This window comes from Oncorhynchus mykiss, chromosome 30 (assembly GCF_057628025.1).
Source record: "Oncorhynchus mykiss isolate SJ-2025 chromosome 30, ASM5762802v1, whole genome shotgun sequence".
Lineage (NCBI taxonomy): Eukaryota > Metazoa > Chordata > Actinopteri > Salmoniformes > Salmonidae > Oncorhynchus > Oncorhynchus mykiss.
The window spans coordinates 23,031,768-23,103,265 of record NC_143051.1 but is presented as its reverse complement, the minus strand read 5'-3'; the positions used below and the strand labels follow the sequence as shown (position 1 = coordinate 23,103,265).

At 42.6% G+C, this 71,498-nt stretch overlaps 4 protein-coding genes and 1 long non-coding RNA gene across 7 annotated transcripts; 4 read left to right on the top strand and 1 right to left on the bottom strand.

Moving 5' to 3' along the window:
• The first annotated feature begins 3,771 nt into the window (after window positions 1-3,771).
• On the top strand, window positions 3,772-15,606 carry LOC110488129 (transmembrane protein 106B). 3 transcript variants are annotated; one of them, XM_021560159.3, is made up of 8 exons: window positions 3,772-4,433; window positions 8,403-8,594; window positions 11,175-11,238; window positions 11,382-11,541; window positions 11,837-11,977; window positions 12,252-12,301; window positions 12,905-12,958; window positions 13,270-15,606. In XM_021560159.3, exons 2-8 carry the CDS (start codon window positions 8,411-8,413, stop codon window positions 13,409-13,411), a joined length of 795 nt encoding a protein of 264 aa, XP_021415834.1. In that variant the 5' UTR covers window positions 3,772-4,433; window positions 8,403-8,410; the 3' UTR covers window positions 13,412-15,606. The 3 variants fall into 3 exon arrangements, with proteins under 3 accessions (XP_021415834.1, XP_021415835.1, XP_090083970.1); XM_021560160.3 differs by lacking the exon at window positions 3,772-4,433 and adding an exon at window positions 4,498-5,534; XM_090227844.1 differs by lacking the exon at window positions 3,772-4,433 and adding an exon at window positions 7,692-7,975 and having other exon boundaries at window positions 8,404-8,594; window positions 13,270-14,653.
• Window positions 15,607-15,864: 258 nt separating this feature from the next.
• LOC149970236 (uncharacterized) lies at window positions 15,865-17,922 on the top strand. The gene is made up of 2 exons (XM_090228334.1): window positions 15,865-16,032; window positions 16,466-17,922. The coding sequence occupies exons 1-2, from the start codon at window positions 15,975-15,977 to the stop codon at window positions 17,866-17,868; spliced, it is 1,461 nt and encodes a 486-aa protein (XP_090084460.1). The 5' UTR covers window positions 15,865-15,974; the 3' UTR covers window positions 17,869-17,922.
• A 4,172-nt stretch (window positions 17,923-22,094) lies between these two features.
• On the top strand, window positions 22,095-39,065 carry LOC110488128 (scinderin). The gene is made up of 16 exons (XM_021560157.3): window positions 22,095-22,924; window positions 25,961-26,115; window positions 27,000-27,161; window positions 27,791-27,940; window positions 28,136-28,228; window positions 28,303-28,435; window positions 28,563-28,651; window positions 28,790-29,005; window positions 29,282-29,403; window positions 29,512-29,602; window positions 32,487-32,657; window positions 32,901-33,078; window positions 33,418-33,536; window positions 33,672-33,749; window positions 33,845-33,905; window positions 35,422-39,065. The coding sequence occupies exons 1-16, from the start codon at window positions 22,732-22,734 to the stop codon at window positions 35,589-35,591; spliced, it is 2,181 nt and encodes a 726-aa protein (XP_021415832.2). The 5' UTR covers window positions 22,095-22,731; the 3' UTR covers window positions 35,592-39,065.
• A 358-nt stretch (window positions 39,066-39,423) lies between these two features.
• On the top strand, window positions 39,424-42,732 carry LOC110488126 (ADP-ribosylation factor-like protein 4A). Its single transcript, XM_021560156.3, has 2 exons — window positions 39,424-39,605; window positions 40,404-42,732. The coding sequence occupies exon 2, from the start codon at window positions 40,513-40,515 to the stop codon at window positions 41,119-41,121; it is 609 nt and encodes a 202-aa protein (XP_021415831.1). The 5' UTR covers window positions 39,424-39,605; window positions 40,404-40,512; the 3' UTR covers window positions 41,122-42,732.
• Window positions 42,733-50,626: 7,894 nt separating this feature from the next.
• Window positions 50,627-66,258, bottom strand: LOC118946519 (uncharacterized). Its single transcript, XR_005041390.2, has 2 exons — window positions 66,077-66,258; window positions 50,627-51,443 (listed from the first exon to the last, which is right to left on the bottom strand). It is a non-coding gene; the product is annotated as an uncharacterized LOC118946519 (long non-coding RNA).
• Between the last annotated feature and the right edge of the window lie 5,240 nt (window positions 66,259-71,498).

The following is a 71,498-nucleotide window of genomic DNA, read 5'->3' as shown; positions in this document are numbered from 1 at the left end:
GCATGTCAACTGATTACATTTGGTGTGTATAGTGCACTGCACCATAGCAGTCTGCTGCCCCCACCCCACTTCTCCTCTGTGTGTTTTAGTTAAGCCTAACTGCTTTGTACATTTCACTCCTATGAGGAATACAGACACTGTTACTAGTTTGAATATAGATTATCCTATTATGTATATTATTTAAGTCAAAAATAAACATTGACTATAACACTGCAGCAACATTCAACTTGATTTGATGTATGGGGGAAAGATATGCTCTTTATTATGGTGTGGCAGGCTTTATGGTAATCAATGCTGTACTAACTGGGTGATGTCAAGTGATAACAAAGGAATGAGGTCTGGTAAACATTGACATAACAGGAATTAAAAGCCACATGTTTTCAGAAGATATAGGCCTATAATATTATTGTTGCACAATCAAAACACGGATCACAGTAAATTAGCACATTAGGCAGTGGTGGGTGGATTTCAAACACTAAATACTACTGCCACCATGTGGATAAAACCAGAACTGCAGCTCAATAATTAATAAAGACATAGTTTGCAAGAATCAAATCAAATGTTATTTGTCACATACAAGTGTTTAGCAGATGTTATTGCGGGTGTAGCGAAATGCTTGTGTTTGTAGCTCTAACAGTGCAGTAATATCTAAATCCATAATTAGAATCCCCCCACAGCCTCATTGAGGATCTAGATGTTTTTTCTAACCTCTGAATTAAAACCAAATTATGATAAACTATATTACATATTGGATCACAAAAAAATACAACTTTTACATTACCGGGTAGTTTACCAATAAAATCTGACAGGGATGTGGACATCTCCGGAAATAAATGATCTCGTTCCAATGCATTGTTATAGAAAGTTAGGAAAAATTAGATAAGTTCTTGCTACCATGGAAAGGAAAATACATGTCTATTTGTGGAAAAATCACCCTGATTAACTCTTTAGTCACATCCCAGGTTACCTATTTTCTTATGGTTTTGCTTACCCCTTAGCGACCTGTTTTTTAAAATTATATGGGCAAAAAATATTCAATTTTATTTGGAACGGCAAGCCAGACAAAATTAGAAGGGCCTATTTAAATAATGAATATGAATTCGGATTGACAGAAATGATTAAATATTAAAGCATTAGCCCTCTCACTAAAGGCATCAGTTATACTTAAATCCAAAATGGTTTTGTAGTAAATCAGTAAGAATGTCTCACCACATGTTCAAGAATGGCCTTTTCCCCTTTAAATCATCTCCAAAATATCGTTATTTTTTAACAAGCCATAGAAAGTTGGTTGGATTTTCAGTTTAATCCACCTGAAAAGACAAACATACTAATTTATTTAAAAAACTTTATTTTTTGATAACATTTTTAAAAGAGGTATAATTCTTGTCAATTAAATAATAAATAGGACTGGTGGCGTCATATTACACATGCAGCTAACACAGACATATGTAAATATCTGCTCTACCCAAAATTACAACCAACTAATTGCAGCATTACGACAAAAGTGGAAGGGGGGAAAAGTACCAACTTGTCTGTTGGCCCTGCATTAAAACCCCAAATTGGTTAAAGAAAATTGTGATAAATAAAAATATATACCAGTTACATTTAAAACCAAAAAATTGACAGCTGTGGTATATAAATAGCCAAATAGTTGGTAAGAGATTTTCTATGTACCGAATCCATGGCACATGGTTTATCAATTGACACGCAAAATGGGGCCGGATTCAAAGCTTAGAATTTTTCAATTTAAATTACTAAACAAAATTCTTGCAACCAGTAGAATTATATATATATATATATATATATATATATATGGTGGATACAATCTTCCCAACTCTGCAGATTTTTCAGCGAGGGGGCAGAGTCATTAGATCATTTATTTTGGTAAATATATTCCACAGATTCTCAATTGGATTGGGGTCTTAGGCCATTCCAAGACATTTAAATGTTTCCTGGTGGAAGGTGAACCTCCGTCTCAGTCTCAAATCTCTGGAAGACTTAAACAAGATTCCCTAAAGAATATCCTTGTATTTAGCGCCATCCATCATTCCTTCAATTCTGACCAGTCCCTGCCGATGAAAAACATCCCCACAGCATGATGCTGCCACCAGCATGCTTCACTGTGGGGATGGTGTTCTCTGGGTGATGGGAGGTGTTGGGTTTGCGCCAGAGATAGCGTTTTCCTTGGCCAAAAAGCTCAATTTTAGTCTCATCTGACCAGAGTACCTACTTCCATATGTTTGGGGAGTCTCCCACATGGTTTTTGGCAAACAGCAAACTCGTTTGTTAATTTTTTTCTTTAAGCAATGCCTTTTTTCTGGCCACTCTTCCATAAAGACCAGCTCCGTGGAGTGTACTGCTTAAAGTGGACAGATACTCCAATCTCCGCTGTGGAGCTTTGCAGCTCCTTCAGGGTTATCTTTGGTCTCTTTGTTGCCTCTCTGATTAATGCCCTCCTTGCCTGGTCCGTGAGTTTTGGTGGGTTCTTTTTTATAACCCATCTCCGATCTATACTTCTCCACAACGTTGTCCTTGAACTGTTTGGAGAGCTCCTTGGGCTTCATGGTGCCGCTTGCTTGATGGTACCCCTTGCTTAGTAGTGTTGCAGACTCTGGGCCTTTCAGAACAGGTGTATATATACGGAGATCATGTGAGAGATCATGTGACACTTAGATTGCACGCAGGTGGACTTTATTTAACTAATTATGTGACTTCTGAAGGTAATTGGTTGCACCAGATCATATTTAGGGGCTTCATAGCAAAGGGGGTGAATACATATGCACGCAGCTGTTTTCCCTTTTTAATTTTATTTAAACAGGTTATTTTTTTCATTTCATTTCACCAATTTGGACTATTTTGTGTATGTCCATTACATGAAATCCAAATAAAAATATATTTATATTACAGGTTGTAATGCAACAAAATAGGAGAAACGGCAAGGGGGATGAATACTTTTGCAAGGCAGTGCAGCAGCCGCTAATGTGCTAGTGATGGCTATTTAACAGTCTTCTGGCCTTGAAAGAGAAGCTGTTTTTCAGTCTCTCAGCCCAGCTTTGATGCAACTGTACTGACCTCACCATCTGGATGATAGCAGGGTGAACAGGCAGTGGCTCGGGCGGTTGTTGTCCTTGATGATCTTTTTAGCCTTCCTGTGACATCGGCTGCTGTAGGTGTCCTGGAGGGCAGGTAGTTTGCCCCCGGTGATGCATTGAGCAAACCGCACCACCCTCTGGAGAGTCCTGCGGGTGTGCAGTTGCAGTACTAGGCGGTGATACAGCCTGACAGGATGCTCTCAATTGTGCATCGGTAAAAGCCTCAAGCTTAATGATGAGCTTGGAGGGCACTATGGTGTTGAATGCTGTGCTATAGTCAATGAACAGCATTCTTACATAGGTATTCATCTTGTCCAGATGAGCTAGGGCAGTGTGCAGTTCGATGGCGATTGCATAGTCTGTGGATCTATTGGGGCCGTAAGCATATTGAAGTGGGTCTAGGGTGGCAGGTAAGGTGGAGGTGATATGATCCTTGACTAGTCTTTCAAAGCAATTCATGATGACAGAAGTGAGTGGTACAGGGTTGATGGTCATGTAGTTCAGTTACCTTTGCTTTCTTGGGTACAGGAACAATGGGGGACAATGGAATGGGATAGGGGGAGTGAATATGCCCGTAAACACTCCATCCAGACGTCAGGGCCAGCAGCCTTGCAAGGGTTAACTAGCAAGACGTCAGTGTCAGAGAGGTGGCTGGTATTCCCTTTGTAGTCCGTGGTCTGTAGACCCTGCCATTTATGTCTGGTGTCTGAGCCTATGAATTGCGACTCCACTTTGCCTCTATACTGACGTTTTGCCTGGTTATGAACATTTCAAATCAGTAGGTCTACAATTGTAGCGACAATTGAAAATAATTAGCTGATTTTGGAGGACATGTATTAGTCATAGGAATGCCTGAAATAGCATAGTACTGCTTTTTAATATTATTACCTCAAAACGTAACAAGGACATATAGAAGTACTTTCTTCTACTTTATATATTTTTAAATTTAGTGCGAGGACCAATCGACATGTCAATTTAGTCGCGGTTAAAAAAAAAAACTTTGCAACGCGAAGTTATGGATTTGTATTGTTTGTTGTAGGCGTTGATCGGTTCATGGCTAGAAGGGATCCAGCTTTTGTCAAATAACGTCAGATTTGACTTTTCGTGGCAGGTTAGGATAATTAACGTTGCTGGTTAGCTACAACGCATTAACTTGACAAAAACGGGATCCCTTCTAGCTATATCCCGTTGTCCGAGGTGACTAAAACTTTTATTTATTTTCTGACTACTCGTCAGCTGACAAAGACGTCATCATCTGAAACGTACTGCGCATGTCAGGTTGGTTGACAACAAGAACTGCATGACCTGAAAGGATTGGTAGGAAAAACAACTTGTTTTCTGGTAAGACGGACAATAATAATTTCACTTCACCGTAGAATAAATAGTATGCTGTTAAATATATTTTATTCCAGCGCGTATAGCAAACAAGACTGACCTGCTTTGTTGATGCTAGCTAGCAGCGGGTTGGACGTTCCAACAGGAATCTGTTCCAAAAATTAAATAACAAGGTTGTATAGCGGCAGAATAAGATACCGGGTAGGAAGTGGGCTATTTCATTACGTTTTTCACTCACCACGTTTATTCCGAAAAAAATGTATGTCATTACTTTGGTAGCCTATGGACACACATTAAGAATAGGCTACGGTGATGCCTATTCGGCAGCTAGTTAGCTAGGCGAATTGAGCATGCTACTTTATATAACGTTATGCGTTGTTTGCTGGCAACCCTGTACTTTACCAAGTTTTTGGAACAGATTCCTGTTGGAACGTTCCACACATTATACCCACCCGCTAACAGCTGCTATCGTTGGCTAGCCTCCTAACGTTATCCTTTTGCTTCCTTTTTTCTAGCTAGTTAACCAGTTTGTTATGATAGTTCATTTACTAGCTAACTTAGTTTACAAACCAGTCGACAGTCAACTGACATTCTTGCTAACTGATGAGTAATTTTAATGAATGGCAATGCCATACAACTAGCTAGTTAGCATAATTTGCACGATGAGTGGACCAGTGACTTAAACAAAGATTAACTTGTCCGTTTGTTAACCAAATCATGTTAGCTAGCTTATCTAGCTATAGAACCTGTAGCTAGCTATAGACCTTGTTATTTGGCGATTTCTTGTTGATTTGAAGAAGTCAGCCTGCCAATGTTACCCAATCAATGTCTAGATAGCTAACTAACTTCTATTTCTGTCTCAGTTTGTCAAATGCCGATTGATGTGTAGCAGTTAGCTACGAGCACAGCATTGGTTGGCTAACCCTCCTCCTGGAGAGCTACTGCTGGCTGTACAGTAAAGGCTTTCTTTTATCTAGCCCTGTTCTAATACGCATCCAGTAAGACAACATATAGGGATGAAGGCCGTCACTTAGTTAACGAACACTTTTGAAAACATTTATTGTGGGACTTACCTTTCCCAACAAGGTACTCTTGAAGAAAACAAAGGTAAAGTATATGATTTAAAATGCTTTTATTATCGTGGCATTTCGGTATGTGTATGTACAGTTGAAGTTGGAAGTTTACATACACTTATGTTGGAGTCATTAAAACTCGTTTTTCAACCACTCCACAAATTTCTTGTTAAACTATAGTTTTGGCAAGTCGGTTAGGACATCTACATTGTGCATGGCACAATCATTTTTCCAACAATTGTTTACAGACAGATTATTTCACTTGTAATTCACTGTATCACAATTCCTGTGGGTCAGAAGTTTACATACACTAAGTTGTGCCTTTAAACAGCTTGGTAAATTCCAGAAAATGATGTCATGACTTTAGAAGCTTCTGAGAGGCTAATTTAGATAATTTGAGTCAATTGGAGGTGTACCTGTGGATGTATTTCAAGGCCTACCTTCAAATGCAGTGCCTTTTGCTTGACATCATGGGAAAATCAAAAGAAATCAGCCAAGACCTCAGAAAAAAATTGCACACCTTCACAAGTCTGGTTCATCCTTGGGAGCAATTTCCAAATGCCTGAAGGTACAATGTTCATCGGTACAAACAATAGTCCTCTGGTCTGATGGAACAAAAATAGAACTGTTTGGCCATAATGACCATCGTTATGGTTGGAGGAAAAAGGGGGAGTCTTGCAAGCTGAAGAATACCATCCCAACCGTGAAGCACAGGGGTGGCAGCATCATGTTGTGGGGGTGCTTTGCTGCAGGAGGGACTGCAGGCGGCACGTCACAAAATGGATGGCATCAGGAAGGAGAATTGTGGATATATTGAAGCAACACCTCAAGACATCAGCCAGAAAGTTAAAGCTTGGTTGCAAATGGGTCTTCCAAATGGACAATGACCCCCAAGCAAAGTTGTGGCAAAATGGCTTAAGGACAATAAAGTCAAGGTATTGGAGTTGCTATAACCTTAATCCTTTAGAACATTTGTGGGCAGAACTGAAAAAGCGTGTGCCTGACTGAGTTACACCAGCTCTGTCAGGTGGAATGGGCCAAAATTCACCCAACTTATTGTGGGAAGCTTGTGGAAGGCTACCCAAAACATTTGACCCAAGTTAAACCATTTTTAAAGGCAATGCTACCAAATACACTCAATTAGTATGTAAACTTCTGACCCAGTGGAATTTGATGAAAGAAATATATAAAATAAATACATCGCTCTCCTATTATTCTTGCATTTCACATTCTTAAAATAAAGTGGTGACCTAAAACAGGGAATTTGTGGTGACCTAACTGACCTAAAACAGGGAATTTTTACTAGGATTAAATGTCAGGAATTGTGAAACTGAGTTTAAATGTATTTGGCTAAGGTGTATGTAAACTTCCGACTTCAACTGTATGTGTGTATATAAACGCAGCAAAAAAAGAAACGTCCCCTTTTCAGGACCCTCTTTCAAAGATAATTCGTAAAAATCCAATAACTTCACAGATCTTAATTGTAAAGGGTTTAAACACGGTTTCCCATGCTTGTTCAAAGAACCATAAACAATTAATGAACATGCACCTGTGGAACGGTCGTTAAGACACTAATAGCTTACAGAAGGTAGGCAATTCAAGTCACAGTTATGAAAAATTAGGACACTAAAGAGGCCTTTCTACTGACTCTGGAAAAACACCAAAAGACACCCAGGGTCCCTGCTCATCTGTCTGAATGTGCCTTAGGCATGCTGCAAGGAGGCATGAGGACTGCAGATGTGGCCAGGGCAATAAATTGCAACGGCTGTACTGTGAAATGCCTGAGACAGGACGGACAGCTGAGCTTACTCGCAGTGGCAGACCATGTGTAACAACACCTGCACAGGATCGGTACATCCAAACATCACACCTGTGGGACAGGTACAGGATGGCAACAACTGCCTGAGTTACACCAGGAACGCACAATCCCTCCATCAGTACTCAGACTGTCCGGAATAGGCTGAGAGAGGCTGGACTGAGGGCTTGTAGGTCTGTTAAGGCATGTCCTCACCAGACATCACCGGCAAAATCCAACCGTCGCTGGATCAGACAGGACTGGCAAAAAGTGCTCTTCACTAACGAGTTGCGGTTTTGTCTCACCAGGTGTGATGGTCAGATTAACGTTTATCATCGAAGGATGAGCGTTACACCGAGGCCTGTACTCTGGAGCGGGATCGAGGTGGAGTGTCCGTCATCGTCTGTGGCGGTGTGCCACAGCATCATCGGACTGAGCTTGTTGTCATTGCAGGCCATCTCAACGCTGTGCGTTACAGGGAAGACGATATCCTCCCTTGTGTGGTATCCTTCCTGCAGGCTCATCCTGACTTGACCCTCCAGCATGACAATGCCACCAGCCATACTGCTCGTTCTGTGCGTGATTTCCTGCAAATCAGGAATGTCAGTGTTCTGCCATGTCCAGCGACGGGCCCGGATCTCAATCTCATTGACCACATCTGGGACCTGTTGGAACGGAGGGTGAGGGTTAGGGCAACACCCCCCCCCCCCCCCCCAGAAATGTCTGGGAACTTGCAGGTGCCTTGGTAGAAGAGTGGGGGTAACCTCTCACAGCAAGAACTGGCAAATATGGTGCAGTCCATGAGGAGGAGATGCACTGCAGTACTTAATGCAGCTGGTGGCCACACCAGATACTGACTGTTACTTTAGATTTTTACTCCCCCTTTGTTCAGGGACACATTATTCAATTTCTGTTGGTCACATGTCTGGGGAACTTGTTCAGTTTGTCTCAGTTGTTGAATTTTGTTATGTTCATACAAATATTTACATGTTAAGTTTTCTGAAAATACCACTGTTGACAGTGAGAGGACTTTTCTTTTTTGTGTTGTGTGTGTGTTTGCCTCAAACATGACAAACAAACGCCAACCGGTAACCTCTGACCCTCCAGCTGTCACCATGGGGAAAGCCCTCTCCCTCCTGCCCAAGCAGGCATGCCATGAAGACTCCCATGACAGCCTGACCACCACCCAGGAGGATGATGGGAAGAGAGAGGATGTGTCCCAGTTCCCCTACGTAGAGTTCACAGGCCGCGACAGCGTCACATGTCCCAGCTGCCAGGGCACTGGGAGGATACCTAGAGGTGAGCAACACACACCTATGTGGAGTTCACTGGCAGGGACAGCGTCAGATGTCCCAGCTGTCAGGGTACAGACTGGATACCTGGAGGTAAACAGGATTTAAGATGCTATACCATTTGAATGAATATGACTGGGTAAGAGTTTTGTTCTGTTCAGTGTCACAGTCAGACTGCAGTTGATGATGTGTGTGATAGAATCACTCTGTGAGCTTGAGGGAAACATTGACTGAATTTGGCATATGAATGACTCATGCTTTGCCTGTAAACTCACTGTAATCAAGCTGCGGTGTTTGTGGTTCATGATTTTTATCCCCAGAGCCTGGTGAATTTCCCCTCTGAGGGATAATGTTGTACAGTATTGCCTAGGGATGTGAATCTCTTATTTCAAGCATGACTCAATAAGTATCTAGATAAATACGTTAGCTCTGACACAATACAGGAACAATACTTTTAGTCTGAAACGATTCGGTTTGATAAGTGGAACGAATCGATTCAGTAAAATTCAAATCTGATCCTGATCAAGTTGGACCTCTTTGAGCTGGATCTGTCTGAGATTACTTCTCTGAGGTGTGTGCGTGTGTGTGTGTGTGTCAGAGAATGAGTTATATGTTGAGCTGAGCCATAGGGCAGACTGAGCATTTAGGCCTTTTGTCCCCCACTTTGTATCTGAAATCCCCATCGACTGATTAACTTGTCATTTTATCACATCAAAAATGTGTTGAAAGTAATATGTTTATATTTATGTGTAGAACTTAGCTATGACTAGCTATGATTTTTTGGTAGGACAAAACGTCCCAATATCAATATATATCTGCTGATTATAGCCTACTGTTTTTACAGTGAGGAAAAAGTGACATTTTCCCACACTAAGTTCTCATAAATTGCCATTGTGCTCCAAATGTTAATTTGTGACAATAATGAGATCATTAGATGGGCTGCAAGTATTCTGATAAGCATGATATTCCCTTTGTCATCCTATATATCGGTGCAATTTTCGGGCCGATATAGCTATCTTTCAGTAAAAGGCCAATATCAACCGATGATATCGGTGAAACTACATATCGGTCGAGCCCTAAGTTTATAGTCTATCAGTTGGTGGTTAAAACCAACTGCTAGAACAGGTAGTCTCCACTGGTGGGTGTGATGTGACATGCCGTAATATCCTCAAACAAGTGTATGAATATCTTGTTCCAAAGTTCAAATACTTTTCTGTTTTGTGTGACAAAACTATGGGTACCGCGTGGGGTTTTGTAGCCTAGGGAGAAACTGTCAGGGCAGTAAGACTGTTGGAACTTGTACTCCCTCTCCCTTTGACTGTCATAATGCCAAGAATCAGTATATACCTATATTCACAACAGTCATAAATTATTTCACAATTTTAATGAAACCAATCTAATGGATAATAAGCTATTTGAGATTTTATTTTCCCTCCCAAGGCGACACAGGTGCCAATAGCATAGGAGAAAAATCAACCAAACCCTAGGAACACCACATGATGAAACACAGACCAAAACCCACACACAGATTCTGGCACAACATGAACACAAACATGCACAATTATTAATAACCCCTGGGTTTTATAGGAAAAACACTGCAGCTGTGAAGTCACGCCTTCATGTCTGCATGACAAATAACTTGTCTGTGCTACTTCACAGCTCTGTTCTCCTCTCTGAAGCACATGCATATTTGGAACCAGGCTATCTCTGAGGTTTTGCTGTGTGTTTTCCTGCTGTCCTGTAATGACCTCTTCTTTAAGCCTCCCAACCTTAATTATCAAGTAAACAGTTTAATTTATTTATCGAATATCGGTGGAATTATCGGCCGGTTTCGAACAATTGGTAAAATAGCCTTATTTGCCAATAATATCGGTGAAATTATTTATCAGTCAGGTTCTTGCTATGAATTAATATAGCACAGCTTCAGATTTCATTAGAACTTTACAGATGAGAGCTGCTCTTCTCCCGCTCTGACTATAGGCCTACAGTACAGCTCACAAAAATGGTTGGTGTCCTTGTTATGAAATTACAACTTCATGTAAAAATGACCAAATGCACTGACTGTTAAAAGCAAAACAATTTTATGGTGAACCTGGCAATCGAAAAAGTCACCCAACTTATAAAGCCTATGATTTTACATTGCCAAAGCCATTTTACAATAATTTGAATGCTGAAGGTGCTGCGCAGATATTAGAGGCTCTCGTTGGTGCGAGCAGCTGAGCTCTGTACAGTTATCTGACTTGGAGGTCAATGACTGACATGCTTATTTAAATAGCTACTGAAGGAGAGGCCGCATCAATTCGGTCACAAAAGATTTAGGTATTTTCGTATTAGGGAAATAATAGGTTATGAATTGCCGGTTCACTGTTTTTTACTCATAACATTTTAAACGATTTTCTGACTGATTCACGCCACATTTGGATCAGTTTAGGGTCCTGCGAACCGATGCACTCGTATCGTAGGCATCGGTCCCTGGATCAATGGTTTATCAGTGAATTGTTACATCCCTAGTGTTGCTGTTATGTTGTGCTGTAGTTGTGTCCGATGATTAGCCTAAGTGTTGTAAATGTTTCCTTGCATTATGCAGGCCAAGAGAACCAGCTTGTAGCATTGATCCCATACAGTGACCAGAGACTCAGGCCCAGGAGAACGTAAGTGTAATGTCGTGGTTGGGTTGATATCTCTAGGCTAAACGTAGCTGTTCCTTTCTTGTTATAATGTTCTTTGTACCCTGCCATTGTCAAACTGCTATTTAACTGCTGACCCTGCCATTTGTTCTCCTGCCTCTCCACAGAAAGCTGTATGTGATGTCCTCGGTGGTTGTGTGTCTGCTGCTGTCCAGCCTGGCTGTCTTCTTCCTGTTCCCTCGTACCATAGACGTCTCCTACGTGGGCGTCAAGTCGATCTTCGTCACCTATGACGAGGACAAGAGGATTGTCTATCTCAACGTGACTGTGAGCCTCTCCTCTGGTCTAACTACATGATGATTTGGGTCACATTGTGGACAGTCACAGGAGGAGACTGCTTTTCCTTATCAACCTGTACTATCCTAAAGTTGGCCATGTTTGGGCAAATGAGTTTGGTCACAAATGTTGCAGGACTCTAGGTATTCTGCCATCCCCTGTAATTTTGTATTAACTCCTAAACTGTTCCTGGTTTGCCGCACTGGCCAACTCTGGCTTCAAACTGCTCAGTGTGTGTGTTTCTCTGAGGGTAAAATTATAAGGTATTCATTCTTCTTCCTTCCAGAACACTCTGAACATTACCAATAACAACTACTACAGTGTAGAGGTGTCCAACGTCACAGCCCAAGTCCAGTTCTCCAAGACAGTGATTGGGAAGTCCCGCATCAATAACATCACTGCTATTAGTCCTCTGGGCATGGAGCAGGTACACAACTCTGTAATAGCATGGCAACAGGGCGTTAACAGCGCACTAGCAACAATGTAAAAGTTGTGGTAACAACTCTATCATCATTATTGGACATGCAGCAGAAAGTCCTGTTTCACTAAATTCAAGAGCCAACAAGCCATAGCTGTTTTTAGTGGACTCAGACCCCTATTCCTGGTCCTAAGTTGCTCAACTTGTCACATTATGTATTTTGGCACTTCAAATACTTTCTCCTGGTCATCTTTTTGATCATAACCCTGTGTGTTGTTCCCAGGTTGATTACATGGTTCCCACCATCCTAGCAGATGAGATGAGCTACATGTAGTAAGTACAGCACACCCCAACACAGCACATAGCTTTTTGAGAACACGGAACCTGATAAAGACCTCATGGTCGAGACTTTGTTTCAATAAATCCTATGTGAGTACAGATTGCAGCCTGCTTTTAGTTTTTGCTTAACCTTGTCCCCAGGCTCATATAGAGCCTGAAAACCGTGTGGAACAAAGTCAGACTTGAAAGGGGCATGTTGTAGTTGAGGTGGGAGAGGGACAGCCTGCCATAGCTGGATTAGATGAATTTGGGCATATAAACTTTATATGTGAAAACAAATTCTTAGATTCATACTTTCTGATTTCCCCAACTCCCTTTCGTTCATTGTTTAGCTTATCACTTGTGCTGCTCCTGCTTTAAAATCCACAACATGGAGGGGAGGTTCAAGGGTTACGCTAGATGGTGATGGACTGAGACATCAGCCAATGAAAATCCAGCGGGACCTTTTCCCACTCTTGCCATAGGCTCCATTCAAGTCCATTTCTGAAACCCAATGAAACCAGACGGTTCGACAGAGTAAAAGCCGGCTGGTGGACAAATGTAACTTTTTGTTCATCACATGAAACTGACTGAAGTGTCTGTTCCTCTGTGTCCTAGTGATTACTGCAGCCTGCAGACCATAAAGGTTCACAACATCGTTGTCATGATGCAGTAAGTACCTCCCTTTTATCATTCTCACAGGACCACGAGGCCTTTCTCCCATGTCATACGTATTAATGTACTCAGAACAGTTAGTCAACCTTGTTCTGTGTGGTTAATGACCTCCCTTTATTAATAAGGAACTTTTCTGATACCGTCCTCTATTCATACAGAATGGAAATAGACCTAATCCCATATCCAACCAATATCCTCTTTTGTATTTTTCTATATTGACTGGATGTGATCACATCCCTGCTTGTTATTCTCCTAAAGGGTACAAAAAAAGCCATTTGAATGAAATTAAATCCTCTTGTTGTTTTCAGGGTGACGGTGACGACGATGTACTTTGGCCACATGGAGCAGGTCACGCAGGAGATGTACCAGTATGTAGACTGTGGAGGTAACACCACCACTCTGAGGGGGGCGCAGCCCAAGGTGTCTAATGCCCCAATACCCCCAGAGTAACCCCCTTGCCCTACCTGACCTGGAGAAGTTCCTTGGAAGCTAACATCAGAGATCTTGCAGAACTACTGGTTGTTTAGGCTTGTGCTCCAGCCCTTCTCTAACACAGCTGGTCAATTGAAGGTGGTATGTTCGAGCAGGGATACGTGTTGCACCCAGTAGTTCTCCAGGAGGAGAGTTGGCCACCCCAGCCATAGATGGATCACTGTGTTTCTCCCTCCACCACCCCTCTACCGATGAAGACCCCACTGTAGATGTCATGTAATTCTGTGTTCGCTCACCATTGTGTTGGGAGTATATGCCAGGTGTGCGGTGGGGGGGATGTGTCTACAGACAAAAATATTTGTTTTTAATGTCTAAACACTAAGTACCATACTGTTTCAGTACCAAACCATTATGCACTTTATTAATGCATTTAACTTCTCATTGTGTTAATGGAACATGTTACGAAGCCACTCCACACTCCTCCAAACCACTTGAACTGTAGATGTCTGAACTAATAATCCTCAATCTATGGATGAGGATGACCTCAGACTTCTCTCAGTAAGCTGGTCTCAAATCTGTATCTCTATGATAGTCGAAGGAGTTGAACCAACAGATCTGGGACCAGTCAACTATTCTCAAAGTCGTACTTCACGTAACACATTAATAATGTGTATTATTTTGACAGGTGGATCTAGTGTATTATTTAATTCTGCTGAAAAGTCAGAGGCACAGTGAGCCAAGTCTGAAATGACACCTATATGACTATAGCACACACTACTAGGCCTCTAGCCAAAGGTAGTGCGCTATATAGGTTTCTCAAACTAAACTCTGGACCTTGAAGCCAGTTCCAATGTGCTTTGTTCATGGTTCCCTTCTAATCTGGGACTGATTTTAGACCTGGAACACCAGGTGTGTGTAATTGAATTATCAGGTAGAACAAAAAACTATCAGGCGCCGGACCTCGTAGAGAGAGTTGAATACCCCTGGTATAGGGGATAAGTCAGAATGTGGCATTTCTCATATGTATAAGCTTGTAATGACCGGGCTCTCCTCTAGAGGGCTCTCTGTACAATCTGGATTTGGACCAGTTGTTTACTAATATTACAGTTGGGTGATCCAACTGTGTTAATGTGTGATCCATTGATTGAATTAAAAGGCTTATGTCCCTAAAATTGAGTTATTTAAAGAAATTAAGATGTTAAAAGTTCCTTCCACCACTCTGTTCCCAATTGGTACAATAAAAAGATTGATTGATAGTGATTCATTATCAGTAATTGACCTCTTCCTTCTGAGTTCGTGCCTACGAGGGACTCGCATAATGTTTTGTGATACCGACCTACTGCTGACTTGAATTCGACCAACTTAGTTTTTACATGCATGAAGAGAATAACCTGCAAGGGACTTTGTACATTTTTGATAAATGACTTCCCTGCATATCAAACTCAGTTGGAGAGTTTAGAACTACCTAGATTTAATACCACGTTTGTAATATGATTCCTACCCACATTGAGGAAAACCTTTTTGAAATGTACAACTCAAATAGAAACTACCCTCTGTCATAGAAATATACCTTTCATTTCTTTATGAATTATCATACTTAGTAGTTTGCCGTTAACTAATTAGCAGTTTCCTGGGTTATCGTAGAGCACAACTTGTAACATGTGTACAGTCGTTTGTTCCTAATCAATTAATCTTGTATGGAAGAGTGGATATCTAATTTGCAGTTTCCTGGGTTATCGTAGAGCACAACATTTAACATGTGTACAGTCGTTTGTTCCTAATCAATTAATCTTGTATGGAAGAGTGGATATCTAATTAGCAGTTTCCTGGGTTATCGTAGAGCACAACATTTAACATGTGTACAGTCGTTTGTTCCTAATCAATTAATCTTGTATGGAAGAGTGGATCAGCTTTTGAATGAATGTTAGGATTGAGTGAAGACTTGCAGTACTACTGACACATCAACTAGAAAAGTGGTTTATCTGATTTAGGTTGTTCTTTCCTAATGTCTACATCTGCTGTGGGGTACTGACATTTATTTTGATTAACGGTATTTGACAATGTAAATACAAGCAATTTTTTAATGTAGTTGATGTTTTTATTATTTGCTTTTCATCATGATACATTCAAAATGGGTGATCACGATTTGTCCTACCTAGTTTAATTGCATGGTTACCCTTTCTGAAAGCGTGAATAAAGTTGTCGACATCTCATTTGTCTGTCTTGTATTTTCTTCTGTCTTTGTTCATGCCTTTTTATTTAACCAACCTCAGAGGAACTGGTAAGAAATGGAACACTCACAAGCAAATTAGCACATGAATCAGTGTGACATCACAATGCACTCATGAACCCATCGATTTGTAATAATACTGGAATTCTGACTGCATGTTTGCAAAACTTGTCTCCTGAGCAGAAGTGAACTCACACAATGTTACCATGGGGACAGTTGACAGCCAGTGGGGACAGTTTTTACATCATAAACACCATATGTGACGTCAAACACCTGTCTGCATAAATAGCCTGTTTCGGTGGCATTTGGTACATTTAATTTCCCTAGGTGGCTGAAGGTACGTTGGTAACTATGCACTTTCAGCCCAATTTGGAAGAGGATCTTTCTTTTGCCTTACAGCTAGATCATGGTAAGTTGATATTACTGATGACATGTTGATGCAAACTTGTATTGTAAATGACTTGTACACTGTCAGATGAGCTGTAACATGGCTGTAGCCTCAAGGTTGTTTGGCTTGACAGCAATGGAGCAAGAGTACCACTAGATCCTGGACCAGGCTAGTAACCAGAGTTTGAATCCCAGGGCAAACAGGGAAATCTGGAGGAATTTGCATCCAGAGAGTAGCTGGCTTCAATTTAATATGTTCTATACCCAGGACTATTGTGCCCTGGGGCAAAGCACTTACCGCCAGCTGACCCTATGCTGCTCCCAGCCTGTCGTGTGTGTGGTGCGTGTGTCAGGTTGGGTCCTTTGCTTTGACAGCGAATATGAAAGGAATGTTTCTGCGAATAGTATTGTATATTACACATATTGTCATTTATTTTTGCATTTTGTGTATGCAGGATCAGCAGTGACATTACTTGTGAACAATGCTGCCCCTTACAGTGCAGGTGGGGTATACCAGATGTACCACGCAGCACCATCGGCCTCCTGGCACGGTCTTCCTGTGTACCAAGGTTCCCCACCTCACCAGCTGGCCTTGATCACTTCAGAGACACACAGGGAGACTATTCCTATGGGTCCTGTTGAAACACCTGAGACAAGCCAGCATCAGGACGTTTTAGACTTGAGCCAGAGTTCAGAGTCTCCTGAGCCACTCAAGAGGAAGAGAAAGAAGAAGAAGAAGCATGCTGCACCTAAACAGAGGAACCCACATGGCAGCTTTGATTGGACCAGCCAAGAACACAGCACTACAGAGAAGTACAAGAGGATAATGTCACTGCTGAGGAAAGACGGGGTAGAGGTGGTGGATGAGACAGGGACTAGGGGACTAACAGACACTGACAGTGAGTCTGACCAACTTGTGAATCAAATGAGGAGAAAGAGAGCAGTGAGTAAAGGAAAAAAACAGAGCATCAAAGTGAAAAAAGCAACAGTGAAAAGTAGGAGCCGAAACCAGGCTAACCGACTAAACCGAGATTTTCAGCAATCTGACATATCCTCATCTCTGCTGGAGACACATGCCGTTGGGCCTGCACTGAAGCGGTTATTCTACCTACCAGCAGAGGGCAATGATGAGGAAGACCTGCTCGCCGAAGTGTTGGAAGAGCTCTCAGGGGTTCCAAGATACCCAGACCTCTCAGAGGAAGCTTTGAGCAACATGACCCTTTCACAATATGCCACTCTCATGAACATGTTCCCCCATCCGCAGCTTCCGCCCTTACCCGTACCCTCCTTCCTCCTTCTGCGACCTGACGTCGGCCCAGTCTATAGAGAGACTCCAGAGTTACTCACACCATCTACCCACTGCGACTGGGTCACCCATGGCAACCCCAGTGATGCCAGCTACACCAATACAGTTGGCCATTTTGAGGACCACTATCCTGCCTCTCCAGAACCTCAGCAGCCAGGTGATTCCGACTACACCAATATCTACAGCCGTTTTGGCAACCCTTTAGCTATAACTCCAGAACCCCTGCAGCCAGGTGACTACACCAATACAGGCAACCATTTGGAAGACCAATACATTGCCTTGCCTGACAATGTGGTTAGCCAATTTTTGGAGTCTGACTATATTTCCCCTGAGCCTGCCTCCTCCCCAGAGCCAGAGCTTCAGCCTTTAGTGCTGAGTGTAGAGAGGGAGCCAATGAAGAGAGAGGCCCAGAGACTGAGGCAGCAGACAGCCAGGATGACGTTATATTGCCTGGAGCACAACCCACTGGCCGACAGAGAGGACTTCACACTGGAGCGCTACCTGGACATGTTCACTGACGGAAACACAGTGACTGTGACTACGGAACATTAACCTCAGGAAATTGTATTGTGATTTTTCACCAATAAACATTTGGAATAAAGGCAACGCTCTGCTGTTGTTAATTCTAATCTAATGTACATTTGTTTGCACTTTATATAATCTGTTGTAGAGAATATAATACCATCATAATAGATTAGCTAGTGTACATACCGTCACACTGTTAGTCATTTTGATATCTCCATGTCTCAGGGAGATGAAATGTAGTTGGTGGATTTACGATTGATATCAGGCAGCAATGATGATAACATATCAGTGCTTGACATGGACTGAAATAGGCGCCGGTACTCATTTTGCTTGCTGGTACTGTTTATACTGTATTTAGGTACAGGAGCTCCACAATACTTTTTAACTAATATTCTAGAAGAGGAATAGGGGCTCAAGTATTAGAAAATGTGAGGTGTAGGAACTCCGGTAAGCTCCTACCCAAGTCGAGCACCGAGTGTTATGCCTATTCAATGGGTAAGATTCAGTATGGTGATGTTTGGAATTTAGCTGGTATTTATGATGTCGTAGCTGTTCTTTACAAAAGGAATTAAACCTCTCAAAGATCCAATTCCCAGCAGATGTTGATGTTCCTCTCTACGTTGAAACAGTGCCAGTAAGAAGTTATTGAATTCCAGTAAATGAATGATTAATAATGAGCCATCTAAAATACTTGTAATAGATGACACGACTGAGAACTTGTTTGTTTAACTGCACGTAATCACTAACTGGTGGAGTGGTCACAGCCTGTCTGTCTCTAACACAGACTTTTACTGCGTGTAATATCTGTCGTTAAATGAAGACCAAGGTGCAGTGTGGTAGGCGTACATTTTCCTTTTAATTATAAATGTTCCACCAAAAACAATAAACAACTCAACGAACGTAAAGCTAGGAGTGCAAACACATGCAACAACCAAAGACAAGATCCCACAACTTCTGGCCGCAAACCTGAACCTATAGGGGAGGGTCCGGGTGGGCATCTACCCTCGGTGGCGGCTCCGGTTCGGGCCGTAGCCCCCGCTCCCTACGCTGATCCCTCCGCTTCTGTGGAACCGGACCGTGGATTGTCGCTGGAGGAACCGGACCGTGAATCGCCGCCGGAGGTTCAGAACCGGGAACCGCCGCCGGAGGCGCCGAACCGGGAACCGCCGCCGGAGGCTCTGGACTGGGGACTGTCGCCGGAGGCTCCATGACCTTGATTTTCACTGCAAGCTCCGGGCCATGGATTATCACTGGAGGCTCCGGGCCATGGATTATCACTGGAGGCTCCGGGCCATTGATTATCACTGGAGGCTCCGGGCCATGGATTATCACTGGAGGCTCCGGGCCATGGATTATCACTGGAGGCTCCGGGCCATGGATTATCACTGGAGGCTCCGGGCCATGGATTATCACTGGAGGCTTTGGGCCATGGATTATCACTGGAGGCTTCGTACGTGGAGCCGGAATAGGTCTCACCGGACTGAGGAGACGTACTGGAAACCTGGTATGTGCTGCCACAGGTCTTACCAGGCTGGGGAGACATACTGGAGGCCTGGTACGTGGAACCGGCCATCAGATTTGCCACCAATGCTCCTTATAGGACACATCACTGCACTCTATACTCTGTAAACTGGTCATCTCTGTATACATGTCGCAAGACCCGTTCTGCCAGTCGCATTCTGTTAATGGTCCCCAAAGCACACACATCCCTGGTTTGCTCCTCTTTTCAGTTCGCTGCAGCTAGCGACTGGAACGAGCTGCAACAAACACTCAAACTGGACAGTTTTATCTCAATCTTTTCGATCAATGACTCAATCATGGACACTCTTACTGACAGTTGTATCTGCTTTGCGTGGTGTATTGTTGTCGCTAGCTTCTTGCCCTTTGTGTTGTTGTCTGTGCCCAATAATGTTTGTACCATGTTTTGTGCTGCTACCATGTTGTGTTACTACCATGTTGTTGTCATGTTGTGTTGCTACCATGCTGTGTTGTCATGTGTTGCTGACTTGCTATGTTGTTGTCTTAGGTCTCTCTTTATGTAGTGTTGTGTTGTCTCTCTTGTCGTGATGTGTTTTGTCCTATATTTATATATATATTTTATTTTTAATCCCAGCCCCCATCCCCGCAGGAGGCTTTTTTGCCTTTTGGTAGTTTATTTTGGTAATTTATTTAAAAAAAGGTTAAATAAAATAAAAAATAAAAATAAATCCATGATAAAGGATCCATCTCTTGACTGTCTCCTCCTCTTCTATCGCTCACATTAATAGACACTAAGTGGAAACTGGTCACAAGCTTCACCGACATGAAAATACAATTATTTTTAGGGGAAGAAAAAAACAATACTCAAAACAGATTTGTTACACAACATTAACAGATCGGTCTTGTAATCGAACACTTACGTAGTAGTTAGTAGTGAGTAGTTGTACTACACACTATCATAGTCTTTCAAGACTTGTGAGGAAAATGCTTGCGAAATGTGTTGGAATGGAACAGGTATGGCTGGTAAATCTATACATTTCAAATACCATTGCAGACACCTTGAACTCCCCTAAGCCATAACCTTCAGAGACCAGTCTAATATTAAACTGATCCAATTGTGGGGATTTTTTTTCTGGTTCTCTATATTCATAAGTGCAGCGACAAATAACCACACACTGCTGAGCTGTGTTGAAACTACAAGATACACATCTTGTCACACCCTGACCATAGTTTGCTTTGTATGTTTCTATGTTTTGTTTGGTCAGGGTGTGATCTGAGTGGGCATTCTATGTTGGATGTCTAGTTTGTCTGTTTCTGTGTTTGGCCTGATATGGTTCTCAATCAGAGGCAGGTGTTAGTCATTGTCTCTGATTGGGAGCCATATTTAGGTAGCCTGTTTTGTCATTGTGGGTTGTGGGTGATTGTCTATGTTAGTTGCTTGTGTTAGCATAGGTCTCGTTATATTGTCACAGTCGTTTATTGTGTTGTATAGTTTGTATTCAGTGCTTTATTTACAAAAAAAAATAATCATTAACACATACCACGCTGCATTTTGGTCCACTCCTTATGACGATCGTGACAGAATCACCCACCACAACAGGACCAAGCGGTGTGGTGACAGGCAGGAGCAGCGCAAGGAGGAATGGACATGGGAGGACGAGTTGGATGGTAAAGGACCCTGGGCACAGCCAGGAGAATATCGCCGCTCCTAAGAAGAGCTGGAGGCAGCGAAGGCGGAGAGGCGCTGGTATGAGGAGGCAGCACGGCGGCGTGGATGGTAGCCAGAGAGTCAGCCCTAAAAATTTATTGGGGGGGCACACAGGAAGTGTGGCGAAGCCAGGTAGGAGACCTGCGCCAACTTCCTGTGCTTACCGGAGGGCAAGAGAGACCGGGCAGGCACCGTGTTATGCTGTGGAGCGCACAGTGTCCCCAGTGCGGGCATCGAGCCAGGTGCCATGAAGCCGGCTCTACGCATCTGGTCTCCAGTGCGTCTCCTTGGGCCGGTGTACATGGCACCAGCCTTACGCATGGTGTCCCCGGTTTGCCAGCACAGCCCAGTGCGGGCTTTTCCACCTCGCCGCACTGGCAGGGCGACCGGGAGCATTCAACCAGGTAAGGTTGGGCAGGCTCAGCTCCGGTGCGCCTGCACGGTCCGGTCTATCCAGTACCACCTCCACGCACCAGCCCTCCGGTGGCAGCCCCCCGCACCAGGCTGTCTCTCCGTCTCATCCCTACAGGTGCTCCCGCCTGTCCAGCGCTGCCATTGCCTTCCTCTCCAGCGCCGCCTGAGCTGGCCGTCTGCCTGGCGCCGCCTGAGCTGGCCGTCTGCCCTGAGCTGGCCGTCTCCCGCGGCGCCGCCGGAGTCTCCCAGTCCAGAGGCGCCAGAGCCTCCGCCCCTCAGTCCGGAGCTGCCTCTCAGTCTAGTGGGGTCCTTTAGTAGGGTTGCCAGTCCTAGGTCGGCAGCGAGGGTTGCCGCTCAAAGGATGCTACTAAAGTGGACTAAGACTATGGTGGAGTGGGGGCCACGTCCAGCGCCAGAGCCGCCACTATGGTGGAGTGGGGGCCACGTCCAGCGCCAGAGCTGCCACTATGGTGGAGTGGGGGCCACGTCCAGCGCCAGAGCCGCCACCGCGGACAGATGCTCACCCAGACCCTCCCCTCTAGGTTCAGGTTTTGCGGGGGGAAGTACTGTTACGCCCTGACCATAGTTTGCTTTGTATGTTTCTATGTTTTGTTTTGTCAGGGTGTGATCTGAGTGGGCATTCTATGTTGGATGTCTGTTTCTGTGTTTGGCCTGATATGGTTCTCAATCAGAGGCAGGTGTTAGTCATTGTCTCTGATTGGGAGCCATATTTAGGTAGCCTGTTTTGTCATTGTGGGTTGTGGGTCATTGTCTATGTTAGTTGCTTGTGTCAGCACAGTTCTCATTATAGCTTCACGGTTGTGATTCGTTTATTGTTTTGTATAGTTTGTTTTCAGTGCTTTCTTTAATTAAAAAATCATCATGAACACACCACGCTGCATTTTGGTCCGCTCCTTACGACGATGATCGTGACACATCTCTATCGATCTGAATGCAAGTTATTTAAAGCCTAATATTATGATACATTTATTAGAGCAGCACCTTAACTGGAAACACTGAGTATGAATAGACAGTAATATGCATGTATAGTAAAAACAAGTGTAAAAACCAGACTGTGTGTGTACTTTGGCAGCATCTAAGACACACCCACCCCTTCTCAGCCTCCAACTTATAGCCCTGCACACTGCTGCTATTGACTCACTCCTCCCCATGACCAAACAGAGAACAGAGCAGCAGTCCGAGCTCCTCTCTCACCCTACGCTCATCTCACCACACCTGGGATCCACATCCAGCCATCCCTCTTCTGCTATCAGACAACCAAAGGAACCATGGTGCTCTACCACAGGGAGTTTGACAAGGCAGGCAAGGCAGCCGGTCTCCAGATATGGAGGATAGAGAAGATGGAGCTGGTCCCTGTGCCTGAGAACCTGCACGGGAACTTCTATGTTGGGGACGCGTATGTGGTCCTCCACACTGTCAAACAGCGGGAGAGCTGCTTCTACGATCTGCACTACTGGCTGGGTGAGAGAGTGTGTGTGTGCTTTAGTGCGTGTTTCCTCAGGCTGTTCAGGATGTCACATGCTGGATGATTTGTTTACTGACGGAGGCTTATCAAACATTGGAGATGAATGTGAACATATTTTAGGGAGTGCCTCATAGATGTTCACGTTTTATATCTACAGGCTGAAATCAACGGCATCATTTTATCATAATATTGTCATTAACATTAATAAATACATTGGCAAAAGAAAACGACTTAGCATCAAAGGCCATACGGTACTAACGGTGTTATAACACATTCAGTTCGTCATAGGATCATATCTGTGTAGATGTATTCATATAGGAGAAGAACAGGTTGTACATACAAGACAGAACAAGAGAGATGGTTTGGCTTGTATTGGAGAAGGAATGGTGACACCACAAATTCAGATATAGGATGCTAACGATGTTGAGAAAGATGGTTGAGAAATGGATACAATAATCACTATTATGTGGTTTTCAGTTAAATGTTTCAGTTAATACTCTGTGCCCATTCACACTCTGAATGGCACACATACGTAATCCATATCTCAATTGTCTCGAGGCTAAAAGATCCTTCTTTAACCTGTCTCCTCCCCTTCATCTACACTGATTGAAGAGGATTTAACAAGTGACAGCAATAAGGGATCATAGCTTTCACTTGGATTCACCTGGCCTGTCTATGTCAAGGAAGAAGAGGTGTTCCTAATGTTTCGTACACTCAGTGTATGTGTTATTGTCCCCCATAGTAGTGTCACTGTCATTTCACAACTGTGTGAGCCCTCGAGGTGCTGTTGTCTGTTACTGTAGACAGAAGAAAGTCAAACAATTTTGTCATCAGCTGAGCTAAAAAAAAAAAAAAGGTTTTGCCTGAAGTAGGAAACAAAAGTGATTATCTGGTTAAAGGCCAGGCGATTTGCCATATCCTGACGCTTCCTGGACAATTCTCAGATTTTAAGATTCTGAGATAAGGACATTCCAGGCAGAGGTCATAAACTATATCAGTCATCTTTGCACACATCATGGGACGGTGATGTTTTCCCTTCCTATCAGGACTATAACCACTCTGGAAAACAATCAAGGCGTTTCATGAACCTTTGAGTAACTACTCTGTTCAGCTGTCTCAGAGTACACACTACCTGAAAGTACTGTCAGATTAAGGTACATTATTGTAGACACATGGTGTTGTACAGCTGTTGTGGTGGAGCTATGGAACCATGCAAGTCAAGTCTACTGATCTGTAACACTAGCTTCCTTCCTTGACACATCTCGCTCTCTCTCTCATCCTCTCTCTCTCTCCCCACTCACCAACTCCCATCTGAATATAAACATCAATAGCACCACTAAAATGTTAGGTTGTCCTTCCTCTCCTCCCGCATCCCCCCCATCATCATCATCATGAATCATTAACCAGTAACGACACTAATGGGCCTCCGATAGGTTTCCTTGCCATTTTGTTTGCTGCTATGGGCTTTAATTTCTTCCTCATTATGACTTGGTATGACATGGACTGTTAACCACGAGGCCTTCAAGGTATCCCGAACAGGATGCCAGATCCTGGGATTAAACCTCTGTAATGGTGTTTATTTTGTATTTAACCTTTATTTAACTAGTCAGTTAAGAACAAATTCTTATTTACCAAAAGGCAAAAGGCCTCCTACAAGGACAGAGCTGGGATTTAAAATAACAAATATAGGACTAAACACACATCACGACAAGAGAGACACCACAACACTACATAAAGAGAGACCTGACAGCACATGCAACACATGACAACACAACATGGTACAGTAGCAACACCACATGACAACAACTTGGTAGCAACACAACATGGCAGCAGCACAACATGGTACAGTAGCAGCACAAAATATGGTACAAACATTATTGGGAAATAAAACAATTATTGGGCACAGACAACAGCACAAAGGTCAAGAAGGTAGAGACAATAATACATAACGCAAAGCAGATACAACTGTCAGTAAGAGTGTCCATGATTGAGTCTTTGAATGAAGAAAGTGTTTGTTGCAGCTCGTTCCAGTCGCTAGCTGCAGTGAACTGAAAAGAGGAGCGACCCAAGGATGTGTGTGCTTTGGGGATTTTTAACAGAATGTGAGTGGCAGAACGGGTGTTGAATGTCGAGGATGAGGGTTGCAGTAGATATCTCAGATAGGGGGGAGTGAGTTCTAAGGGGGTTTCATAAATGCGCATCAACCAGTGGGTTTTGCGACGGGTATACAGAGATGACCAGTTTACAGAGGAGTATAGAGTGCAGTAATGTGTCCTATAAGGAGCATTGGTGGCAATTCTGATGGACGAATGGTAAATAACATCTAGCCGCTATAGAGCACCTTTACCTGCAATCTATAAATTATATCTTGGTAATCGAGCATGGGTAGGATGGTATGAATCAGGGTTAGTTTGGCAGCTGGGGTGAAAGAGGAGCAATTACGATAGAGGAAACCAAGTCTAGATTTAACTTTAGCCTGCAGATTTGATATGTGTTAAGAGAAGGACAGTGTACCATCTAGCCATACTCCCAAGTACTTGTATGAGGTGACTACCTCAAACTTTAAACCCTCAGATGTAATAATCACACCTGTGGGGCATTCTTCCTACCAAACCACATGACCTTTTTTTGGGAGGTGTTCAGAACAAGGTTAAGGGCAGAGAAAGCTTTTTGGACACTGAGAAAGCTTTGTTGTAGAGTGTTTCACACAAAATCCTGGGAGGGGCCAGCTGAGTATAATACTGTATAATCTGCATATAAATGAGTGAGAGAGCATCCTACTGCCTGAACTACAGTATGTTGTTGTAATGTATGGGTGGTGTACAGCCACCCATACATTTACAATGGCAACATACAAAGCTGGTAGACTCTGTTGCAGAGTGAAAATGCATTGAAGTACTAAAATAAAGCATACTATGAGCATTAGAGTCATGTGCTAAAGTTCCTCTGTCTAAACTTGAATAGTCTCTCATTTCATACTAACATTTATCACATTGTATTTAAGTACTGTACCACTCATGATCTCTCCTCAGGTAAGGAGTGCAGCCAGGACGAGAGCACGGCGGCGGCCATCTTTACTGTTCAGCTGGACGATTTCCTAGGAGGGAAGCCTGTCCAGTACCGAGAACTGCAGGGGTTCGAGTCCACTGCCTTCACACGATACTTCAAGGGAGGCATCACATACAAAGTATGGTATTGTTTTACTGATGCATTTTATTTCACTAATATTAGATTTGTTCCTTTATCTGTGTTACTGCTATTTACTACTAGAGTATATGGTGTTATACTGAACCAGAACGCACACTTATTTTTTAGCAGTGAACATTCATTCCATTTGCCACATTTTACATTTCAGACCCTGGGCATCATATGCAGAAGGTGTGCTATTAAATAATCACTTGTTGCAACGTTTTGTTTGGCCCTGACCATGGGCAGCAACAGTGACTCATGGGATGGAAAAGGAGCTTGGTGTAGAGGGAAAAGGAAAACAGTTCTGTGTTCCACACGTTGTTTGTTTTCTTGGTCCTGAACATCTTGTGGTTTTCCGTAATATTGCCTAATCGCTAGAAGGAAATACTTGACACGCTACCCTTGTTCAACCTCATAGGGTACTTATAGGCCCTGACATTTCCTTTTGTATGTTGTCTCAGGGATGTTTGCGTTGGGTACTACGTAACTGTGTACCTCGTTTTGTATGTTGTCTCAGGGATGTTTGTGTTGGGTACTACGTAACTGTGTACCTCGTTTTGTATGTTGTCTCAGGGATGTTTGTGTTGGGTACTACGTAACTGTGTACCTCGTTTTGTATGTTGTCTCAGGGATGTTTGTGTTGGGTACTACGTAACTGTGTACCTCGTTTTGTATGTTGTCTCAGGGATGTTTGTGTTGGGTACTACGTAACTGTGTACCTCGTTTTGTATGTGATGTATAATACGTATGTACATCTGCGTCTTGAACTGCTTTTAAACTGAGCAAGACAAATTCCCTCTCGAGGGCAATAAAGTATTCTATCCTAATCTACTCTTTTCTATTCTACTCTATTTTATTCTATTCTATCCTGTTCTATTCTAGGCCGGAGGCGTGGCCTCTGGGTTCCATCACGTGGTCACCAACGACCTGTCAGCTCTGAGACTATTCCACATCAAAGGTCGCCGTGTCGTCAGGGCAACCGAGGTCACCCTCAACTGGTCCAGCTTCAACAGAGGGGACTGCTTCATCGTGGACCTGGGAGCAGTATGTTTTGATTGATTGATCTACCGATTGACTGATTAAGTCATTGATGGATCGGTAGATTGTACTCTGGCCTCCCTCTATGTGAGAGTTTACCATATAGATATAGAACATGTATCAATGATATAGTGTCTATGGTAGTAACACTGCCTCTGCCAAGAGGTCCAGACTTTCATGGCACATATGGTAGTGCCCTCAGTGGCCCTGTAACAACAGTTAATTTGTTTGACTGTCACTATCCTGAGAAATCTGACTCATTGCCTAGACTTCACTGTGTAAGCAAACTTCAAATTCTGCTGAAACACAAACATTGTCCGTTCGGCTTGAGTTCTTATTAAATCCCAAACATATGAAGGCCTGTGGTATGTTGACCTAAGGTGGGTATCAAGATAATTTGATATACAAGGTATTCTAATGTTTACCTAATTAAATTCGAAAGCTATTCTCTTCTGTTTGAATATTGCCAGAAGCAGTGACCCAACAGTGACCCACTGGTTTTGAACCGGGGTTGTCTGATTGCCACAAGATTGTGTTAGTTAGCCCTCGAAGCTAAAGCCTTTATGCACCTGGAACTTCATAAAGTGTGCAACAGCCCTCTTTCCAACTGAACCATATCTGTTACCTGTCTCTAGGTTATCTACCAGTGGTGCGGTTCAGAGTGCAACAAGTTTGAGCTCCTGAAGGCAGCACAGGTGGCTGCCGGTATCCGTGACAATGAGAGGAATGGCCGAGCAAAACTGGTTGTCGTGGAGGAAGGGAGAGAGCCGTCTACGTTAACTGAGGTGACAGATGTTCATTCAACACAACATTTAACTTTCATTCCCTAGTCTAGTGTTTGCACTCTTGAATTGAAATTAGCTGCAAAACTGTATGACAGTTAAGTAATCTACTTTTGTGTGCCATCATTTCGCTATCTCCATTGTCAATGTTATTTTCGTGGTTTTTGTCTTTGTGTTTTTACCTGTCAACCCTAACAGGTACTCGGCAACAAGCCACAACTACCAGAAGGTGATGACAATGACGATATGGTGGCAGATATCTCCAACAGGAAGATGGCCAAACTCTACATGGTATGGTCACACTCTTACACACACACACACACACACACACACATTCAAACTCATCTCGTTGTTGCTCCTTCCAGGTATCTGATGCATCCGGAGCGATGCAGGTGACCCTGGTCTCAGAGGAGAACCCGTTCTCTCAGAGCCATCTGCTGTCTGACGAGTGCTTCATCCTGGACCACGGGAAGAGCAGGATGATCTTCATCTGGAAAGGTACGTATTTAAACTGCTGAACATCTTTATCTTGACAAATCATCTAAAATCATCCCTCATCCCTTTATACCTCCCACCTTTTATGTACCTCTTCTTCTGCATGAATCATCCAACATCACCCATAAAGGCCGTAACGCCAACCCCAGCGAGAGGAAGACTGCCATGAAGACTGCTGAGGGCTTCATCAAGCAGATGGGCTACCCACCTAACACACAGGTTCATGCTCGTTATCATCCATCTAGCATCAGTCATAATTGCTATGTTTGAATAATTTGGTTGAATCAACTCGTGACTCAAATATCATGTCAGTTCACGTCCTGCTAAACTGATCGGGACTGAACTCTTTATCTCCAGATCCAGGTACTTCCAGAGGGTGGGGAGACTCCTATCTTCAAACAGTTCTTCCAGGGGTGGAGGGATAAGAACCAGAGCGAGGGGTTCGGGAAAGTATTTGTGACCGAGAGGATTGCTAAGATACATCAGGTGGAGTTCGATGCCTCCAAGCTCCATGAGTCCCAAAGCATGGCAGCCCAGCATAACATGGTGGACGACGGCACAGGGGACACTCAGGTACAGGACCAAGTGTTACCACCACAAGACGTGGTTAGCCCACTGAGCTAAGGTCTGAGCTATAGGTCGGGACACTAACACAGGCCTTCAGGTATCAGGCAAGCTTCCTCATTAGCCAAGTGTTACAAGGAGTGAATAAGCACATATCCTAATACATGCTAATGTACAAATGAGTCAGGTGTTTTATTCCACTGACAATCCCAATCACATAGATTGATAAACAAATTATAGTAGAATAACCAGCCAACCCCAGCTAAAGTATGTTTCATGTTCCAGATCTTTAGAGTGGAGAGCAGTGGTCGAGTCCCAGTTGACCCAAAGACGTATGGTCAGTTCTATGGAGGAGACTGTTACATCATCCTCTATACATATAAGAGAGGACAGATCATCTACACCTGGTGAGTCTGGTAGACCTGTACTTATATTTTCAATTAGATTGATTGGTTGGTTGGTTGGTTGGATGGGTGGGTGTATGGATGGATTGATCCCAATACTTCCTGTGGCAGGCAGGGGGCTAGCAGCACTCTAGATGAGCTCACAGCTTCAGCCTTCCTAACTGTGGAGCTGGATCGCTCTCTGGGAGGGAACGCAGTTCAGGTAGGACTAACCCAAATTAAGATGAGCATCTCTTATTGTTCAGTGTCTATGAATGTCCAATGGAAATGTGTGTTCGGCTTTATCCCAACCCCTCTGAAAGACACCCACACACACACTGAGGCTGAAGAGGTTGGAGCAGATCGCCTCGGTGGAAATGTGTCAAAACTGTATAAAGTTTGTAAATGGATGTTTTTTATATCACAGCAGTAAAGTGTGATACTAGAGGATGTTATTCTCTCCAGTCTACTGTGTATTAAATCCCCTAATTTGACTGCCATATCAGGGTTTACTTTCCATGCCTTCGGGGGCAGAACGGAATCTTTTCTCTGAATGTGAAATTGGCATCCCTTAATCTGATTCAATGATTTATGACCAACAGGTAGCACAGGGTGCTGCTTGTAGAGAGACACTGGGAGATTCTCAATTGGTTTTACTAACTCCCTTGTCCCCTCCATTTTTTGAAAAAGTTGAAAGGTAATCAAGAGGAGGGGAGGAAAGGAAATGTGGAAACAAATTCACTTGTATGAAATGAGACTCTCCTTCTCCGCTCGTGCATCATCAAGCAAACCAAGAGAGTAGGACTGTAAGGTTCTATCTGCAAAAAGATGATTCTGAGATGTTTGGTTTTAAAGTTCCAACCACTCATTGGTTTGCATGGTATCAGCAATTTTTATCTTGTATTATTTTAAACTCAATTACATGACCTAGGGAATTTACAGTGCTACTGTTGAAGTCGGAAGTTTACATAAACCTTAGCCAAATACATTTAAACTCAGTTTTTCACAATTCCTGACATTTAATCAGAGTAAAAATTCCGTCTTAGGTCAGTTAAGATCACAACTTTATTTTAAGAATATGAAATGCCAGAATAATAGTAGAGAGAATTTTACATACACTCAATTCGTATTTGGTAGCATTGCCTTTAAATTGTTTAACTTGGGTCAAACGTTTCGGGTAGCCTTCCACAATAAGTTGGGTGAATTTGCCCCCTTCCTCCTGACAGAGTTGGTATAACTGAGTCAGGTTTGTAAGCCTCCTTGCTCGCACACGCTTTTTCAGTTCTGCCCACAAATTTTCTATAGGATTGAGGTCAGGGATTTGTGATTGTCCAATACCTTGAATTTGTTGTCCTCAAGCCATTTTGCCACAACTTTGCTTGCAAGTATGCTTGGTCCATTTGGAAGACCCATTTGCGACCAAGCTTTAACTTCCTGACTGATGTCTTGAGATGTTGCTTCAATATATCCACAATTTTCCTACCTTATGAAGACATCTATTTTGTGAAGTGCCTCCTGCAGTCCCTCCTGCAGCAAAGCACCACCACAACATGATGCTGTCATCCCCGTGCTTCACGGTTGGGATGGTGTTCTTCGGCTTGCAAGCCTCCCCCTTTTTCCTCCAAACATAACGATGGTCATTATGGCCAAACAGTTCTATTTTTGCTTCATCAGACCAGAGGACATTTCCCCAACATGTATGATCGTTGTTCCCATGTGCAGTTGCAAACTGTAGTCTGGCTTTTTTTATGGCGGTTTTGGAGCAGTGGCTTCTTCCTTGCTAAGCAGCCTTTCAGGTTATGTCGATATAGGACACATTTTACTGTGGATAGAGATATGTTGTACCTGTTTCCTCTAACATCTTCACAAGGTCCTTTGCTGTTGTTCTGGGATTGATTTGCACTTTTCACACCAAAGTACGTTAATCTCTAAGAGACAGAATACACCTCCTTCCTGAGCAGTATGACGGCTGCGTGGTCCCATGATGTTTATACTTGCATACTATTGTTTGTACAGATGAACGTGGTACCTTCAGGTGTTTGGAAATTGCTCCCAAGGATGAACCAGACTTGCAGAGGTCTACAATTATTTTTCTGTGGTCTTGGCTGATTTCTTTTGGTTTTCCCATGATGTCAAGCAAAGAGGCACTGAGTTTGAAGGTTGTGCTCGAAATACATCCACAGGTACACCTCCTATTGACTCAAATGATGTCAATTAGCCTATCAGAAGCTTCTAAAGCCATGACATCATATTCTGGAATTTTCCAAGCTGTTTAAAGGCACAGTCAACTTAGTGTATGTAAACTTAGCGTATGTAAACTGGAATTGTGATACAGTAGATTATAAGTGAAATAATCTGTCTGCAAACAATTGTCGGAAAAATTACTTGTGTCATGCACAAAGTAGATTTGCCAAAACTATAGTTTGTTAACAAGAAATTTGTTGAGTGGTTGAAAAACGAGTTCTAATGACTACAACCTAAGTGTATGTAAACTTCCGACTTCAACTGTATATTCTGTAGATAAACATTGAACAGAACAAGGCTATGTCAATAGCTGAATTTGGACAAAAATACAGATGGAACCTTTTAGCCCAAACTTTCAAAATTATGTTTACAGGGGAGGATTCCCAAAATAAATGTGTAAAGTGATACAACAAATGAAGCTAGTTGTGGCAGACATTGTATAGATAAATATTAAGTAGAATATTGTTTTCAAATGTGTGCATGCTTTTCTCCATCAAGAAAACAACAGCTGATTCAAAGGTGTGTGGCATATTGTAAAACACTGTGCTAGATGCCGTGAGGATGCTCTTGTGCATCCTCTGTCAAAGAAGGTAATTGAGGAGTGGAGCAGACACCTTTGTTTGCCTACTAACGAATTGACCACTTATTAGTTTATGGGTCATGGAGGAGAGAGGACGGAGGAGTCCAGGAGAGGACGTTCTTTTTGGCCAAATGAGAATCTCCCACTGTATATGTGTTATAGTGCCCCATAATGACTGTCTGTACAACATAGGTCTCTACCTTGCCCTCCAGCAATGGCTTCGCTATCCATGACCTTCTGTACCAAATTGCATATGCGTTAATAATCTATTTTGGTTTCCTAGGTGAGAGTTTCCCAAGGTAAAGAGCCTGCCCATCTCCTGAGTCTGTTCAAAGACAAGCCCCTCATCGTGTACAAGAGTGGTACCTCACGCATCGGAGGCCAGGCACCTGCGGCCCCCACACGCCTGTTCCAGGTCCGATGTAACCTGGGCACCATCACACGCATCGCAGAGGTTAGAATGTTCTCCCACACAGACACACACCTCTGGTTGTTTCATTGGCAGTGATGGAAGGTAAACACACATAAATGGAGTTTACACACATTTTTCTGAAAAGGGTTTATTCACCGATCATGCTAAATTACATTTATGATGCTCGTTTGTCGTTTCCTGTCATCTAGATGGAGGTCAGCATTTCCTCAGCTTTTATTCTCGCCACTAGATCCCAGTTGCCTTGTCTGTTGTGTGTTGTGGTAGGTGGAGGCGGAGGCTGGCAGCCTGAACTCTAACGATGCCTACCTGCTGAAGATGCCCGCGGGGCAGAGCTACCTGTGGGTGGGTAAGGGCGCCATCGAGGACGAGGAGCGGGGAGCCCGGTACCTGAGTCAGGTGCTGAAGTGTCAGACGCAACGCATCGTAGAGGGACAGGAACCAGGTGAGAACACAGATTCCTTAGCCTGGGCCCATATTCAGAAAGCGTCTCAGGGGAGGAGTACTAATCCAGTACCAGTTTTCCTTTTAACTCATAATAAGTAAGAGTATATGGACAGGGTCCTGCTATTGGATCAGAACTGCTGCTCTGAGAAGCTTTATGAATATGGGCCCTGATATGGCACCATGATAATGATGTGTGATGTAGTACTTAGGAGAGTCACCAGGGGGCACACTGAGACAAGGAAAGTTTTGAGGCAGATTGAGGATTTTAGTCCTAAAATGAATATCACCAGTTCAAGATGCACAGAAACTCAAGCAGATGTGTTATGTTTGGTTGTAGCGGACCTCTGGGCAGCGTTAGGGGGGAAGAAGGAGTACCAGACATCAGAGAGACTGGAGAGTAGCCGCACTCAACAACCTCGCCTGTTCGCCTGCTCCAACAAGACTGGCAGGTTCATAGTGAGTACCACACACACATGCTCACCCACACATGCTCACCCACCCACACACACACGCACGCTCACACACAAACACACAAACACACACACACGCAAATAGATAGCTAGCTAGATAGATTATAAATGCTGTCTACAGATTGAGGAGGTTCCAGGAGAGTTCAGTCAGGAGGACCTGGCAGAGGATGACGTGATGCTGTTGGATGTCTGGGATCAGGTATGGAGCTTGTTACCCTTCCCCAAATTAAAATGTTCAGCCCATTTTTACCTCTATGGAGGTTGAATTATATTGATGTTAATGTTTTGTGATAGGTGTTCATCTGGATTGGCAAAGACGCCAATGAAGTTGAGAAAACTGAATCTGTAAAATCTGGTGAGTTTTGGTCTTTATCTTATGTGTGTATATGGTAGTTAATTTTTCGTATAGTAAGTTTAATGTGTAGTTTAATATGTCGCCTCTTCACTGTTGACGTTGAGACTGGTGTTTTGCGGGTACTATTTAATGACGCTGCCAGTTGAGGACTTGTGAGGCATCTGTTTCTCAAACTAGACACTCTAATGTACTTGTCCTCTTGCTCAGTTGTGAACCGGGGCTTCCTGCTCCTCTTTCTATTCTGGTTAGAGCCAGTTCTGTTCTGTGAAGGGAGTAGTACACAGCGTTGTACAAGATCTTCAGTTTCTTGGCAATTTCTCACATGGAATAGCTTTCATTTCGTAGAACAAGAATAGACTGAGTTTCAGAAGAAAGTTATTTGTTTCTGGCCATTTTGGGCCTGTAATCGAACCCACAAATGCTGATGCTCCACTAGTCTAAAGAAGGCGAGTTTTATTGCTTCTTTAAACAGAACAACAGTTTTCAGCTGTGCTAACATAATTGCAAAAGGGTTTTCTAATGATAAATTAGCCTTTTTAAATGATAATCTTGGATTAGCTAACACAACGTGTCATTGGAACACAGGAGTGATGGTTGCTGATAATGGGCTGATAATTTGCCTATGTAGATATTCCATTAAAAATCAGCCGTTTCCAGCTACATTAGTCATTTACAACATTAACAATGTCTACACTATATTTCTGATCAATTTGATGTTATTTTAATGGACAAAAAACGTGTTTTGCTTTCAAAAGCAAGGATATTTCTAAGTGACCCCTAACTTTTGAACGGTAGTGTATATATATATATATATATATATCAGTATTTCCCTTTTAATATACACTGAGTGTACAAAACATTAATGCTCTTTCCATGACAAAGACTGATCAAGTAAATTCAGGTGAAAGCAATGATCCCTTATTGATATCACTTGTTAAATCTTCTTCAATCAGTGGAGATGAGCATTGAGATATGGATTGGGTATGTGTGCCATTCAGAGTGGCAAGACATAAGATTTAAGTGCCTTTGAACTTGATATAGTAGTAGGTTGGCACATTGGTTTGTGTCGAGAACTGCAACGCTGCTGGGTTTTTCATACTCAACAGTTTCCTGTGTGTATCGAGAATGGTCCACCACCCAAAGGACATCCAGCCAACTTGATACAACTGTGGAAAGCTTTTGACTCCTTGCACAGTCCATGCCCCTACGAACCGAGGCTGTTCTGAGGGCAAAGGGGAGGGCAACTCAATATTAGGAAAGTGTTCCTGTCTGTTTTGTACACTCAGAAAAGAGTGTGTTCCCACTCCCAGCACTTCCCAGAGCTGACAAGGTACAAATCTGTCGTTCTGCCCCTGAACAGGCAGTTAACCCACTGTTCCTAGGCCGTCATTGAAAATAAGAATTTGTTCTTAACTGACTTGCCTAGTAAAATAAAGGTAAAATAAAAAATAAAATAAAAAATACACTATGGTTTATCCCATTGATTGACAGTGTCTATGTGCTCCCTTCCTTACAGCCAAGACATACATAGAGACGGATCCGGGGGTTCGGGATAAGAGGACCGCCATAGTGATGGTGAAGCAGGGTCATGAACCCCCCACCTTCACAGGGTGGTTCCTGGGCTGGGACACGGCACGCTGGGACTCACACACCGTGGCCAGGACCATGAAGACACTGCAGATTTAGCATAAATGAATCCCAACAGTTATAACACTGTAATAACACAGTTTAGACATTTATAACATTCACTCTGTATTCAGCCAAGGGTTTACAGATACTAGTGTGAAATGAGGGTTAACTAGTCATTTGTGGACTAGTGTTTGTTTGCTTTACTTTTAGGCCTGCTATGTGTCATTTGATTTGTGTTTGTTTGCTTTACTTTTAGGCCTGCTATGTGTCATTTGATTTGTGTTTGTTTGCTTTACTTTTAGGCCTGCTATGTGTCATTTGATTTGACATTTGAGTAATTTAGCAGATGCTCTTATCCAAAGCAACATACTGTAGCGAGTGCATACATTCTTTTCTTTTTTCTTGCTGGTCCCCCGTGGGAATCAAACCCACAACCCTGGCGTTGCAAGCACCATGCTCTACCAGCTGAGCAAACGGGACATCATCTGAGGTGCACTGCTTGGACATCTTTGTTGTTTATTTTTATTTTTTATTTTTTTCTCGTTACAAAGATGAAACCCGAAAATATATGATATATTATGTTGATTTAAATGCAGGTCTTTACATTTGGACTTCTATAACTGTCTGGAAATGAATGTTGCTATTTGCTTTTTTTTATGATAGAAAATTCATAAAGCCTGCTGAGAGCTTTTCTTCTAATTTCACATTTCTGAAGTTGTTCTCCAATCTAGCCTCGCCTCGCGAGCTTATGTGAAGGATTTGATCATCAGTCTGGTAATTACGAGGCTAAAAGTCTAACTCAGGGGATCCCAACATGTTTTGGCCCACAACACCGTTTTGATATCTGAATATTCTTGTGACCCCAACCGTGTGAAAAAAACAGCCAATGTTAACTTTTCTTATTTGACTCTGTGGCAGACAATTGAAAAACATTCTAACAGTATTTCTGATTGTCTTCTCAACTCACCATAACATACTTTTAATGGGAGGCTATGACAGTCAATTGCAAATTAGTCTGACATATAATGTCCCTAACATCACCATCACTAATGAGATGGGTGTGCTAGATGAATGTCTCGTCGGAGCATCTCATAGTCAGGGGGCTTGGTCAACAGTGGTCAAGCTCAGACTGTGCTCATCCCTGCTGACACATCCAACCTGGGTCGATATTTGGTTTTAATGCAGATGAGAGCATGGTTTGCTTTTGAAAGACTCTAAATCAATCAATTAAATGTATTTATAAAGCCTTCTTACATCAACTGATGTCACAAAGTACTGTACAGAAACCCAGCCTAAAACCCCAAACAGCAAGCAATGCAGGTATAGAAGCACAGTGGCTAGGAAAAAGTCCCTAAAAAGGAGTTGCTCCGGTTCGTTGCTCTAAAGAGCTCTTTCCTCTGAATCCACTGATTTGGTCTCTCATCTGTAGAAGGTTTTTCTATTTCCCCTGTATGCTTGCGTTCAGTTTACCAAAATGTCTCTTAAAATAGGCAAGGACACACATTAAATCCATTGTGAATGACAACATTTCCTCTCTCAATGCGAAAACCCCCCTCGATAACCACCAAGCCTCTGTGTGAAAGAAGACATTGTCATGCTCAGACCCCATATCTCCACATAGTTTTGTGAACAGGCGTGGTCGCAATGGATGTGGTTTGATGTAGTTTCCAATCTAAGTTACCTTCTGCAGTGCCTTCAGCCTTATTCTAAAATGTATTCAATTTCCTCAGCAATCTACACACAATACCCCATGATGACATAAGTGAAAACAGGTTTTTAGAAATGTTTGGAAATGTATTACAAACAGAAAACAGAAAAACCTAATTTACATAAGTATTCAGACGCTATGCTATGAACCTCTATATTGAGCTCAGGTGCATCCTGTTTCCATTGATCATCCTTGAGATGTTTCTACAACTGGATTGGAATCCGCCTGTGGTAAATTCAATTGATTGGACATGATTTGAACTCTTTGGCCTGAATGCCAAGCATCACGTCTGGGGGAAACCTGTCACCATCCCTACGGTGAAGCATGGTGGTGGAAGCATCATGCTGTGGGGATGATTTTCAGCAGCAGGGACAAGGAGACTCGTCAGGATCGAGGCAAAGATGAACGGAGCAAAGTACAGAGAGATCCTTAATGAAAACCTGCTCCAGAGCGCTCTGGACCTCAGACTGGGGCAAAGGTTGACCTTCCAGCAGGACAACGACCCTAAGCACACAGCCAAGACAATGCAAGAGTGGCTTCGGGACAAGTCTTTGAATGTCATTGAGTGGACCAACCAGAGCCCGGATTTGAACCTGATCGAACATCTCTGGAGAGACCTGGAAATAGCTGTACAGTGACGCTCCCCATCCAACCTGACAGAGCTTGAGAGGATCTGCAGAGAAGAATGGGAGAAACTCCCCAAATACAGGTGTGCCAAGCTTGTAGGGTCATAACCAAGAAGACTCAAGGCTGTAATCGCTGCCAAAGGTGCTTCAACAAAGTACTGTGTAAAGGGTCTGAATACTTATGTAAATATGATATTTCAGTTTATTTATTTTAATTTGCAAGAATTTTTAAAAAAACTGTTTTTGCTTTAACATTATGGGGTATTGTGTGTAGACTGCTGAGGGAAAATTGTAATCAATTTTAGAATAAGTCTGTAACGTAACAAAATGTGGAAAAAGTGAAGGGGTCTCATTACTTTCCGAATGCACTGTAAGCTGGGGAGTTTCCTCTTGATTGCATAAATTCTTTGTTTAACAGCGTTATCTGACTTTGGAAATTGTTTTCACCATGTCAATTGCAGGCGGTAATATCAGTCTCTGTAATAGTGTATGGTTTCGTAGCGTAGCGGACCTAGACATTCACCATGGGAATGGCTAAGTGCCTTGGTCAAGTGCGACCTTTTTTCCATGATCTTTTAGTGCACTGTAGCTGAATTTTATCTTTTAGATTTTAATCATTTTAATAAAGATTTTTAAGGTTAACCACATTACAATGATTTTGAGATATAAGGACAATATTATAATATATGTATTTTTTTCTCTCCAGATTTTTAAAATTCTCATATGACCCCATTTTCATATCATGCAACCCCCTAGTGTAGATAGCCTGTCAAATTAACTTGTAATTCATATCTGACAATAATCTAGAACTTGAAAACGTCCCTTTTGATCACTTTACGATATTGAAAGAGGGACATAGGCTTTCCAATGGGGGATATCAGTTTCACTAGTAAATTGAGTGCACCATCCTACTGGACACATACGTCAATTCAACATCTATTCCACGTTGGTTCAATGTCAAATTACGTGGAAACAATGTTGACTCAACCAGTGTGTGACCTGTGGGATTTCACTGCATTCTCATTTCAAAGGTCAATTTCCCGCCATTCCAGTGTCTGGCGTCTGAGGAGCCTAATTTCAGATAGAACTATTGAAACCGCTAAGAGATCAGACCAGATCTGAGAGACCACCCAAACCACAGTAAATGTGTTATTGATGGTCCTCGCCTCCTTAAATAAAGGAAATCACCCTGCTCTATGATCTTGCATGATTGCTTTTTTTCTCACATTGCACAGATATTCGGATCTAATTATAAAATGATTTCTAAAAATCGTCATACATTGGCCCTATCTTTATTTAAAAATATAAAGTTAGGCAGAACACATCTTTAAAAAATATATATATAGATCTTCATATTCTTCATATTCGTGACGTTTGTTGCAATCAAAGAATCTTGAAAGTGAAAAATGAGCTAAATCTCTCACCAGCCACACGTGTAGCCTATAGCTGAGTTCCAGATAAGAGACAGGCACGGCTCTCCACCAATCGTACAAGGAGAAAATGTTCCACCAATCGGACAAGGAGAAAACGGAGCGCGCTGGGACGTTAACCACCCAGAGCTCGCGCTAGAAACATTCTGGGTTGAACCTGGGGTGCGGGAATGGAATAGAGAGGGAGTCCGTCTACTTTTATCTTTCAGTAGTCGTGATAGTGAGCAAGAGAGAGGAGATCATACAGGAAACCCTGCAACGATTTCTCTTTCATGTTTTGGAAAGTCCATATGCCTACATCACAAAGGTAGGTGTGCAGTCTACAAATGATATATATTTTTTCTCCATGCATGGAGATTATATACAGTACAATATGTGGAATAAATTAGCCTATACCCAACCCATCGTCGGCAGTTTTTCATGACGGCTTGTCTACCTAGACTGCCTGTTATTGAGTGCAAGATGATTGAGTAGCAAACTAGCAATAGCCTACTAATATATCAGAGCATTCGATTCATAGTTTTTTTTCATAGCACTTGTTGGCATAACACCTGTCTGCTTGTCAAGTCATTTGTTTTACCATTAGTGGTAGTAGGCTGATGCTGCCGCTTCTTGATGGCCAGCAAGTCAGTCTTGTGTAGCCTAGATAATTCTCTCAATTTAGGATTTGGCAGAATAATGCCATTCCATGCTCTTGTGCTAACGGCAATGATTATCAACCCCGAAGACAGTTCAAATAGGATTTTGGTTGGGAGCGCGCCGGCGTACTTGTCATTCAATGTCGATAGCCTACTGGGTATGAATGAGAATTAGCGTATGAAATCCACCGAGCCCCGAGCGCTAATCAATACGCTACATGTGCAAATAGTCTCCTCTTATTCATCTCCTACGTCCCGAAATATTAGATGTAAATCCGTAAGAAAGAGGGGTAGAGAGTGAGTATATTCACTTACAATGAGAAAGAGAATTAAGAGACTATAGGCCTAGGCTATATTCACAATTCAGTTTAAAGCCCCTCCAATTATAAAGCAGTAGACTGCTGTTCTTTTTGGTTGTTGAGTGCTTTTCACAGCTGCTTACATTGTATCCTCTCCTTTATTTCCAGGTGAATGCTGCAGCACAGCCCCCTCTGAAGGGAATGAGAAGCCTTGTGATTATTTGTTGACGCAGCACCAGCTCGACACTCCCCTGTCTCCCTCAACGTGAATAACAAGATGGGGAATGGATTATCAGACCAGATCTTCCCCAGCCTTCCTTCCTTCCAGGCCCTCCATATTGTCATCCTGGGTCTGGACTGCGCCGGGAAGACCACTGTCCTCTACCGCCTTCGCTTCAATGAGTTTGTGAACACGGTCCCCACTAAGGGATTCAACACGGAGAAGATCAAAGTGTCCCTGAGCGCGGGCGGAAAGTCCTGGCGGAAAGCGGCGTTCCACTTCTGGGACGTGGGTGGTCAGGAGAAGCTCCGCCCCCTGTGGCGCTCGTACACGCGGTGTGCTGACGGCATTGTGTTCGTGGTGGATTCCGTCGACATCGAGCGCCTAGAGGAAGCCAAGACGGAGCTCCATAAGATCACGAGGTTAGCGGAGAACCAGGGGGTGCCGGTTCTAGTGGTGGCCAACAAGCAGGACCTGAGGAACTCTCTGCCGCTTCACGAGATGGAGCGCTCTCTGGCGCTAGGGGAGCTGGGTAATGGAACACCCTGGCACCTGCAGCCCGCCTGCGCTATCATAGGGGAGGGGCTACAGGAAGGTCTGGAGAAGCTCCACGCCATGATCAACAAACGGAAGAAGACACAGAAAGCTCAACAGAAGAAGAGATGATCTGAATGGTCGCGCACACAACCGCCATCTTGTTGGAGCTACACAAGGACTTAAGCTAACAATGGTGGTGGATGGGGACTCACCTGTTGTGGTGGTAACCATGAGCAGGACACGTGGTGTTGACTGTAGCATGATGTACTACAGTACCCACAATGCTCAGTGTCTCGTGGAGCCCTCAGTGATGGGTCCGCTGCTTGCCTGCCTGTCTGGTGGCTGAGTTGTATTAGTCATATGGAATGGGACTAAGTCTGTTCAGGGCTGTTGTCACGCTGTCCTCACTGGAACTGATGGAATAGATTTTCATGGACTTTGGATGGCAACTATCCTGGCTGGCACAGCATCACAGGACAGTGGACACTAATGTATGTTTAAAGGAAGTGTTATTCTATACCATGAGGCACACAGGGGTTCTCAGAGACAAAACAATCAAAACACTGTTGAAGTGTCAGAAGTCAAATGTATTGTGTTCTGTCTACACTCTTAAGTGTTACAAATGTATGTAGCCTGCTTTTCAATCAGTTTGAAGCATGAAAACACATTGAAATGGTCGGTTTACCAAAGCCTGTGTTGACAATGAGATTACATGTGGAAAACACAAAGGACAATCAAGTTGCAGTCAGTCACTTGTTAGTGTGACCTCAAAGTTAGTCTTACAATCAGTCAGTATTCTGTCTCCATGTTGCTCAATGGAAGTCGAGAGGGTCTAGATAGACGAGTTTAGCATAAGCTTGATGATTCACTGAGAAGAGAATACAGAGATGGATGTTTTTAAACGATATGTAACAACCTTATTGTTTCATCAGCGATAAATGATAATCTACAGCAGTTGGGCTATTTAATGTGACTGTCATTTGGGTTAGGTGGGAGGTAGGGGTAAAAAAAAGCTGTCAGGCAGTGTGGTTGTCTTGTGTAATTCTGTTGATTTGACATGCTGGTTGGCTCAGCATACCCTGAATATTCTTTCCTGGCTTGGCTAGCTGTCTGATCTGGACCCTGTACTCCAAGTGTCAGGCATCTGTCAGATCCAGTCCTAGTACCAGCCTAAGACTGGGTGCAAGGACCTAAGTAGAATGAGGGTATCTGGAACGCACCCAAAATTTTAGATAGATGGCGAAGTAGGGCTGGATCTGTAGATTTAGCCCTCCTTCGCTATCTACCTAAAACTTTGGGTGTGTTCCAGATACTCATTCTACTTAGGTCCTTGCAGTTTATAGGATTGTTATATCATGTTGATGTGGTTCCTAAGACATGAAATAGTTCCGCAGATGTAAAGATCTGATCAGATCTCAGACTTGTGCAGAGTTTGTGTACCTGGAACGCACCCATGGACTTCCATGTCGATTAGACAGTCAAATAAAGGCACTTTATTGGTCTGTTTTCTGACCTTAGAACTTGCATCAGCTTTTTGTATGAGGTTTGTTATGATACTTAAAGAAGTGACATGTTGATATTGCTTCGAAGGAAGCGTTAACTAATATTGTTATGCTGTTATCACATTGGAATGTCAGTTGTCCCCCTGGTTTACTCTGTGTGAGGGGGAGAGGTGCTCATATTTATGTATTTGTTTGTATAAATGTGTTCACCTTGAATAAAGCAACAATTAAACACTAACATGATATTGAACATTTTTTTTTTTCTCATCTAAGTGGTAAATTAATTTCCTAGATGGATTCAGACATTGGGTAACAGGTTTGAATACTATTTTCAGAGGAAGAATATTTAAGTTGCATTTCTGTCCTAGCTTATCAGCAGTTATAATGCATTTACACTGCATCGGGTGTTGGGGGCAAATAACATGTCCACTCACTATTTCCTCATGCAATAGGTTCCTGCCCTCATGTTCAGTGTAGAAACGGAGAATAACAAACTAGAGCGGCTGCACTACAATCAGAATCAAGTGTGTTCATTACACCATCTACTTTACTGTTCAGACACACACTTTCACTTTTCACCAACCTGATCTCACTGCCTACGCCCCAAACCCCCTGAATTCAGTGGTGAAACAAACTCCGGTTCAACAGCCTCTCACTGTTAGCTAGAATTGAGGCTGGTGTTCTAAGGCTCATGAATATTCCTGAGAAACACAAGGAAAAGCCTGATATGCATAATGGACAGGGTCCTAGTGGTGGGATTTTAAGCTGGGCACAGAACTGGCTCAAGTGGTCTTGGGATCGAGGCTACTTACAGAACAGAAGAAACAGTATAACACGTTCTCATTACCAGCTGTTGAAATGTCTTGTCTTATCTGGGGCTGGTTTCATTGGTGTTGGTGACTGTGTTTGGAGAAGAGACAAGCGGACAGTTCTAGCCCAGGAGAACCTGACTACCTCAGAACAATAACAGGTTAATAGAGGGAGGGAGGAGAGGGGGCATTGGTCAGAGATGACCCAGTAAGGAGTGATCTCTCTGGAAAGGTTTCCCCTGTTAAGCCCTTTCCTGGTTATTGGCTGGATGGAGGTGAGGGCACAGTCATATGAGGGGAGGAAACACACACATGCGCAGGCACGCCCACAGGTACACACACACAAACATATACACACACACACACAGCGGCTCCAGGTCACCCAGGTATCTATCTGACAGGTATGGATAATGGAGGTGAAACTGAAAATGGCTCACAGTTAATTGTTTCAGAGATAAAAAAAAGTAACTTTTATTTTACTAGGCAAGTCAGTTTTAAGAACAAATTCTTAATTACAATGACGGCCTACACCGGCCAAACCCGGACGACGCTGGGTTATTTGTGCGCTGCACTGTAATGAAATATGCAAACAAATTCTCTCTGTATGCATGTTCTCTCACTGCATGTTTGTCTACAGAAAACCTGGTCCTGCACCAACATTTTAAAGAATGTATTATTAATTTAATGGAGGAGCAACATGAACATTTTTGCAACTAAATAAGCAGCAGGGAACATAAATGATATTGATTTGGCTTTGTAAAGCTCCATACTACTCTGCTGTAAACGTTGGGATGAAACATTTCAATACTACACCTAACCAAGTTTTACTTCCTAATACATGTGTAAATGACTGAACGACCGGCTAGGTCCTTGCCATGTCAATGGTGGCACTTTCTGTGACATCCCTTCTCCAGGCAAAATGGCCATTTGCCCAGTGCCCATGTCAATGTTTCCATCATAGTGACGTCAGACAGGTCTGTGTGGCACCAGAGGTTAAGGCCTCTCTGTTCCCATGGACAGGGGTACACACATATACACACACAGGGTTGGGTAGGTTACTTTCTAAAAGTAATCTGTTACAGTTACTAGTTACCTGTCCAGAATTGTAATCAGTAATGTATCTTTTGGATTACCCAAACTCAGTAATGTGATCTGATTACATTCAGTTACTTTTAGATTACTTTCCCTTTAAGAGGCGTTAGAAGAAAACAAAAATGTATGTTACCAATTGAACGACATCTATTGCAGGATAAATCAATGTTACATTTTACATAGCTGGCCATATATGGATGTTACATTTTACTTTATGGGTTCGTTATGTAGGCTTCTTCTAACCCATTGCTTTCTACTACATACTACATATTACATTACTATATACTACATAGTCATAAGATTAAATGATATCTTTACATTAAAAACTAAAGTCTATCAGAATTCCAGTCATTCCAATAAATGATTTATCCCTTGATCTTCAAGAATAGTACTTGGAAATATGGAAGTATAGATTAACCAAATTGTTTTACCTGAACATAACCCAAAACATAGGACTTAATAGCCAGCTGTGGTGTAAAGTATACTTTAAAGTACTACTTAAGTCGTTTTTTGGGGTATCTGTACTTTACTTTACTATTTATATATTTGACAACTTTTACTTTTACTTCACTACTTTCCTAAAGAAAATAATGTACTTTTTACTCCATACATTTTCCCTGACACGCAAAAGTACATTTTGCATGGCAAGCAGGACAGGAAAATGGTCCAATTCACGCACTTATCAAGAGAACACCCCTGGACACTGCTACTGCCTCTGATCTGGCACACTCACTAAACACAAATGCTTAGTTTGTAAATGATGTGTTGTAGTGTGCCCCTGGCTATCTGTAAATAGATAAAAACTCGAAAAGGTTTGTTTAATATAGGGAATTTGAAATGATTTATACTTTTACTTTTACTTTCAATACTTAAGTATATTTTAGCAATTACATTTACTTTTGATACTAAAGTATATAAAACAAATATACTTTTGCTCAAGTAATACTTTACTGGGTGACTTTCACCTTTACTTGAGTAATTTTCTATTAAGGTATCTTTACTTTTACTCAAGTACGACAATTGGTTACTTTTTCCACCACTGTTAGCTGCCCTACTCAAAGCAAAACAAATCCAGTTTGATTTGTCACATGCTCCGAATACAACAGGTGTAGTAGACCTTACCGTCAAATGCTTACTTACAAGCCCTTAACTCTTTCTTGAACTCATTGTTGGTTAAGAAAATATTTACTAAATAAACGAAAGTAAGTAGCAGCAGTGTGTGTGAGGGGGGGGGTCAATGTAAATAGTACGGTGGCCATTTGATTCATTGTTCAGCAGTCTTATGGCTTGGGGATAGAAGCTGTTAAGGACCCTTTTGGACCTAGACTTGGAGCTCCGGTACCGCTTGCCATGCGGTAGCAGAGAGAACAGTCTATGACTTGGGTGACTGGAGTCTTTGACAATTTTTGGGGCATTCCTCTGACACCGCCTAGTATATAGGTCCTGGATGTCAGGAAGCTTTGCCCCAGTGATGTACTGGGCCGTACGCACTCCCCTCTGTAGCGCCTTACTCTATTGTTTATGATTTTGTCGTCATGGTGGACTGATTGGGCTCAATGATTTGAGTTGAAAAAGAACTGCTAAGCTCATGGAATGGCATGCTTTGAGCACTACTGAAAAGGGCTATTTACATGTGAAAAATGAATGCCATATGCTGCATTTGCTGTAGGCCTATTGTTTACCTTTTTGTTGGTGACATTTAGATATCTTGATAATATGCAGCTACTTAAAGGGCAAATCCACAGATGAAACAATAACAAAATGGTCACCCGCCTCTATTTTGGTAAAAAGCTGAGGGATGGGCCTTGAGAAATGTAACCACTCTCAGATGAATAGACAGAGCTATGGATGTAAGGACCGACCATCCATGATATCAAAAGTATGGTTTTAACCATGTTATGAGGCTATACAGTGTTTGTTTACATTTACAATGTTTACAAACATTGGAGAAAAACATGTTTATATTTTGGGTTCTCATGGAGTTTGACAGTTGAACATTTATAAGTTATATTCTTTCAGAATTAATGGATATGTATACAGTTGAAGTCGGACGTTTACATACACCTTAGCCAAATACATTTAAACTCAGTTTTTCACAATCCCTGACATTTAATCTTAGGAAAAATTCCCTGTCTTAGGTCAGTTAGGATCACCACTTTATTTTAAGAATGTGAAATGTCAGAATAATAGTAGAGAGAATGATTTATTTAAATTTAATTTCTTTCATCACATTCCCAGTGGGTCAGAAGTTGACATACACTCAATTAGTATTTGGTAGCATTGCCTTTAATAAATTGTTTAACTTGGGTCAAACTTTTTGGGTAGCCTTCCACAAGCTTCCCACAATATATTGGGTGTATTTTGGCAAAATCCTCCTGACAGAGCTGGTGTAACTGAGTCAGGTTTGTAGGCCTCCTTGCTCGCACACGCTTTTACAGTTCTGCCCACAAATTTTCTAAGGTTTGAGGTCAGGGCTTTGTGTTGTCCTTAAGCCATTTTGCCACTACTTTGGAAGTATGCTTGGGGTCATTGTCCCTTTGGAAGACCCATTTGCGACCAAGCTTTAACTTCCTGACTGATGCCTTGAGATGTTGCTTCAATATATCCACATCATTTTCCATACTCATGATGCAATCTATTTTGTGAAGTGCCTCCTGCAGTCCCTCCTGCAGCAAAGCACCCCCACAACATGATGCTGCCACCCCCGTGCTTCACGGTTGGGATGGTGTTCTTTGGCTTGCAAGCCTCCCCCTTTTTCCTCCAAACATAACAATGGTCATTATGGCCAAACAGTTCTATTTTTGTTTCATCAGACCAGAGGACATTTCTCCAAAAAATACGATCTTTGTTGACCCCATGTGCAGTTGCAAACCGCAATCTGGCTTTTTTATGGCGGTTTTGGAGCAGTGGCTTCTTCCTTGCTGAGCGGCCTTTCAGGTTATGTCGATATAGGACTCGTTTTACTGTGGATATAGATACTTTTGTACCTGTTTCCTCCTGCATCTTCACAAGGTCCTTTGCTGTTTTTCTGGGATTGATTTGCACTTTTCGCACCAAAGTACGTTCACCTCCAGGAGACAGAATGCATCTCCTTCCTGAGCAGTATGATGGCTGCGTGGTCCCATGGTGTTTATACTTGCGTACTATTGTTTTTACAGATGAACGTTGTACCTTCAGGCATTTGTAAATTGCTCCCAAGGATGAGCCAGACTTGTGGAGGTCTCCAATTTTGTTTCTGTGGTCTTGGCTGATTTTCTATTAAGGTATCTTTACTTTTACTCAAGTACGACAATTGGTTACTTTTTCCACCACTGTTAGCTGCCCTACTCAAAGCAAAACAAATCCAGTTTGATTTGTCACATACTCCGAATACAACAGGTGTAGTAGACCTTACCGTCAAATGCTTACTTACAGGCCCTTAACCAACAGTGCAGTTCAAGAAAGAGTTAAGAAAATATTTGCTAAATAAACAAAAGTAAGTAGCAGCAGTGTGTGTGAGGGGGGGGGGGGTCAATGTAAATAGTACGGTGGCCATTTGATTAATTGTTCAGCAGTGAATCAGCCAGATTTCTTTTGATTTTCCCATGATGTCAAGCAAAGAGGCACTGAGTTTGAAGGTAGGCCTTGAAATACATCAACAGGTACACATCCAATTGACTCAAATTATTTCAATTAGCCCATCAGAAGCTTCTAAAGCCATGAAATACTTTTCGGGAATTTTCCAAGCTGTTTAAAGGCACAGTCAACGAAATGTATGAAAACCTCTGACCCACTGGAATCGTGATACAGTGAATTATAAGTGAAATAATCTGTCTGTAAACAATTGCTGGAAAAATGACTTGTGTCATGCACAAAGTAGATGTCCTAACCGAATTGACAAAACTATAGTTTGTGAACAATACATTTGTGGAGTGGCTGAAAAACTAGTTTTAATGACTCCGACCTACAGTAAGTGTATGTAAACTTCTGACTTCCACTGTATATACACTACCATTCAAAAGTTTGGGGTCACTTTGAAATGTCCTTGCTTTTGAAAGAAAAACAAATTTTTTGTCCACTAAAATAACATAAAATTGTTCAGAAATACAGTGTAGACATTGTTAATGTTGATAATGACTATTGGTGGCTGGAAACGGCAGATTTTTTATGGAATATCTACAGAGGCCCGTTATCAGCAACCATCACTCCTGTGTTCCAATGACAAGTGGTGTTAGCTAATCCAAGTTTATCATTTTAAAAAGCTAATTTATCATTAGAAAACCCTTTTGCAATGATGATAAATACAATCCACCTGTATCCAAATCCGGCTTTAAACTTCTTCACCACAGTATCTCGGACCTGCCTGGTGTGTTCCTTGTTCTTCATGATGCTCTCTGCGGTTTTAACGGACCTCTGAGACTATCACAGTGCATGTGCATTTATACGGAGATTTGATTACACACAGGTGGATTGTATTTATCATCATTAGTCATTTAGGTCAACATTGGATCATTCAGAGATCCTCACTGAACTTCTGGAGAGAGTTTGCTGCACTGAAAGTAAAGGGGCTGAATAATTTTGCACGCCCAATTTTTCAGTTTTTGATTTGTTAAAAAAGTTTGAAATGTCCAATAAATGTCGTTCCACTTCATGATTGTGTCCCACTTGTTGTTGATTCTTCACAAAAAAATACAGTTTTATATCTTTATGTTTGAAGCCTGAAATGTGGCAAAAGGTCGCAAAGTTCAAGGGGGCCGAATACTTTCGCAAGGCACTGTATATATATATATAATTTTTAAGTAAAAAAAATAGATGTAGCAACTACAGATTACCCCTTTAAGTTTATCAAACGTGTGCGAGTTTGAGCATATGTCCGTTAGGCCTATAGATTTTATTTTTTTATCAGCATGAATTAGATTGAGAAATAAAAGCCCAATTTTGATTCCATAAACTGGGATCCGCAGTATGCAGCTGTTGCAAGAGCACATTTTTCACTGCCTGTTCACTGGTTTCAAAAACAATGTTTGATAGGCAGCATAAACACTTATTGAATTCAACCATTATTGGGTTCAAATACACATTTGGATGTGTGAACAGCCATCCACAACAACTACAATCCGTAAATCGCAAATAGACAAATGATAGAGCAGCAGTGTGATTCATATCAATGCGCCATGTAGATATCAATAAGTGATATCCGTATCGTCGTAGACTACCCCCCTGCTGTCATCCTTACCTCCAAGCGTTTATTCAAATTGTATAATCTTTGGATGCCGACAGCAGTCGCACCACTGGAAGACATACATTGGACTGTAGCCTACAAAAGTTTCTTCTGCGTTTTTTCCGCGATCGATCAAACACATTTGGTGTGTCATTTTAACTCGCTCAGGTGGAACAAACTTAAACTTGCGCCTTTTTTCAATTCTGATTTCAATGTCATCAAAGTGTCAAAGATTTATTTTCGCAAACACGCTATTTTAAGTAATCAGATATTTTTTCAAAAATAAATCCGATGACAAATTTTTGCTGGTAACATAATGGATTACAGTTATCGTTTTTTGTAATCCCTTACACTACCAGTCAAAAGTTTTAGACTGCATACTCATTCAAGGGTTTTTCTTTATTTTTACTATTTTCTACATTGTAGAATGATATTAAAGACATCAAAACCATGAAATAACACATAGGGAATCATGTAGTAACCAGAAATGTGTTAAACAAATCTAAGTATATTTTCTATTTCAGACTATTCAAATATCTACCCTTTGCCTTGATGACAGCTTTGTACACTCTTGGCATTCTCTCAACCAGCTTCATCTGGAATGCTTTTCTAACAGTCTTGGAGGAATTCCCACATATGCTGAGCACTTGTTGTCTGCTTTTCCTTCACCCTGCGGTCCTACTCATCCCAAACCATTTCAATTTGGTTGAGGTGGGGTGATTGTGGAGGCCAAGTCATCTGATGCTCCACTCCATCACTCTCCTTCTTGGTAAAATAGCCCTTACACAGCCTGGCGGTGTATTGGGTCTATCAGGAATCAAGGTAAGACCCAGATGCGTCTAATATGTCGAATTGACAATGGTTTCATATTCCAACAGTGGCAGGCAATAGACAGGTCAAGGCAGGCAGGGGTCAGTAAACCAGAGGTGGGGCAACGGTACCGGACTGCAGGCAGGCTCAGGATAGGCAGAGATCAACAATCCTATCAAGGCACAAGGCGCGACCCAGATGCAGACACAGGAGGCAGATGGTTGGAGTCTTACAATGTTTATTAATCCAAAAAGGGGTAGGCACGAGAATGGTCGTGTACAGGCAAAAGGTCAAAACCAGTTCAGAGTCCAATAAGTACCGAAGGGCAGGCAGATTCAAGGTCAGGGCAGGCAGGATGATCAGGCAGGCGGGAAAGTAGTCCAGAGTCAGGCAGTGGTCAAAACCGAGAAGACTAGCAAAAGACAATAGAAAAAGGAGTACTGGGAAAAAACACACTAGTTGACTTGACTAAACATACAAGATGAACTGGCACAGAGAGACAGGAAACACAGGGACACCTGGAGAAGGTAGAGACAATCACAGGGACAGGTGGAACAGATCAGGGCGTGACAAATCCAGAGGTGGGGCAAAGGTACAGGTCAGCAGGCAGGCTCATGGTCAGGGGCAGGCAGAGCGGTCAGGCAGGTGGTGTCACGCCCTGACCTTAGAGATCCTTATTATTCTCTATGTTTGGTTAGGTCAGGGTGTGACTCGGATGGGAAAGTCTATGTTTTCTATTTCTTTGTGTTTGGCCGTGTGTGGTTCCCAATCAGAGGCAGCTGTCTATCGTTGTCTCTGATTGGGGATCACATATAAATTGTCATTTTCCTTTTGGGTTTTGTAGGATCTTGTTTTCTGTTTAGTGTCTGTACCTGACAAAACTGTGTGCTTTCGGTTTCAAGTTTGTTATTTTTGTTTGAGTGTTTTTTGAAAATAAAAATCATGAACACTTTCCACGCTGCGCTTTGGTCCAGTATTCCTTCTACCAACGAGAGCCGTTACAGGTGGGCTCAGAGTCAGGACAGGCAAGGGTCAAAACTAGGAGGGCGAGAAAGAGGAGAGACTGGAATTAGCAGGAGCTGAGGACAAAAACGCGGGTTGACTTGACAAGCAAGACTATCTGGCAACGGACAAACAAAGAACACAGGTATAAATACACAGGGGATAATGGGGAAGATGGGTGACATCTAGAGGGGGGTGGAGATAATCACAAGGACAGGTGAAACAGATCAGGGTGTGACAGGGTCATTGTCCTGTTGAAAAACAAAGACACACACACAGTTTATTTATCACATTGGGGTATAGGGATCAGTCGTTCCAATACCATCCTATCATTCTCCCTATCTTCCTACTTTCCTGCTTCCCTGTACCACTACAACACCTGCCTGGGCCCTTGCCCTCTAATCTTTTGATGTAAGTAATATGCTATTAGTGGGCTAAATAAAAAAGCATGGTCTCCAAGCCCCTTCAACTTGAGCTGCGCTTGAAATCAAATCAAATTGTATTTGTCACATGTGCCGAATACAACATTTTTTTTTTTACTTATCAATGTGCAGAGTCAATGTGCAGGCTATATACAGGGGGTACTGGTACAGAGTCAATGTGGAGGGGCACAATATAGTTGAGGTAATTGAAGTAATATGTACATGTAGGTAAAGTGACTAGCATAGATAATAAACAGAGAGTAGCAGCAGCATAAAATAGGGGTGGGGTTAGAAGCTGTTATGAAGCCCTGGACCTGGACTTGGCGCTCTGGTACTGCTTGTCGTGTGGTAGTAGAGAGAACAGTCTATGACAGGGTGGCTGGAGTCTTTGACCATTTTTAGGGCCTTCCTCTGACCCCGCCTGATATAGAGGTTGTGGATGGCAGGAAGCTTGGCCCCAGTGATGTACAGTGCCGTACGCATTACCCTCTGTAGTGCCTTGCGGTCGGAGCCCGGGCAGTTGCAATACCAGGCAGTGATGCAACCAGTCAGGATGCTTAATTTGTCCTGCATGATGGAACCAATGGATTAGTCCCAAAAGTGCAGACTCTGAGATAAATCAAGCGCACCTGCTGACCAGGTCCCTGCGTCATGGGCTTTCTTCCTGCCCTCAGAACTAGCTGATTCAGAAGCTATATGTCAAACCCTGTTCCAGTCACACCCCCTCCCTGACCCACTCCCCCCACACCCTCCAGTCTTCCTGCGTGACACTGAACAAGGCCTACACTATGGTCATAAAAGAGCAGCTCGAAGCCATAAAAAACACTCTGCACATGGTCATTAAGTGTTTCCGTGGAGGAATGTAATGGCGAGCCAGATCTGGACTGTAAATGCTTTCCTCTGCACCAGATGTTTTACTGTACCTTCCTCTCTGCTATGTTCTAAATGACGAGAGACAAACTCACACTCCCATGAAGTCCCAGTCACCATGTCCACCCTTTACTTCCTCATTTAATTTCATGCCATTTGTATTTATTTAACCAGGATAGTCCACTCACTCAAAATTAGCACTTTTATGTTCAAGTTAACAGATAGGCTTTTTGTGTAGTCCGCCAACAGACAAGTCTGATCTGATGGCTTCCTGTGGTTGAGGAGATGGACAGGTATTACCAGAATAATCTCTGTATTATGGTATTTCTATCACTATTACCAGTCATATGAAGCCTGTCTGTCTCAGGTTTGGCACAGTCAATACTCCAGAGCTGTGAATGTTGGAGTGGAATCATTCCTGTTGGATGGGTGTGTGTGTGAAGCTCCGCTGTTCCCTCACCTCCAGTGTGTGTGAATTGTGGCAGCCAGGGTGTGGCTGGGGAGGCCGTCGGGCAGAGGAAGGGACTCACTGATAAGAGAGGAACCAGAGTAACCACTCCCTGCAGCATGGCTTTCCTGAGAGGAGGCCTACATCTGCTCGCCCTTGCTAACACTCAGGACATTACAGTAGAGCTTTTCACACTTTGCAAAGTGTAGGGAAATGTTTTTCCTTCTTTACAAATGTGGCCTATTGTCTTACCTTTCCCCTCAGTTTTCTCATGCATCAGCGCAATTTTTTACTGGCATCAATAATAACAATTTAAGACATTTTAGTCCATGGTAATTTTTGGAAAAGCACAGTGTAATGTTGTGAAACATCAATTATCCCCTCTCGTTTGTTTTAAGGTGAACAAATATCAGATTCGAAATTGTTTCTGTGCTTAAATACTCCTTAATAACAACTAATGGCTGTGTAAATTGCATAATAAGGCTCAATGAAGCGTTTTAATTTGTTTTTCATAATAGCAGGAAATGAAGCTCATTGTTGAGTAGATAATATCAGGGAGCAATACGCTCTGGAATCTGTGACCTGTTTTCTGCAAGGTAAACCTTTCAAATGCCCTGAGGGATTGAAACCTAACTCAGATATTTTCTCATATATTTATTAGATTTTGAGTTGAACGGCAGTGCAACATCTGACTCATGTCAACACAACATGCAGAATGTTATCTTTCAAGTAAACAGACTGGCTCAACTAATGCGGTGTGTGTGCGTGTGTGTGCTTGTGTGTGTGTGTGTGTGTGTGTGTGTGTGTGTGTGTGTGTGTGTGTGTGTGTGTGTGTGTGTGTGTGTGTAAAGGTGGTGGAGCGAAAGGAGGAACACCTCAGACCCAAACAGTCTTACTTTACTCCGTTACATAACTAGAGCCTGAATTTGGATGTCCCAGCATTATTATTTTCCCTCTTTAGAGGATAGTTTAACAATAGCAATCGTCTCTCTATTTAACTTCAATTACAGGCAATCTTAAAGCATTAAGAGGGTGCTGCCGTTGTTTATTTTACTGAATACTATTTTGGTCTGTTTCTCACCACATGGCTGTGCTCCACATGCAATGTGATCAACAGGAGGCGTTGACACTTGTCTGACTGTTTCTGAAAGAAAGCAGGCTTCACTTTTTCCTTGAGACAATGGGAAGAGAAAGGGAGGGAAAGAGGGAGGGAAGGGTGGGGGAGGTTAGAGGGGGGTGGCTCGATAGTCATGGACTTACACCCTTCAAACGGTGTTGTCCTAGGAATAAGATGTCAAGCCGAGTCACTATAAGTATGGGTGTTAACCCTGGTGTCCTGGCTAAATAAACAACATGTAGTAATATGGGTGTTAACCCTGGTGTCCTGGCTAAATAAACAACATGACCCTCAAACTATCATGACCATCACCTAATTATTCCCACCTCCCAATTGGCTCATCCAACCCCTCTGCTCTCTTTTCTCCTCCACTTTGGTGCTGTGAATCAGATTTTATTCTCTTCTCAGTCAATTGACCGTAGTACTTTTAGGGTTAAATAAAATGAACATTAAAGCTGGAGGGACTGTGTGAGTTTGCAGTTGACACTTTGGTGGGTCTGGGAGCAGGAGTTCTGAAGAGTCACACCAGACAGGAAGTAAGGTCACTCACCAGCTTGTCCTGTTCCCTGTTCCTGTGATAAAAGAGCATATGATTTAATTTGTACAGTACATTGGGCCCTTTCAACTCTCCTTTTAGTGGGGAAAATCCAAAACCAAACCTAAGATATCAAGACATGCCCACGGCAACCCTTGGGAAAGAGGTCATCTGAACTCAATTCGACTTTCTGGTTAAATAAATACATTTAACATTGACTATAATATGGACAAATTAATAAAGTTATGTTTTGTTGGGAAAATAACTAAATTGTTTATCACTATGTTCAGGATCCAACCTGATTTCCAGAAGCATAATGCATGCAATAATAATATACAATATATATTTCTATGACTTAATAGGGCGAGGCGGACAGGACGTTGATTCTCTGTTTGTCTTTAATGGCTCCAGACTCTTAGGGTCAGAGTATTTCTGAGCTTTATTAGAGGAAACTCTGGTCTGGACAGGATCCAACCCGCGCTCCCTCACGCTGGCGGAAGCAATAGCTGAAAAAGGGTGGGTGAGGATGGGATGGAGGGACGTTTGAGGATGGGTGATGAGAACTAAGAGGGGTGGGGAGGAACTGGAGGAAGGGAGTGGTAGAAAGATAGGTGAGGAGGGGTGAGAAGAGCTAGAGGGGAAGGGAGAGGTGATGGAGGGAGGGACGAGGGGTAGAGCAGTATGGAGGTAGAGAGGAGGTCAGTATAACAGGAGCTTGCAGAATCAGAATCATTCCTATACAGTGTGGGGATGTCCTGAGCTTCCTGCTCTTTGTCCCGACCCGGCCTCCACCCACAGCCCACTGGGTAACACCGGGGTTAGGAGGTGACGTCTTTGACATGTTCCTCAGACAGAGGGCAGCCCACCGAGAGGAGACTGACAGGATTTAAGATTTTCTCTGGATGTCCCACCATTACAACTGCAACTCTGTTCAACTCTGAGGAAGAGGCTCAAAGGGATGTTGTTATATACTTCTATCCAGCTATACTGAGCCCAACATCTTTCTATCTACAGTATAGGGTATCCCTAAACCCCGAGTAGCCAAACGGACTAATGAAACTGATCTAAAAATCTAGTTGAAGGTGTGATGGCTTCATAATATGAAGCATACATGCTCTGACTTGTCTTGCCATACCTTCCTCCACCTCTCTCCACCAAACCCACTGGGCACAGACGTCAATTAAACGTCTATTCCACATTGAAATGACGTGGAAACAATGTTGATTCATCCAGTGTGTGCCCAGTGCGAACCTTATATAATGTCATGTTCATCATTCCCTGTGCTTGCTGGTAAGAATTTTTCAAGGCCTGTGTGTGTTCAAGGTGTTTACAGTATTCTTTCAGCCACTTATTAAACAAACAGTAAAAAGTCACAGGTAGTAAAAGGCATTGTACCAAACTGCTTTTTAATGTTCCTTCTTCTCCCTTCACAACCATGGATACATCTCACACCCTCCACATTCCCCCTGGCGTGATGGTGTGACTCAGAAAGTCTGCTAGCTCGGCCCTTAAAAGCAACAATGATTCAAACTCACAATGATAAAGGCAGAATGATTTTTGAGTATTTAGAGACTACCAAAGATCCCATTTCCTTTACGCCTTCTTCAATTGGTACCATTCTATTCCACATAGAGAGAGTGTGAGGTTTATGCATATTGGAGAGCGAGGGGAAATGGCTAGGCTTGGGTTATGCAACACTTGTTGGCACAATGATCAGGCAAAGCCCAGGTAGGCAGATCACTGTGAAAACACGCACAGTTAAGCCTCCCAACAGACACAGTAGACACACAGAGTTTATATACTGTGCCTATTAGTACACCCCAAACAGGGACACACCAGCTAGGCCTGCTGGAGGGCGATGGACGTGCTGCTCAGAGAGCAATGTTTTCTCTGGAAACACACACCCAAGTGTTGGCTAAGAGTTGAGGAGAGACTGACTGCATCACTTATTTTTATAAGAAACATGAATGTGTTTGAAAATCTTAAATTGTTTGCATAGTCAACTTACACACAGCTCTGACACACACACTTACCCCACCAGACATGTCACCAGGGGTCTTTTCACAGTCCCCAAATCCAGAACAAATTCAAGAAAGCGTACAGTATTATATAGAGCTATATTGCATGGAATTATCTTCCATCTCATATTGCTCAAATGAACAGCAAACCTGGTTTTAAAAAACAGATAAAGCAACACCTCACGGCACAACGCCTCTCCCCTATCTGACCTAGATAGTGTGTGTGTATGTATTGACATGTAGGCTACATGTGCCATTTTTAATTGATGTAGTTCTGTCCTTGAGCTGTTCCTGTCTATTAATGTTCTGTATTATGTCATGTTTCATGTTTTGTGTGGAGCCCAGGAAGAGTAGCTGCTGCTTTCACAACAGCTAATGGGGTCCTAATAAAATACCCCCCCAGATATATTTCCCGTGACTGTGCCTCAAAACCAAATGTTTTCCTGGCCCACCACTCCACCCTGGACTTGAACAGCCTCTATGACCAGGTCCACCTCTACAAGGCAGCAGTGCCCACCTTTGTCCGAACTCTAAAGGACATCGCTCTCAAATGTATCCCCAACACTTCACACAGGAGCAACAGATCAATAGACACCCCACCCAGACCAGCGAGACACCCTCCCAGACCTGCAGGACCCACCCCTGGACCTACACATAGAGGACCCACGCCAAGAGGAATTACATCCAGACCACAGCACCCCCAGACACATCCACACCCCCACCCCAACCAATCAACACCCCCCCACGTCAACCATGCCTACACCCCATTTAGGCCCCCTCAGATCAGACCTATGCCACTCCTGCCCAACCCATGCACCCCACCCCTGCAAAGAGGGCCTCAACATGGAAGCCACACATACGCCCAGGTAGTGAGCGGGCAAACAGTCCCAACCCCCACTCTCACACTCGCCCAAGCCAATGGTATGTACCAGATGCTCAGCAGGCTCTGCTCACACTTACTGGCCTGAGGCCAAACCACGACCAACAACATTGGACACTCTATGGAACAAAAAGCCTTCACTTTATCATCCGGGAATATCCAAGGCCTGAGGTCATCTGCCTTTGGCCTAAAGAGCAGGAACCCGGACTTCACCAAAGAAATCGGTAATAGAGACATTGTCATCCTGCAAGAAACCTGGTATAGAGGAGACGGACCCACTGGTTGCCCTCTAGGTTACAGAGAGCTGGTAGTCCCATCCACCAAACTACCAGGTGTGAAACAGGGAAGGGACTCAGGGGGTATGCTAATTTGGTATAGAGCAGACCTAACTCACTACATTAAATTAATCAAAACAGGAACATTGTACATTTGGCTAGAAATTCAAAAGGTAATTATCCTAACAGAGAAAAATGTCCTCCTGTGTGCTACCTATATCCCCCCACTAGAATCCCCATACTTTAATGAAGACAGCTTCTCCATCCTGGAGGGGGAAATCAATCATTTCCAGGCCCAGGGACATGTATTAGTCTGTGGCGACCTAAATGCCAGAACCGGACAAGAACCTGACACCCTCAGCACACAGGGGGACAAACACCTGCCTGGAGGTGACAGCATTCCCTCCCACATATGCCTCCCTAGGCACAACTATGACAACATAACCAACAAAAACGGGTCACAACTCCTGTAGCTCTGTCGCACGCTGGGTATGTACATAGTCAATGGCAGGCTTCGAGGGGACTCCTATGGTAGGTACACCTAAAGCTCATCTCTTGGCAGTAGTACTGTAGACTACTTTATCACTGACCTCAACCCAGAGTCTCTCAGAGCGTTCACAGTCAGCCCACTGACACCCCTATCAGACCACAGCAAAATCACAGTCTACTTAAACAGAGCAATACTCAATCGTGAGGCATCAAAGCCAAAGGAACTAACATTAAGAAATGCTATAGATGGAAGGAATGCAGTTTGGAAACCTACCAAAAAACAATTAGGCAACAACAAATTCAATCCCTTTTAGACAATTTCCTGGGAAAAACGTTCCACTGTAATAGTGAAGGTGTAAACTTGGCAGTAGAAAATCTTGGCCTCTCAGCTTCCCTATCAAATCTAAAAATCTCAAATAGAAAACCGAAGAAAATGAACAATAATGACAAATGGTTTGATGAAGAATGCAAAAATCTAAGAAAGAAATTGAGAAACCTGTCCAACCAAAAACATAGAGACCCGGAAAACCTGAGTCTACGCCTTCACTGTGGTGAATCACTAAAACAATACAGAAATACACTACGGAAAAAGAAGGAACAGCATGTCAGAAATCAGCTCAATGTAATTGAAGAATCCATAGACTCTAACCACTTCTGGGAAAATTGGAAAACACTAAACAAACAACAACACGAAGAATTATCTATCCAAAATGGAGATGTATCGGTAAACCACTTCTCCAATCTTTTTGGCTCTATAACAAAGAATAAAGAGCAAAAACATATACATGATCAAATACAGATCTTAGAATCAACTATTAAAGACTACCAGAACCGAGTTACAGGACAAAATAAAAACCCTCCAACCCAAAAAGGCCTGTGGTGTTGATGGTATCCTCAATGAAATGATCAAATATACAGACAACAAATTCCAATTGGCTATACTAAAACTCTTTAACATCATCCTTAGCTCTGGCATCTTCCCCAATATTTGGAACCAAGGACTGATCACCCCAATCCACAAAAGTGGAGACAAATTTGACCCCAATAACTACCGTGGAATATGCGTCAACAGTAACCTTGGGAAAATCCTCTGCATTATCATTAACAGCAGACTCGTACATTTCCTCAATGAAAACAACGTACTGAGCAAATGTCAAATTGGCTTTTTACCAAATTACCGTACAACAGACCATGTATTCACCCTGCACACCCTAATTGACAACCAAACAAACCAAAACAAAGGCAGTCTTCTCATGCTTTGTTTATTTCAAAAAAGCCTTCGACTCAATTTGGCATGAGTGTCTGCTATACAAACTGATGGAAAGTGGTGTTGGGGGTAAAACATAAGACATTATAAAATCCATGTACACAAACAACAAGTGTGCGGTTAAAATTGGCAAAAAACACACAGATTTCTTCACACAGGGTTGTGGGGTGAGACAGGGATGCAGCTTAAGCCCCACCCTCTTCAACATATATATCAACGAATTGGCGCGGGCACTAGAAAAGTCTGCAGCACCCGGCCTCCCTACCTGGCCACCCTACTAGAATCCGAAGTCAAATGTCTGCTGTTTGCTGATGATCTGGTGCTTCTGTCACCAACCAAGGAGGGCCTACAGCAGCACCTAGATCTTATGCACAGATTCTGTCAGACCTGGGCCCTGACAGTAAATCTCAGTAAGACCAAAATTATGGTGTTCCAAAAAAGGTCCAGTCACCAGGACCACAAATACAAATTCCATCTAGACACTGTTGCCCTAGAGCACACAAAAAACTATACATACCTTGGCCTAAACATCAGCGCCACAGGTAACTTCCACAAAGCTGTGAACGATCTGAGAGACAAGGCAAGAAGGGCATTCTATGCCATCAAAAGGAACATACATTTCAACATACCAATTAGGATTTGGCTAAAAATACTTGAATCAGTCATAGAGCCCATTGCCCTTTATGGTTGTGAGGTCTGGGGTCCGCTCACCAACCAAGACTTCACAAAATGGGACAAACACCAAATTGAGACTCTGCACGCAGAATTCTGCAAAAAGATCCTCCGTGTACAACGTAGAACACCAAATAAGGCATGCAGAGCAGAATTAGGCCAATACCCACTAATTATCAAAATCCAGAAAAGAGCCGTTAAATTCTATAACCACCTAAAAGGAAGCGATTCCCAAACCTTCCATAACAAAGCCATCACATCAAAGATAATTACTTGACACATTGGAAAGAATTAACAAAAAAACAGAGCAAACTAGAATGCTATTTGGCCCTACACAGAGAGTACACAGCAGCAGAATACCTGACCACTGTGACTGACCCAAAATTAAGGAAAGCTTTGACTATGTACAGACTCAGTGAGTATAGCCTTGCTATTGAGAAAGGCCGCCGTAGGCAGACATGGCTCTCAAGAGAAGATGTGCTCACTGCCCACAAAATGAGGTGGAAACTGAGCTGCACTTCCTAACCTCTTGCCCAATGTATGACCATATTAGAGAGACATATTTCCCTCAGATTACACAGATCCACAAAGAATTAAAAAACAAATCCAATTTTGATAAACTCCCATATCTACTGGGTGAAATTCCACAGTGTGCCATCACAGCAGCAAGATTTGTGACCTGTTGCCACGAGAAAAGGGCAACCAGTGAAGAACAAACACCATTGTAAATACAACCCATATTTATGCTTATTTATTTTATCTTGTGTCCTTTAACCATTTGTACATTGTTAAAACACTGTATATATATAATATGACATTTGTAATGTCTTTCTTGTTTTGAAACTTCTGTATGTGTAATGTTTACTGTTCATTTTTATTGTTTATTTCACTTTATATATTCACTTTATATATTATCTACCTCACTTTCTTTGGCAATGTTAACACATGTTTCCCATGCCAATAAAGCCCTTGAATTGAATTGAATTGAATTATAGATCCAGGGTGGGCATTGCAGAGAGCTACTGACTGACACCCCATTGTCACATCTGATTGACACACCGACAGGAGGAACAACAGCTTACACACCTTCAAACAGGCACACATAATCCTCAAACATACCCTGTGTTTACACAAAGACACTGAGGTATCCTTCAAATAGCAGCACATGTTTAAATGCACTCAGATATCCAACTTCATCTTGCCAAGTATTTGACACAAACAAATCACACCTGGAAAGCATTACATCCCACAGCAGCTTAAAAACATTCAGTTCCTCATCACATCTCCTCAAAAGGAAATGCTTGTCCATTCTATGTCTTATCCAATACAGTGTTTGTGTGTGCGTGTGTGTGTGTGTGTTTGAGGACATGAAACAGAGTAGAACTATGATGGTGTACACAGATTAGATCAGGAGGCCCTAAAATGACACAGAAGAACAGCATACAGTGTTATCTGTTCCAGGGCCATTTACTGTGTCATTTCCCTCCACAGTGTCTGCTGTGGTATGTCCAAATGAGGCTCTGGAACGTGCTGCAGCAGGAGACACCTGCTATTGTACAGTAAGTGTATGTGTTTGTGTGCGTGTGTGTGCGCGTGCATGCGTGTGCGTGCGTGTATGTGTATGTGTGCGTGTGCGTGTGCGTGTGCGTGTGCGTGTGCGTGTGCGTGTGCGTGTGTGTGTGTGTGTGTGCAGACTGAGCTTTAAGCACACTGTCTGGCTCAGAGGAATACTATTTTGGAAGGCCTAAATTAAGTAATGGCTGATTCTCATGCCATGTTTAAGGACTTTAGTTTGTACTGACAGTCCCCTCTGTCACTTCAGATTGTTATTACTCATAAGAACGATCTCATCATGTTTTATGCTGGAAACACACATAGAGTGAGTATTAAGTCAGTTTCATTTACAAATAAATCTGCTTTAAATATGATAGTAATCCCTGCGTGTATTTGTACAGTGTTTGCTATTATTTTACAATGGGACAACTGAGTTGTATTTCCATCATAAAAACCGGCCACAAATATCCTCAAAAGTATTTAAAGTGACCTCACCAACACTACACTACAATTTAAAATAACCCCATCCACTGTAAATGTTTGCAAACAAAACTGAATGGTTGAGCCGCCCTAAAGCCGACTTTTATAAAACCTTTTTCCCACTTTCCTCCTCCTTCCCTTTTCCCTCACTCCCCCTCTCTCAGCTTACCCCCCGTCCCCGTCCCCTGTCCCCCCGTCCCCGTCAGCCCAGCATGTTTATATTAATGTTAATAACGTCAGAGCTCAGAGAACAATGGCAGGGGACTGGGGGAAGGGGAGGGAAGTGTTTTCCTCTGTAAAACTGGAAAGAGGGGAGCAGCAGGACTGGGATGCTGCCATAGAACCAGCGAGTCAGGGACATAGTCAGGGGCCCAAGCATGTCCCCCCCCGTGTTAAGTACTACAGAGGGTACTGCGAACTGCCCAGTAAAATCACTGGGGCCAAGCTTCCTGCCATCCAGGACCTCTTTAGAAGGCGGTGTCAGGGGAAGGCCCTAAATATTGTCAAAGACCCCAGCCACCCCAGTCATAGACTGTTCTCTCTGTTACCGTATGGCAAGCAGTACCGGAGTGCCAAGTCTAGGTCCAAGAGGCTCCTAAACAGCTTCTACCCCCAAGCCATAAGACAACTGAACATCTAGTCACATGGCTACCCAGACTATTTGCATTGCACCCCGAAATCTGAAATCAGTCTGGTTCATCAGGGTACCTGTACACAATTAGTAGGTCCTAATACGTTCCTTATATTTTCAGAGTTAGAAAACATTTCATCTTATTTTAGAGTGTGTGGAACTAATCCTGCCTGCAGGGCCCTGGGGCAGTTGATTAACTGAAACTGCTTTGGGACAGAGGGAGAAGGGGACAGGAAGGGAATGGGAGAGAGAGAGATGTCATCTCTTTGATTTGAACCCTCATATCTCTTACAGTAGAGAAGTGGGATTGGTGCGTCAGAGCGGCCTGCTTCTCTCAGGAAAAAGTAGATAAAGCACAAGTGCGTTCTGGGAAGGTGATAAGACCAGAACCTCATCCCTCACTGACATCACATCTGCCCTGGGTTCACACAGGGGCTGTGTGTGTGTGTGTATGTGTGTGTGTGTGTGTGTGTGTGTGTGTGTGTGTGTGTGTGTGTGTGTGTGTGTGTGTGTGTGTGTGTGTGTGTGTGTGTGTGCTTGCGTGTTTGTGTTTCAGCCGACCTGAGATGTAAAACCGTGCTGAGAGTTAAGTGGTATGAATGATGCAGAGTTTAATGAGTGAATACTGGCTTTATGATAACATCTCAACCGTTATGTAACTTAGAGTAGTAGTTCCCCCTGGGGATACTTGGCTTATCCACAGGGGGTATTTAAAAAGACTCATGATACCATAGGCCTACTGGTAAAAAAAAAAACACAGGCAGTACTTCAGGGGTAAAAAGGAATTTGGTGGTACAGTAACCGAAAAGGTTTGGGAAACACTGGCCTGGAGTGTGTTGTCTCAGTGGAGGGAGCGCTGGGGAGAAATGAGGCCAGTTCACAAAAACAGAAAGTGTGTGTGTATCTGGATGTGTTGATCCCCGCAGTGGCACCACAGCATATCTGTGAGTCATTGAGTTGTCAAACTCAGGGAGAGTAGAAGACATCCCTGGTAGATTACAGCAACACAATGGTAAACAAAGCTATTCAAAGGTCTCGTTAGTCATCCAAAGCACTGCAAGGTATTACCTTAGAGAGTTTGTTTTGTTCATTCCAACTTCTTTGACTTGGATATGGTGTCCTGGTTCAGGAGCATACATGTAATACTGTGTATTTTCTTCATGACTCATCTCGTTTGATTTGATCAAACCTAATTGCTCCGTTCAAGATTCTTCATCCAGTTTTCTAGGTGAGCTCTGCAGTTGCTGATCCCTGCGGTACTTGGTCCAACCCTTAATTAACCATAAAGTAATCTTGAAACCCATAAAGGCATAGACACTGCGCTAGCGTTTGCCGACCCGAGGAATACTCAGCACCTCTGAACAGAGTGCCGGCCATAATTTGTAAACCTAATGCAAACCAATTCCACATGCAGAAATGGGCGAAAATGTCAGCAGTCAGACAGCTACCGGCGGCAGGTGCTCCCTGAAACACACTGCACCAAATGAACAGCAAATGAACGTCAAACAAAAGGCAGACCATCATTCAGTGCAATGTGTTTCCTCCTTAAGAGATTAACTATTAAGTGACATAGTGGTGTGATGTAGTGAGGAGAGCCAGGCATGGCCCATATTATCAATATCTTGAACTGGATATCTGTTAGATTAGAGAGATGCAGGACAGGGAAGAGATGATATAGACAGTGTGATGAGATGGAGATAGCCTATAGGGATGACCTCACAGGGAGAGAGTTGAGAGCTCAAGGGTCAAAGGTTAGTTTGCCTAAGGAGGGTTGTTTAGCTCAGATCACAAGAGAAAACAACAGATCCCCCTCCACCTTCCCTCTCATCTCCCTTCTTTTCTCATGAAGGCCTGTAGGTGAACTGGAGTATGTAGAGTAGCGTGTTCTCTTCCTCTCGCTGTCTCCCCATCATTCCCCTCTCCCTCCACCTTCCCCTACCCATAAACAGGGTTTGAGATGATGACAGGGTCTAAGTAGAGCAGTAAGACCTGTCTGTTTCCGTTTCTCTGCTTTCTTCCCGTTGAATAATTCTGTACCTTACAGATGTCTCCGAGGCTGCTGAGCCCACGTCTTCACAATGTGCTCGGCAACTGTAATACTCGGATTACCACCATGTGTTATCTACAGAGAGTAGCAATCTGACTGAACCAAGAGAGAAAATAGTAATTTCTCTAACAGCCTGGAGTTGTGTGTAATGAACACACATCGCAGCGTAAAGAAAATCTCAAACTTCACAGGGTAAATCTAGATACTCTTATAGGTTATTCAAAAAATGCAGTCAAGTCCCCAAATAATCACCTTGAAAAAATCACCCCAAAATAATCACCCACAAATAATCACCCATAAAATATTCAACCCTAAATAATCACCCCGATATAATCACCCATAAAATAATCACCTATAAAATAATCACCCTAAATAATCAGCCCCAGATAATCACCCACAAACAGTCACCCATAAAATAATCACCCCTAAATAATCACCCCTAAATATCACCCCTAAATAATCACCTCTAAATAATCAGCCCTAACCCCTAAATATCACACCTAAATAATCACTTTGAGGGAGAAAAAAAGTATTATTGCTCATACAGTGCTGTCTGCTGAAGTAATAAAGGCCTAGTTTACTAAATGTGTCCCCAAATTATTTTATTATTATTATTATACATTTATTTGTGTTATTTATCAGGGGGAGATGCAGCACCCTTAGCAACCCTACTTCCCGTGGCTATGCACCAAAATACCTCACAAACATATGTTCACAGATGCAAAAACATCAAGTTATTTTTACTCTCTAGCCCTTAGCACTCTGTGGGTACGTGTGTGTGTGTGTGTGTGTGTGTGTGTGTGTGTGTGTGTGTGTGTGTGTGTGTGTGTGTGTGTGTGTGTGTGTGTGTGTGTGTGTGTGTGTGTGTGTGTGTGTGTGTGTGTGTGTGTGTGTGTGTGTGTGTGTGTGTGTGTGTGTGTGTGTGTGTGTGTGTGTGTGTGTGTGTGTGTGTGTGTTTCTGGACCTGTGTCTGCTCTCCTCTGGCGGCTCTTCCTTGGTAAAGATCCATCTCTAATTACTTCAACACTCCAAATCCCTGGGCTTTTATTCATTATTCAACACACACCCATGCACTGCCACCAAGAAGCACTGCAATGCAGCCGCGGAGTAGGAGAGGCTTGTTCTAAGGCATGACACTGAATTGACAAGAAAACCTTCAGTGACTGGGCAGATAAAACCCTATCTGTGCCCATCTGTGGCGCATCAACCACCACCCAGCCAACCGACACATAGAACGAGGCCAGTGGCCTACATCCCAAACCAACTTTCCATTCAGCTCTGGAATCTATTGAACCAACAATCCGCTCTCTCACATCAGGCCCCAGCTAACTGATTTAAACAGCTTGTCCCTGTCTCTATGTGGGGTTCTATTGATCTTCCTAACACATTTGTCAGTCACAGTGATGCCACAGAAACTAAACATAGAAAACTCATGTACAGTCTACGTGTGTATTGTCTTGCTTGCCAAAGTTGATTACAAAGACAGTGTTATGGAACAGGTCAATCATTCAAACCACGCACGCACGCTAGAAGCACGGTGCCCAGAACTAGTCCTCCATAAATACACCTAGGAAACTGCTTCATCTGTTCATCTATTCATGGAAACACCATTCCTCCTCTTCAGTTCATGTCCAGGCCCCTATTAGCATATCACCAGGTCGTTAATCCAACCTGATTAATATATCCCCCTTTACACATATTTTACAGCTTCTCCCCAAGTCAGTTTTTTAGGAATATAGCAATAAAATACCATCCCACAAACATAATGTAGGAATATGTGGGAAAGTTCAATTTCTCACTTTAGCAAGTATGTCACTTTACAATATGTTCTTCTCTTTAACTTTCAATTCTGAATTCCAAATGTAATTTCACTGAATTTGGAGTTTTGTTTTTGTTTTATATCGTCCCCACCTCTTTTGTGGAGTCTAAGGTCTGGATTCAATCCATATCGCGGAAGTATTGCGGAAGATCCGCAAATCTAAAAGTCATTTCCGATTGAGACGACAGGTGCAGCATTTACTGTGAATGTAGCAGTCTCCGTGAGCGTTGCTTTGAATTGCAATCGCGCTATACGTTTCAAGTTTCATTATGGGATACGCATGGTATACAGTGGCAAGAAAAAGTATGTGAACCCTTTGGAATTACCTGGATTTATGCATATATTGGTAATACAATTTGATCTGATCTTCGTCTAATTCACAACAATAGACAGTCTGCTTAAACTAATAACACACAAACAAGTATACGTTTTCATGTCTTTATTGAACACATCGTGTAAACATTCAAGGTGCAGGGTGGAAAAAGTATGTGAACCCTTGGATTTAATAACTGGTTGACCCTCCTTTGGCAGCAATGACCTCAACCAAATGTTTCTGTAGTTGCGGATCAGACATGCACAACGTTCAGGAGGAATTTTGGATCTCTTTACAAACTGTTTCAGTTCAGCAATATTCTTGGGATGTCTGGTGTGAACCGGTCTCTTGAGGTCATGCCACAGCATCTCAATCGGGTTGAGGTCAGTGACTGGGCCACTCCAGAAGGCGTATTTTCTTCTGTTGAAGCCATCCTGTTGTTGATTTATTTCTGTTTTGGGTCGTTCTCCTGTTGCATCACCAAACTTCTGTTGAGCTTAAATTGGAGGACAGATAGCCTTACATACTCCTGCAAAATGTCTTGACAAACTTGGGAATGTATTTTTCCGTTGATGATAGCAGGCAGTCCAGGCCCAGGCCCACCATACTTTACAGTGGGGATGAGGTTTTGATGTTGCTGTGCTGTGCCTTTTTTTTCTCCACACATGGTGTTGTGTGTTCCTTCCAAACAACTCAACTTTAGTTTAGTCTGTACACAGAATATTTGTCCAGTAGCGCTGTGGAACATCCAGGTGCTCTTCTGCGATCTTCAGACATGCAGTAATGTTTTTTTTGGACAGCAGTGGCTTCTTCCGTGGTGTCCTCCTCATGAATACTATTCTTGTTTAGTGTTTTACGTATCATAGGCTCATCAACAGAAATGTTACCATATTCCAGAGATTTCTGTAAGTCTTTAGCTGACACTCTAGGATTCTTCTTAACCTCATTGAGCATTCTGCGTTGTGCTCTTGCTGTCATCTTTGCAGGACGGCCACTCCTAGGGAGAGTAGCAACAGTGCTGAACTTTCTCCATGTATGGACTATTTCTCTTACTGTGGACTGATGAACATCAAGGCTTTTAGAGATACTTTTGTAACCCTTTCCAGCTTTATGCAAGTCAACAATTCTTAATCTTGGGTCTTCTGAGATCTCTTTTGTTGGAGGCATGGTTCACATCAGGCAATGCTTCTTGTGAATAGCAAACTCAAATTTTGGAGGGTTTATTATTGGACAGGGCAGCTCTAACCATTATCTCCAATCTCATCTCATTGATTGGACTCCAGGTCAGCTGACTCCTGACTCCAATTAGCTTTTGGAGAAGTCATTAGCCTAGTGGTTCACATACTTTTTCCAACCTACACTGTGAATGTTTAAAATATGTACTCAATAGACAAGAAAAATACTATCATTTGTGTGTTATTAGTTTAAGCACACTGTTTGTCTTTTGTTGTGACTTAGATGAAGGTCAGATCAAATGTTATGACCAATTTATCCAGAAATCCAGGTAATTCCAAAGGGTTCACATACTTTCTCTTGCCACTGTATATACATTGCCCAACGAAGGGCTTACTTGCAGGTTCCTTCTCGACAATGCAACAACAGTAAGAAATAATACAAGATAAGATTACGCAATACTTAGGCGACACGGATTGAATCCAGCCCTAAATCAGGTCTCTCTCAAAGAAGAGATTTTCATTTCAGTGAGACTTACCTGGATAATAGTAAAGGAATCAGAATCAGGCCAGGAAACCTGATAGGGTATCCCTGAAAGAAAGAATAGAGAGAGGGAGGAATGTGCTCATTTAATCACAGGTGATGACAGAGAGGCTCAAAGGAAAGCTGAATTTGTTTTAACCTTCTTATTACGAACACCTCACACACTCAAGTTTTATGACTTCTCTCAACATATACTACTGTAGGTCATGTGACGCCTAAGTGCGATCATTATTAATCAGCACTTTCTCTGTGTGAGGCAGAGATAATAATAGAGATAATAAACTAATTAAGGAAATTAGTATTTTGCCCATTATCTGTGATCAGTGTTGCATTAACTGTGTCACCCATTTATAGATGAAATACGATGGTGCATCGGAGCTGTCCTTGTCCTAAGAGAGAAGAGAGGAGGGAAATGTCTTGGATTAGGAGGAATCCTGTTTTAAACCATCAGATACTCAAAGGCAAGTGTATTGTCTCATATCGTACCCCACCAAGCTCTCTTTGTGTTTGAGAGAACAACAATGCACTTTGATGTTTGGCTGTCAAGTTTGGATGTCAGATCAAGGGAACCGAAGTCAAAATAAAGTAAACTGTTTGTTTGTTGTTTATGTAAAAAAAATGATGAGGCTATTAAATGAAAAGATTACAGTAAAGATAATTTGGAGTCATTAAACACACACTGAGCAATAGTGATAAAGCAAAACAAAAACGAGGTCAACTGTAGATAAATAGATCAACTATCTCTACACACTGACCTTTCACCTACAGGCCTTCACCTTAGACTCAAGCTTGTCTGTTTGAGGATCAATTTCTTCAGGTGGAATAGATACATTAACCTTTCTGATCTCCCCATCCCGGATCCGGGATCGTGAATACAGACTCAAGCTCATTACCATAACGCAACGTTAACTATTCATGAAAATCGCAAATGAAATGAAATAAATATGCCATCTCTCAAGCTTAGCCTTTTGTAAACAACACTGTCATCTCAGATTTTCAAAATATGCTTCTCAACCATAGGAAAACAATCATTTGTGTAAAAGTAGCTAGCTAGCGTAGCATTTAGCATTAGCATTAGCGTTAGCATCCAGCACGCAACATTTCAACAAAAACATAAAAGCCTTCAAATAAAATCATTTACCTTTGAAGAACTTCTGATGTTTTCAATGAGGAGACTCTCAGTTAGATAGCAGATGCTCAGTTCTTCCAAAAATATTCTTTGTGTCTTAGAAATAGCTCCGTTTTGTACATCACATTTGGCTACCAAAAAAAAACGAAAATTCAGTCCTCAAAACGCGAACTTTTTTCCAAATTAACTCCATAATATCGACTGAAAACATGGTAAACGTTGTTTAGAATCAATCCTCAAGGTGTTTTTCACATATCTCTTCGATGATATATCGTTCGTGGAAGTGTGCTTTCTCTCCTGAATCCCAGGAGAAAATGCCCACACCTGAAGATTACGCACAAATTTAGACAAAGGACACCGGGCGGACCCCTGGAAAATGTAGTCTCTTATGGCCAATCTTCCAATGATATGCCTACAAATACGTCACAATGCTGCCGACATCTTGGGGAAACGGCAGAAGGTCTAAGCTTATTCCTGTCGCATTCACAGCCATATAAGGAGACATTAGAAAACAGAGCTTCAGAAATTCTGCTCATTTCCTGTTTGACGTATCATCTTGGTTTCGCCTGTAGAAGGAGTTCTGGGGCACTTACAGACAACATCTTTGCAGATTCTGAAACTTCAGAGTGTTTTCTTTCCAAAACTGTCAAGAATATGCATAGTCGAGCATCTTTTCGTGACAAAATATCGCGCTTAAAACGGGAACGTTTTTTATCCAAAAATGAAATAGCGCCCCTAGAGAAAATATCTCCAGTCAGACAACTGGCTTCCAAAAAGAAGGCAGTTCCCACCCACATACACGCCATGCTCACACGCCACACAGCATGTGTATGTCTCAGCAAATACCACAAAGCAGCCTTTCCCTTAGAGATATTCTCCGGGGGCCCAATTCAGACGTGGGAAATGTACGCACGCCTTTCCTACGCACGCCTTTCCTACGCACTTCTCAGTAGTTGGTATTCCAACTTACCTTATGCAGGTGCAGGCTTTGCAGCTTCCCTTGCACGTGCTGAATAATTTGAATTAAACTGCTGAAAACCCCCCTACTTGCTGGCTAACATATTGTCTCTTGGAGTTTTCATTCAATAGGTTTTTCAGTACATACAGTACCAGTCAAAAGTTTGGACACATCTACTCATTCAAGGGTTTTTCTTTATTTGTACTATTTTCTACATTGACGAATAATAGTGAAGACATCAAAACTATAAAATAACACATGTGGAATCATGTAGAAACTAAAAAAGTCTTAAATCAAAATCTATTTTATATTTGAGATTCTTCAAAGTAGCCACGCTTTGCCTTGATGACAGCTTTGCACACTTTTGGCATTCTCAACCAGCTTTAAGATGTAGTCACCTGGAATTCATTTCAATTAACAGGTGTGCCTTGTTCAAAGTTAATTTGTGGAA

Excerpts from the sequence above, each read along its gene's own strand:
- LOC110488126 (XM_021560156.3), top strand. The coding sequence starts at position 40,513 with ATGGGGAATGGATTATCAGACCAGATCTTCCCCAGCCTTCCTTCCTTC.
- LOC110488128 (XM_021560157.3), top strand. The coding sequence starts at position 22,732 with ATGGTGCTCTACCACAGGGAGTTTGACAAGGCAGGCAAGGCAGCCGGT. Across the intron at positions 28,229-28,302 it reads AGATGGCCAAACTCTACATG|GTATCTGATGCATCCGGAGC; the intron begins GTATGGTCACAC and ends TGCTCCTTCCAG. Across the intron at positions 28,652-28,789 it reads GCTACCCACCTAACACACAG|ATCCAGGTACTTCCAGAGGG; the intron begins GTTCATGCTCGT and ends CTTTATCTCCAG.
- LOC149970236 (XM_090228334.1), top strand. The coding sequence starts at position 15,975 with ATGCACTTTCAGCCCAATTTGGAAGAGGATCTTTCTTTTGCCTTACAG. Across the intron at positions 16,033-16,465 it reads TGCCTTACAGCTAGATCATG|GATCAGCAGTGACATTACTT; the intron begins GTAAGTTGATAT and ends TTGTGTATGCAG.
- LOC110488129 (XM_090227844.1), top strand. The coding sequence starts at position 7,839 with ATGACAATGCCACCAGCCATACTGCTCGTTCTGTGCGTGATTTCCTGC. Across the intron at positions 7,976-8,403 it reads GGGACCTGTTGGAACGGAGG|TGTCACCATGGGGAAAGCCC; the intron begins GTGAGGGTTAGG and ends TGACCCTCCAGC. Across the intron at positions 12,959-13,269 it reads AACATCGTTGTCATGATGCA|GGTGACGGTGACGACGATGT; the intron begins GTAAGTACCTCC and ends TGTTGTTTTCAG.